The sequence below is a fragment of the Oncorhynchus mykiss genome, chromosome 27 (assembly GCF_057628025.1).
Source record: "Oncorhynchus mykiss isolate SJ-2025 chromosome 27, ASM5762802v1, whole genome shotgun sequence".
Classification (NCBI taxonomy): Eukaryota; Metazoa; Chordata; class Actinopteri; order Salmoniformes; family Salmonidae; genus Oncorhynchus; species Oncorhynchus mykiss.
In genome coordinates, this window is record NC_143048.1 from 9,227,340 (window position 1) to 9,299,428 (window position 72,089).

At 42.9% G+C, this 72,089-nt stretch overlaps 3 protein-coding genes, 1 long non-coding RNA gene and 1 pseudogene across 5 annotated transcripts; 2 read left to right on the forward strand and 3 right to left on the reverse strand.

The window, feature by feature from the left end:
• Nucleotides 1-14,412: 14,412 nt before the first annotated feature.
• Nucleotides 14,413-18,086, reverse strand: LOC110507453 (mRNA decay activator protein ZFP36L1). Of its 2 annotated transcripts, none has more exons than XM_021587457.3 (2): nucleotides 17,914-18,086; nucleotides 14,413-16,665 (listed from the first exon to the last, which is right to left on the reverse strand). In XM_021587457.3, the coding sequence occupies exon 2, from the start codon at nucleotides 16,519-16,521 to the stop codon at nucleotides 15,538-15,540; it is 984 nt and encodes a 327-aa protein (XP_021443132.1). In that variant the 5' UTR covers nucleotides 16,522-16,665; nucleotides 17,914-18,086; the 3' UTR covers nucleotides 14,413-15,537. The 2 variants fall into 2 exon arrangements, with proteins under 2 accessions (XP_021443132.1, XP_021443131.1); XM_021587456.3 differs by having other exon boundaries at nucleotides 17,767-18,031.
• Nucleotides 18,068-21,562, forward strand: LOC149971222 (uncharacterized). The gene is made up of 2 exons (XR_016492634.1): nucleotides 18,068-18,305; nucleotides 18,618-21,562. It is a non-coding gene; the product is annotated as an uncharacterized LOC149971222 (long non-coding RNA).
• A 10,720-nt stretch (nucleotides 21,563-32,282) lies between these two features.
• On the reverse strand, nucleotides 32,283-37,354 carry trappc6bl (trafficking protein particle complex subunit 6B, like). Its single transcript, XM_021587458.3, has 7 exons — nucleotides 37,268-37,354; nucleotides 36,935-37,026; nucleotides 36,732-36,799; nucleotides 36,473-36,590; nucleotides 36,279-36,362; nucleotides 35,872-35,965; nucleotides 32,283-34,965 (listed from the first exon to the last, which is right to left on the reverse strand). Exons 2-7 carry the CDS (start codon nucleotides 37,022-37,024, stop codon nucleotides 34,934-34,936), a joined length of 486 nt encoding a protein of 161 aa, XP_021443133.1. The 5' UTR covers nucleotides 37,025-37,026; nucleotides 37,268-37,354; the 3' UTR covers nucleotides 32,283-34,933.
• Nucleotides 37,355-37,703: 349 nt separating this feature from the next.
• LOC110507456 (uncharacterized) lies at nucleotides 37,704-42,415 on the reverse strand. Its single transcript, XM_021587459.3, has 4 exons — nucleotides 42,104-42,415; nucleotides 40,754-41,222; nucleotides 40,379-40,645; nucleotides 37,704-40,183 (listed from the first exon to the last, which is right to left on the reverse strand). The coding sequence occupies exons 2-4, from the start codon at nucleotides 41,163-41,165 to the stop codon at nucleotides 39,735-39,737; spliced, it is 1,128 nt and encodes a 375-aa protein (XP_021443134.2). The 5' UTR covers nucleotides 41,166-41,222; nucleotides 42,104-42,415; the 3' UTR covers nucleotides 37,704-39,734.
• A 323-nt stretch (nucleotides 42,416-42,738) lies between these two features.
• On the forward strand, nucleotides 42,739-43,722 carry LOC110507457 (biogenesis of lysosome-related organelles complex 1 subunit 3-like; annotated as a pseudogene).
• Nucleotides 43,723-72,089: the final 28,367 nt, after the last annotated feature.

Genomic DNA, 72,089 nt, shown 5'->3' on the forward strand with positions numbered 1-72,089 from the left:
GCAATGTCTTCAAGGTTTCACGAACGTTCTCAGGCTTGACACACCCTACCTTTTGTTATCAATGGAGTGGGCCTTGTTTTGTTTTTTAAACACCCACATTTTAACCAAAAAAACAACTGGGCAAAACCTGGTTGAATCAATGTTGTTTCCACGTCATTTTAACCCAAAAAAATCATTGTGATGACGCTGAATCAACGTAGAAAACTGATTAGATTTGCAAAAAGTCATCAACATAAGGGAATGAAAAAAATGTTTTACCTTTAACCTTTAACCTAAATCCAATGACAGTGTGAAATGGTTGGTTGATTTTGCATTAGTTGACAACTCAACCAAATATAAATCAGAACTAGATGTTGAACTGACGTCTGTGCCCAAACTTCATTGTTTGTGCTATCAGCCACTTGCTTTTCAAAATACATTGGCCACCTCTATAGTAAACTCTAACAAATTACACTAGAGGGTAAGGTTCAGAAAACTGTTTATCCTCTGTTAATTTCTACAGTGTGGCATAAAATGTACCATCCTCCCAAATCTGAAATTCACCCCTTAAAACAAGGGCATGTTGACAAAAACTCGCATTTACCCAGGTTATCGTGTACAGACATATCTTGCACAACTGGGAAAAAGCAGTGTGGGAGCGTTCTAACTGACTCGGGGTAAATCTAACTGACAACAAGGTGCGTTGCAAAACCCACAATGTTTTTCTAAGCATTTAGGGAACAAAATTGTGCAATTTATTCTCTTGTCAGAGTGCCAGCAGCAATGGGACAAATCCGCACATGCAGTAAAAGGAGTCAGAGCCACAAAAACAGAAAGAAAAGCTGAGCTTTCCCCACTCCTCCCGCTCCAACCCCACTGTCACCAGAGAGATGTAAACTCTAAGAGGCCTGTGGGAAACGGAGCTGGCATGAGAGAACCACAAAGGTGGCCATTCAGAACAGATCTGCCCTGTGAGCCCGCGCTCTCGTAATCTCCTCACACACACACACACACGCACGCACACATGCACACACACACACCTTACCCTAGGCCTAGCTGCATCTCTTTATGCAAACTATGTGGGCAAGGTCACTCCTGTAAATTCAGGAAATGTTTTAAAGTACGATACAGGTCATGGATGGAAAGTTACCCATAATATGAGGATATTTCAAATCATGAATTTGCTAGCCAAGATGAATGGTTCACACACCATGTCCAGTTCTGTTGGATGGATCTGAGAGTTCTGGTTCACCTCATCTGCATCTTACAGTAAATACCCTCCTCTACCCCCTTAGGCGAAACACATAATTAAAAAAATAGAACACTACACTGAGTGTACAAAACATTAGGAACACCAACTCTTTCCTTGACATAGACTGACCAGGTGAATCAAGGTGAAAGCTATCATCCGTTATTGATGTTGCTTGTTAAATCCACTTCAATCAGTGTAGATGAAGTGGAGGAGACAAGTTATAGAAGGATTTTTAAACCTTGACACAATTGAGACGTATGCCATTCAGAGGGTGAATGTACAAGACCAAAGATGTAAGCACCTTTGAACGGGGTATGGTAGCAGGTGCCATGCGCACCGCTTTGTGTTTTCATGTTCAACAGTTTCCCGTGTGTATCAAGAACGGTCCACCACCCAAAGGACATCCAGCCAACTTGACACAACTGTGGGAAGCATTGGAGTCAACACGTATCCCCGTGGAACACTTGACACCTTGTACAGTCCATGCCCCGCCGAATTGAATCTGTTATGAGGACAAAAGTGGATGCAACTCAATATTAGGAAGGTTTTTCTAATGTTTTGTACACAGTGTATATCCTGTATGTAGGCTACTGTACGTGTACCTCTGACGTGAGGAAACCATGAATAGCTAAATATTTGTGGTTTCCAAAGTATAAAGTGGGTACACTGTACTATGAATGTGTGAATGAACTTCAGTTGGGTTGCAAAATAAGTCAATATTATTCACTCGCTGTGAGTTTGCTCCCATTTTCTACCATGCGCTTGCAAACACTGGCTAAAGTGGCTGTATAGAATAATTGGGGAGTGACATGAGTGACTAACACCACATGGACAAGTTAACTCAAACAAACATTCTATGGTTCATCTCAATTCACTATGACCCCCCCCCCCCCCCCCCCCCCCTTCTTCCAATGAAGTTCTCAAACTGCAAATGTTTGCAAAAAAAGGTTTGAGTCATCCAGGAAACGTCACTCACTTATCTATTCAAGCGGAATATCGTAGAGTTCTGTGGAAAAGAAGCTTTCCATTTTCTCTCAACAGGCCCGTTTCCCTAGCAATACCCACCAGATCATTTAGCTGATCTGAGGAATTTATAAGTTTGAGGAATTTATAAGTGAACAAACAGGTCAACCGGATAACTGTGAATACTGACAAGATTTTTCTTGGAAATTATATTCCCATGGAAATGAAGTAGTTGTTTTCTTTCTACTTGGTTAAAGTGAAAGCACTCGTTGTAATAATATTAGTCTTGGCAATCATTTAGCTGTATGGATTTGCTATGAAAGATTCAACATAACATTTTGTCAGGCCTCTGGACATTGCAAAACTTTTATGCACACCTTCATTGAGAAAATATTCACATTATTGTACTTTCACTGCATAGAACTGACACCTAAAGTGGTAGAGGGCTTTCACACGACTAGAAATGGTTGATGAACGAGTTACAAAACAATTGACCGAAAGCGTACTTACTTAATCCTCTTTGTTCCTACATAGAACATAAGGCTTTCACGAGAAAGCGCCACTGTTGCCCATCTTTTAACTTTTTAAAAAATGATTTTCCATAACAGGCCACTTCATCTCCTTGTCCACGGTTCTTCACCAGGTTTCCTTTGGGTTGCCAAAAACAGTGAGAAACAAAAGTTCTGATGAAAGAAGAGAGTTAGTCACTCCAATTTAAACATAAACCGTAAATAATATAGTAATAACAATATAAATACACAACATGATGATGTAGCCATTGACACTTTGCTTCTTGAAAGTCCAATATCGTGAAAACTTGAACGCAAAACATTTTAGGACTGCATCAAGAGTGGGACTAATGAAATTATATATATATATATATATATATATATGGAGTGAAGTTTGTCTTTCACTTCTTATGGCTGGGGGCAGTATTGAGTAGCTTGGATGAATAAGTTTCCCAGAGTAAACTGTCTACTACTCAGGCCCAGTTGCTAATATATGTACATAATTGAGCAATTTAGAAAGAAGATAGAAAACACTCTGAAGTTTCTAAAACTGTTTGAATGATGTATGTGAGTATAACATAACTCATATGGCAGGAAAAAACCTGAGAAAGAATTCAACCAGGAAGTGGGAAATCTGAGGTTTGTAGTTTTCCAACTCATCGCCGATCGAATATACAGTGGGATATTGGTCATATTGCACTTCCTAAGGCTTCCACTAGATGTCAACAGTCTTTAGAACCATGTTTGATGTTTCTACTGTGAAGGTGGGGGGGAATGGGAGCTAAATGAGTAAGGGGTCTGGCAGAGTGGCGCAAGCTGGTCACGCGCGCTCACGTGAGAGTTAGACAAAGAAATTCTCCAGTTGGAACATTATTGAAGATTTATGTTAAAAACATCCTAAAGATTGATTCTATACTTCGTTTGACATGTTTCTACGAACTGTAATATGACTTTTTGTCGGAACTTTCGCATGGACTTGCCCGCGCGTCGTGAATTTGGATTGTGTACTAAACGCGTGAACAAAAAGGAGGTATTTGGATATAAATTATGGACTTTATGGAACAAAACAAACATGTATTGTGGAACTGGGTTCCTGGGAGTGCATTCTGATGAAGATCATCGAAGGTAAGTGAATATTTATAATGCTATTCTGACTTCTGTTGACTGCACAACATGGCGGATATCTATATGTTTGTTTTGGTCTCTGAGCACTGTACTCAGATTATAGCATGGTGTGCTTTTTCCATAAAGTTTTTTAGAAATTTGACACAGCGGTTGCATTAAGGCGAGGTTTATCTAAAGTTCCATGTATAATAGTTGTATCTTTTATCAATGTTTATTATGAGTATTTCTGTAAATTAATGTGGCTCTCTGCAAAATCACCGGATGTTTTGGAGGTAAAACATATCAACGAGCCAATGTAAACTGAGATTTTTGGATATAAATATGAACTTTATCGAACAAAACATACATGTATTGTGTAACATGATGTCCTATGAGTGTCATCTGATGAAGATCATCAAAGGTTAGTGATTAAGTTGATCTCTATTTCTGCTTTTTGTGACTCCTCTCTGGCTGGAAAAATGGCTGTGTTTTTCTGTGACTAGGTGCAGACCTAACATAATCGTTTGGTGTGCTTTCGTCAAAAAGCATTTTTTAAGTCAGACACTGTGGTGGGATTAACAACAGGTTTATCTTTAAAATGGTGTAAAACACTTCTATGTTTGAGGAATTTTAACTATGAGATTTCTGTTGCTTGAATTTGGCGCCCTGCACTTTCACTGGCTTGTTGTCAAATCGATCCCATTAAAGGGATCTTAGCCCGTCTCAGCCAAAAGAGGTTTTTAAAGGCCCAGCATAGTCAAATCAAGGGATGGAGTTTTTGCATGCAGGGCTAAATCACCAGAGTAAATTAGTTAAATTAGTTATGTTTCACTATATTCGATCACTCCAATATTGGTATAACTCCGCGGCGAGGTGTAGATTTACAGATTTACTCCCGTGTACACCTGTGTCACGGCTGGGGTTCGCCCCTATATACAGACCCCATGGCCGCGACACACGTTCTCTTTAATTTCTCGCCGGACGTCCGTATGGTTTGAGGTACAAACTTCTAAAGTTAACTTGGTAAGTCACATGTAAGTGTAATATCTTGCGTAGAAATATACTCACTGGCTGTTTGCAGCCTGGAGCAGCTGGCCACATGGCCACTCAATGCGTGGTTGATCTGTATCTTCTGCCCGTGGTTTGTCGTACTTGTGTTTTGTTAACATTACCCTACGACTCTGTGTGCGTCCATTAGTATGGTGGCTCTTGCTGCCACAAACTGTAATTTACCTTACACAACTTGTCGTCTGGCTTGTTCTATCTGTGTGTTGTGTATTGTTTTAACATGCTGCTCCCCGTGCTATGGGTGTCGATTGATATGTGTCTTCTGCCCGTGGTTTGTAGTACCTGGTTTGTTAGCATTACACTACGACTCCATGGGCATCCATTAGTATGGTGGCTCTTGCTGCCACAAACTGTAATTTACACAAACCGTAAACTACCTTACACAACTTGCCAACTGGCTTGTTTTATAAGTGTGTTTTGAATTGCTGGTTCTCTGCAGGTTTTTTCTTACACTTTCCCCTGCAGAGTGGAAGAGTATCGTGGGGTTCTTCCACTACATTGAGACATAAAATTGGAGTTACTCCATCATATGGTGCTGTTCTTACTGCTAGGTAATATTGCAGTTGGTGAAAAAAAGAAATGCCTGTTGTTCCCACACGGTGCTTCCCTGTTTTTTTGCAGAGGTACTGGGTAATTTATCCCTTACCAGGTTCCTATTCTTCCAAGCAGGTCACGACATAAGCTCTCCCAGGGCATCGTCCAGGTCTTCGCAGAGGTACTGGGTGATTTATCCCTCACCGGGTTCCCACTCAAATCAAATCAAATTTTATTTGTCACATACACATGGTTAGCAGATGTTAATGCAAGCGTAGCGGAATGCTTCTAGTTCCGACAATGCAGTAATAACCAACGAGTAATCTAGCCTAACAATTTCACAACAGCTACCTTATACACACAAGTGTAAAGGGACGAAGAATATGCAGATGCAGTAGATGGTATCGAGTACAGTATATACAGTGGGGAGAACAAGTATTTGATACACTGCGGATTTTGCAGGTTTTCCTACTTACAAAGCATGTAGAGGTCTGTCATTTTTATCATAGGTACACTTCAACTGTGAGAGACGGAATCTAAAACAAAAATCCAGAAAATCACATTGTATGATTTTTAAGTAATTAATTTGCACTTTATTGCATGACATAAGTATTTGATACATCAGAAAAGCAGAACTTAATATTTGGTACAGAAACCTTTGCAATTACAGAGATCATACGTTTCCTGTAGTTCTTGACCAGGTTTGCACACACTGCAGCAGGGATTTTGGCCCACTCCTCCATACAGACCTTCTCCAGATCCTTCAGGTTTCGGGGCTGACGCTGGGCAATACGGACTTTCAGCTCCCTCCAAAGATTTTCTATTGGTTTCAGTTCTGGAGACAGGCTAGGCCACTCCAGGACCTTGAGATGCTTCTTACGGAGCCACTCCTTAGTTGCCCTGGCTGTGTGTTTCGGGTCGTTGTCATGCTGGAAGACCCAGCCACAACCCATCTTCAATGCTCTTACTGAGGGAAGGAGGTTGTTGGTCAAGATCTCACGATACATGACCCCATCCATCCTCCCCTCAATATGGTGCAGTCATCCTGTCCCCTTTGCAGAAAAGCATCCCCAAAGAATTATGTTTCCACCTCCATGTTTCACGGTTGGGATGGTGTTCTTGGGGTTGTACTCATCCTTCTTCTTAAAGAAAAACTAACAGGTCTGTGAGAGCCGGACTTCTTACTGGTTGGTAGGTGATCAAATACTTATGTCATGCAATTTAATGCAAATGAATTACTTAAAAATCATACAATGTGATTTTCTGTTTTTTTGTTTTAGATTCCGTCTCTCACAATTGAAGTGTACCTATGATAAAAAATACAGACCTCTGCATGCTTTGTAAGTAGGAAAACCTGCAAAATCGGCAGAGTACCAAATACTTGTTCTCCCCACTGTACATCTTGTGTCTGAGCCGTTGAATTGCGACTCTACTTTGTCTCTATACTGATGCTTAGCTTGTTTGATTGCCTTGTGGAGGGAATAGCTACACTGTTTGTATTCGTTCATGTTGCCGGTCACCTTGCCCTGGTTAAAGGCAGTGGTTCGCGCTTTCAGTTTCGCGCGAATTCTGCCATCAATCCATGGTGTCTGGTTGGGGAATGTGTGTGATTGAAGGCCATGCGTGAGTGGGTCGGCCAGGCTCGGGCTCAAGCTGAGGACGGCATGGAGTCCCCTTGGGTGTCGTCTACAATGCTTGAGGAGTACCAACCCCAATTCCGGTGCCAGCCCACGTCCTTCAGGGGCCTTCGTGTCACCACGGTGGCCGACCCCCTGAAGAAAACCCTGTGGCTGGATCAAGACATCAGAACAGCTAGGTGGGTTCTACTCCACTTATTTTGTGGTCCCAAAAAGAGACGGAGGGTTTCGACCGAATCCGGACCTCCGCAATGGGTTCTTGAAGGTACTGAGTGTCCACATGCTGCCCCCAGCCCGCGTGTTGCAGGCTGTGTCCAGGGACCAGGGGTTAGTGACGCTGGACCTGAACAATGCATACTTCCATGTTCCTGTTCACCCAGCTCATTGACATGACCTCCGATTCACTTTCGAAGGGACAGCTAACAAATTCATGGTTCATCCCGTCGGCCTCACCTTGGCACCCTGCACTTTCACAAAGTGCATGGACACTGTCCTGGCACCTCTCACGTCCAGAGAATTGTTGATCCTCAAATACCTGGACGATTGGCTGATTTGTGCCCCAACCAGGACCCAGGACCTGTCAGACAGAGATATGCTCCTGACCCATATTGGTGGGCTGGGCATTACTGTAATCGACAAGAAGAGTGTGGCCTTCATTGGCATGGAACTGGACTCAGTCCTCATGAGAGCACGCCTGCCCACCAGAAGGGTTCAGGCGATCTTATCTTGCCTCAACCATTTTCGGCAGGGTCAGGTGGTATCGGCCCTGACCTGCCAACGCCTGTTGCTGATTCACTTACCAAAAAGCTCCATGCTTTTTGGTAAATTCTGAGTGCTACCGGATGGACCCCGGTGGGAGGATATCTTTCTGCCCGAACCCTTTATTCCTCCCCAAGGTTCTGTCAGATAGGCATGTGAACATCCCTTTTATCCAGTCTGCTTACAACCCCCCGGCAGCAGTGGGGGAGTCTGGGCCTCCCTCCGGCATGCTGTGCCCTGTGCGGGCACTGGTTGCCTATGTGGAGCGGACACGGTCAGTGAGAACAACAGCTCTTTGTCTGCTATGGTGAGAGAGTCCTGGGGGCTGGGCTATCAAAGCAGAGGCTCTCTCACTAGATCGTGGACATGATTACTGCCTGGCAGGCCAGTGGTGGGGTCTGTGGTGGGACAGTCAACACAAGGTGTTGCTGCGTCTTGGGCTCTACTGAGAGGAGTGCCCCTCGCTGATATCTGTGCTGTGGCCAGATGAGCTTCCTCTTGCACTTTTGCTAGGTACTATCAGGTAAATGTGAAACCTCCCTCTGCGGTTGGTTCAGCGGTCCCGGGCGTCGCCTCCTCCTCCGGGGACTGTGCCGAGACACACCTTCCACATTTACAGCACCTGCGTCGGTACCGCACTGGAACTTCGCGGCTGGCTGGCGAGGTCCCGCTAGCACCGACCTATCTGGTACAGGTATACCAATATATTGGAGTGATCCAATATAGCGAAACATAACGAAGGTTACGTATTTAACCACGGTTATGTGAGCTATATGGATCACTCCAATCCTCTACGGTGATAGAGGTGCCTCAAAAATTATGTAGAGAACATGTGTCGCAGCCATGGGGTCTATACAGTGGGGCAAAAAAGTATTTAGTCAGCCACCAATTGTGTAAGTTCTCCCACTTAAAAAGATGAGAGAGGCCTGTAATTTTCATCATAGGTACACTTCAACTATGACAGACAAAATGAGGGAAAAAAATCCAGAAAATCGCATTGTAGGATTTTTAATGAATTTATTTGCAAATTATGGTGGAAAATAAGGATTTGATCACCTACAAACAAGCAATATTTCTGGCTCTCACAGACCTGTAACTTCTTCTTTAAGAGGCTCCTCTGTCCTCCACTCGTTACCTGTATTAATGGAACCTGTTTGAACTTGTTATCAGTATAAAAGACACCTGTCCACAACAGTCACACTCCAAACTCCACTATGGCCAAGACCAAAGAGCTGTCAAAGGACACCAGAAACAAAATTGTAGACCTGCACCAGGCTGGGAAGACTGAATCTGCAATAGGTAAGCAGCTTGGTTTGAATAAATCAACTGTGGGAGCAATTATTAGGAAATGGGAGACATACAAGACCACTGATAATCTCCCTCGATCTGGGGCTCCACGCAAGATCTCACCCCGTGGGGTCAAAATGATCACAAGAACAGTGAGCAAATATCCCAGAACCACACGGGGGGACCTAGTGAATGACCTGCAGAGAGCTGGGACCAAAGTAACAAAGCCTACCATCAGTAACACACTACGCCGCCAGGGACTCAAATCCTGCAGTGCCAGACGTGTCCCCCTGCTTAAGCCAGTACATGTCCAGGCCCGTCTGAAGTTTGCTAGAGAGCACTTGGATGATCCAGAAGAAGATTGGGAGAATGTCATATGGTCCAGATCCAGATGCTCCAGATCTCAACCCCCAAAAATAAGTATTTGGTCAATAATAAAAGTTTATCTCAATACTTTGTTTTATACCCTTTGTTGGCAATGACAGAGGTCAAATGTTTTCTGTAAGTCTTCACAACCTTTTCACACACTGTTGCTGGTATTTTGGCCCATTCCTCCATGCAGATCTCCTCTAGAGCAGTGATGTTTTGGGGCTGTTGCTGGGCAACACGGACTTTCAACTCCCTCCAAAGATGTTCTATGGGGTTGAGATCTGGAGAGTGGCTAGGCCACTCCAGGTCCTTGAAATGCTTCTTACGAAGCCACTCCTTCGTTGCCCGGGCGGTGTGTTTGGGGTCATTGTCATGCTGAAAGAACCAGCCACGTTTCATCTTCAATGCCCTTGCTGATGGAAGGAGGTTTTCACTCCAAATCTCACGATACATGGCCCCATTCATTCTTTCCTTTACACGGATCAGTCATCCTGGTCTCTGCAGAAAAACAGCCCCAAAGCATGATGTTTCCACCCCCATGCTTCACAGTAGGTATGGTGTTCTTTGGATGCAACTCAGCATTCTTTGTCCTCCAAACACGACGAGTTGAGTTTTTACCAAAAAGTTCTAGTTTGGTTTCATCTGACCATATGACATTCCCAATCTTCTTCTGGATCATCCAAGTGCTCTCTAGCAAACTTCAGACGGGCCTGGACATGTACTGGCTTAAGCAGGGGAACACGTCTGGCACTGCAGGATTTGAGTCCCTGGTGGCGTAGTGTGTTACTGATGGTAGGCTTTGTTACTTTGGTCCCAGCTCTCTGCAGGTCATTCACTAGGTCCCCCCGTGTGGTTCTGGGATATTTGCTCACTGTTCTTGTGATCATTTTGACCCCACGGGGTGAGATCTTGCGTGGAGCCCCAGATCGAGGGAGATTATCAGTGGTCTTGTATGTCTCCCATTTCCTAATAATTGCTCCCACAGTTGATTTCTTCAAACCAAGCTGCTTACCTATTGCAGATTCAGTCTTCCCAGCCTGGTGCAGGTCTACAATTTTGTTTCTGGTGTCCTTTGACAGCTCTTTGGTCTTGGCCATAGTGGAGTTTGGAGTGTGACTGTTGTGGACAAGTGTCTTTTATACTGATAACAAGTTCAAACAGGTTCCATTAATACAGGTAACGAGTGGAGGACAGAGGAGCCTCTTAAAGAAGAAGTTACAGGTCTTTGAGAGCCAGAAATCTTGCTTGTTTGTAGGTGATCAAATCCTTATTTTCCACCATAATTTGCAAATAAATTCATTAAAAATCCTACAATGCGATTTTCTGGATTTTTTTCCCTCATTTTGTCTGTCATAGTTGAAGTGTACCTATGATGAAAATTACAGGCCTCTCTCATCTTTTTAAGTGGGAGAACTTGCACAATTGGTGGCTGACTAAATACTTTTTTGCTCCACTGTATACAGGGGCGGACCCCAGCCGTGACATGTAAACGGGAGTAGATCTTTAAATCCTCACCTCGGATGTCGCAGAGTGATACCAATATATCAGAGTGATCCATATAGCTCACATAACCGTGATTACATACGTAACCTTAATTATTAGAGCAATAACAGAGAGAGTTCCAAGCCGCTATGTCAATAACAGCTAGTTTTCAGTTTTCCCTCTCCATGCAGACCTCTCCCAGACATTCCTATCAAAATTCTTGCTTGAGAAACTGCTCTTTGCTAAGAAGCTATTTTCTAACACTTTCATTGAAAACAATCACAGTAAGGTACTTAATTGATACCCAGAAATGATTTGATATTGAGTCTGAATTCAAAACCCTGCTGGGACCCCCATCTGACTCTCTCCAAAGACGTGTAATAAATTGCATTACTGCACTGGCATAGGTTTTTAAATGAACATCTGTGAATTTGTCAAACTTAAATAAACAAACACTGATTACCAAATTCAACGCATACTAAGAAGTAGTACAATTGACCAAAACCCAAACATTTCCTCTCTTAAATGGTCGCTCTCACACATATAGTGGACTTCAACAACACAACACATAATCTACACTGGTCATTCAGGTCAAAGCTCTCGCCTTCAGTGGTCTAAGGTGTAGTTTGTTTACCGGTTCAGCACTAATTAGGGTCCCAGGAGAAACACTGACCAAACTTTGGTACCTACCATGTTATATTATTTTCAAGGTGCAGAAAAAGGGCCAAACTTATTGACATTCAGCACACAAATGAACCTGGAAGCTGCCTCTGGTATTTTGTTGGGCAGCACCATCCTCTGTCAAGGCATTAAGGAAATAAAGAAATAACACAAAAGTCGACTCAGAAAAAGATGACTCTAACCTCGAGCCATGACTACAGTGTGTTGACTGATGGTCAAAAACAGCATTTCGCTGCAAAGCCTGTTTATCCCAATGGTCTATAAAACCAGGCCATTGCGATTGGCTGAGCCAGAGACGGAAGCGAGACATCCCTCTCCCACATTTTTTCTGTTTCATTGGAAGTCAATGAACTAAGTAGACCAGACCCAGCTGCTATCATGTCTATGGAAAAGCCAATCCCTTTGGTAGACAGGAATGGACCATTTTTTGCAATGGTAAACAGCCTGAGTAAACAATCTTCATTTATCCACCATCTTTGGCTGAGCTATGGCGATGACCTAGGCCACTTCCTGTTTTGTGAGCCTACAGTGGGAGCAGGAAGTGAAACCAAGGCGATGGGGTCCTGTGAACGCCAACTGGACAGGGCTCAGAGGACCGTCGACCACCGCCATACTGACCAATCATGTGATGAGAAGTGACAGGACAGGAAGTAGCAAAAAGACATATGGCTAAAGGTCAGAGGCCGGGTGTTGCTTTAATACCAGTCATGACAACGCTGTTTTACCCTTTCGTGAATTCCATTGGTGGAACGTATGTACAGTTATAAAGAGGAAGTGTGAGACTCGAGAGCACCTACAAAAGTGTTCTAAAAAAGTTTGTTGGGTTGTGAGTAATTTCAAAATGATATATTCTTTAAACATGCTTTACTAAAATAGTTCCATTTTAGATATTTAAATAATTTTGTAATGTGCCATAAACAGATCAAGAGCAAGCAGTAATACTATCCATTATGCAAAATATCCCCCAGAAATCAGAAACATACTATTGTGGACATGTAAAGTTCACTGAACCATGACCGGCAGTGTGCAAATTATCATATCTCAATTATATACACAACAGTAAGTGTATGCTTTGCATTGGTGACAGGTAAATGCTGACCCTTAGATGCAGTTGATTTTCTCCTGAAGGCCTAAGGCACAGCAGAATCTGTAGCAGTGCAGATTAGATTAAACATGCATTTACTGACCTCTGGTGGCGAACAACATTACTGCTATTTTATGTGCAAAAAAATAATTTAATTGAAAATAATTGGATCTGTCTCAAGTTTTAATGTCACTTGCACAAGTACAGTGAAATGCCTTTCTTTCAAGCTCCAGAACCAACAATGCAGTATTTCAATGTAGCTCAAAACATGAGTTTGAACAGAAACACGAGTTGGGTTACAACTGAGGGAACAGCCTTAGATAAACTTTTTGTGGAAATCGTTGTTCTGATCAAACATCAGTAAATAACAGCGTTTGTTTTTAGCGCCTCCGCGGCTTGTAAATATGCAGACCTTTCGGAGCATGTCAACATGCGCCGAGGACACTTTCTCAATGAAAACACAAAAAAAAGGTAGAAAGTAGGCATAAACTGAAAATAACTTTCCCCAACAAAATCACCAGCAGCATCCACAAGGAGTTCATGTTACACTAGGCCATTCAGGGTAAACCACTGGGAAACGTTCTGTAGTCGTTCATGTGTTTAGACCTCTTCCCCTCACCTCTATGGGATATAGTGCTGAGGCATGGACACACTCCCCTCCCTCCAAAATATATTCCTTTCTATCCAGGAGCATATGTTTGACCCGTGGTCCCCATGAATGCAGCCATCTGCTCCGTCCTCCAGATGATCCGTGGCTGTGTGAGAACGGCCCTGCCATTGTACGAACTCACTGGGCGCGATGTGGGAGAATCCCCCTCATCCCCACAACAGAGAACAGTCAGACATTTTTTTTAAAAACCCATTCCCGGCCACCCCTTCCCCAATGGCAGTCATCCCATTGTCGCACTGACAAGGAAATGAACTAGAAGTTTCTCATTACTGAACTGCTAACTGATGTGGGTTCCTTTTATTATGCGCCGATTATTTTTGGTTGCGTTGACTCTTTGGAAATGGAGGGCAACACAAAAGGGGGAGAAAACATATTGGACATAATTGAAAAGTCTCTTCTTTGTGAAAATGGGAGCAGAAGCAAAACTGTTCCTACAGCAACTCAACTATAGAGATGGTGTCACTATTGGCTACTATTAGCTTTTCGTCATCTTTAAAATAGCAGCCACGCAAACGATACAGCAGTTGTTTGAGCCAGGCGTCAGCTGTCATCTGAAGGAATTCAGCCTCATTGCTTTTCAGGGAGTAAGCAGAGGGGTGTAAAGATCAGGGACGAAACAAAAGTCATCTTATCTCCATATGAAATCTGAGCCGCTTGACTATCCCCCACCCTATGCGCACACAAACACTTCTGAATAACAGAAGGTATTCAACCTAAAAGAGTAGTCCCCTGTTACAGTAGCCTACAGATTTAGCTGTGGGTAGTGTTTTGTGGAGCAGCTTTATATTGAAACAACCGTTCCAAAGAAAGTTTTTGGGCTATAACCAGGTTAACGCGACAGGACACACGACCAAACCAAGAGTTACTCAAATGTGCCACTTCACAATTTGAAGAGGCATGTTCATTTTGTGAATACAGTCGATAATATTCTCAAACCCCCGATGGCATGGCAAATTCAGCACTGCATTTCGGACGCAAACATTACGTACAGAGTTCCCCCAAACACCTTGAAGACAGTGACAATACAATCATTGTAAGGGACTAAACATGTTTAATTTAAAAAAGGTACAAAAAAAAATTATACAAAACCCCAAAAGATCTATAAATACATAAAAATAAATTAAAACTTAATTTACTAAAAGACCCATTAACACTAAAACAAGCTTGAAACATTTGTCAAAAGGGCATTTAAATACAACGGAATGCAAAAAGAGCATCCACTCAGAACCAACTACCATTTGATCTCCAAAGCACTTTTAGAACACTACAATTGAATCTACTGAACCAGGTGCAGTTTAGGTCCAACTCAATAGAATCAGATTTCAACAGCAACCCAGTTTAATCATAGCACGTTTCCATTTATTTTTCTGCTAAAAGTCAGGGATTACATGCAGAGTCCACCACACAGGGGATACACACTGTACCCTTGGGTGAGTCTTCAGAACATCTACATACAACTTCAAAACATATTTACAGAGATCGCAGAAACAAGTGAGAAAACAATTATTCATTCTCACAAACCACCTTGCCAAGTAAAGTTAGGAAACCGATATAAGCTTTCATCTAAAAACAGAAAATAGGTCCCCCTGCAACAAGCAATGAAAATTGCAGTTTCCAAACTAAAGAAAAAGTTTATAGGCACTGAAGTCATTTAAAAAAACTAAACTGGATTTTTGGAAAAGGTACATTTAAGCCCAGTCAGAAGAACAGTGTATAATAAAGACCATTGCCAGTATACAAAATATCACAACATTAGTCACCCAACATTCATAGGGGGAAATCTTCTAGCCTGGCAGAAATGGATTTCTATCCTTGTCTTTGGCTTTAACCTTATAAGATGAATTCATTGCGCCTCAAACTGGCATTTACATGACTAGTAAGGTGGCAGGAAATTAGGACTTCCAGCACCAATCACACAATTTGATAAAATGGTCAGTGCAACGCAACTCCGGCACCTTGCCTTGTTGACTTCGAACTCAAATTGTACAGCTTAATTTTGCTTAAACTTAACTGAAGCACATTCGTTTGTCAAGCATCTGCCGTACAGTAACAGCATACTGCTGTAAGGTTCTATAAAAATAAAATAAAAATAAACAAGTCTTTCAATGGACAAGACAAGAGTCACACTGGTTGGGGAAGGTTTGAGGATATCATCATACCTAGAGGAAGAAGCTAGTGCCGCTGAAGCCCTCGTCAGGCACTGACAGCTGACTGAAGATAGGCAGCCGCCGACCAGACCCATCTGGACCAGAGGAGTCAGACCCACTGAGGCTGCTGGCTGAGCTGCCACACCCACCCTCGTGGTCTGACAGTGAGGTGTAGGAGAGGCTTCTGGCACCGAGAGCAGGGCCACAGGGGGGACTCTGGCTCTGCTGCAGGCCGCAGCCCTCTGATAAGGTACAGGGGGTCTGGGAGGGGGAAGGCACAGGGGACAGTCCACAGAGGGAACAGCCAGAGTCAGGAGAGGGGAGAAACTGAGACTGGAGATCACAGGCCGGCTCAAAGACACAGTCCACCTCGGAGAAGGCGTGGGAGAGTAGGTCGGTGATGTCAGCTGAGGTATGAGGGGAAACTGGAGGCACGAGGAGGAAGGGGTGGGAATGCTTCAGGGGCTGTGGAGGGGCAGAGGGGAAGCCTGAGAAGCTGAAGCTCTGCCTAAGCAGAGGGGGTCGTCTGGAGCGGGGGGCTTGGGGACCAGGGCCAGGTCTGGCAGGGCCCAGGTCGTCCTCGTTGTTATGAACAAAGTGGCAGCGGATGCCGTATGGACAGAAGCCGATGGTGTGGAAGGTGCGACAAGGCTCTGTCTTGTACTTGGGGTGTCTGTTGAGGTCACGCATCTCATCAAAGCCGTGGGCAAACTGGCACTTCCCCCCGTACTTACAGATGCCACTCTCAGCAAAGGTGCGGCACAGTTCAGTCTTATAGCGTGAAGAGGTGGGAGACCCAGAGACAGGGCCACCAGTAGGGGAGGCTGGGGGCTGTTTAGGTTCTGTAGAGGCCCAGCCTAGGGTGCACGTGCTGGAATCTAGGGTGCACGTGCTGGGATCCACCATGCTGACCGAGCGCTCAGCCCAGAATGACATCTTGTTCAATCTGGATGGAAGTGAGGCATCTGTGTTCTGCCCCCAGTGGCAGGAGGTCATGGTTGCACTTTCTGTGGAGTCTGTAGAGAGGGCAGAGCTAGATGCAGAGAGGGAACAGGGGGCCCGGGGCTTATTGTAACCAACAGGTCTCACTGGGAAAGTTGACTGCTTGGATGCATCCCGGAGGTCCAGGCTCAGAAGATGCTGGATAGAGACGGTAAAAAAAAAGAAGTTATACAGACATCTACATTTTCACAACATGTTCTGTTGCCTGAAGACTACAGTCATGTCAAGAACGCCATCTTATGTTACCTGGAGGACCCGCATCTACATAAAAAAAATAATTTAACAGCTAAACTTAACACATCAATAAACAGACGTTCTATAGGCCCATGTGCAAAGGCCTAACATGAGTAAGCTAAAGTTAGCAAGAGCGATACTTGGTATTTTGAAAGCAACGTTAACGGCATAGTTCAAATCAGTCGACCATCTACAATTAGGTGCTGTAAGATTTACTTTGTAAATGGACAATCGTTAAAGTGCAAGAAAGGCTAGACTGTCCAAGCAGTTCGGATTTGTTGTGGGTGATTTTAGCTAATGCAATTTTTGTTTTCATATTACCTCTAGTTAGTTGCTTGGATTCAGTTACTTTAGCAGAACAATGTCAATGTACTGTAAGCTAGCCAATACCTGTCGTTGACTTTTGAAGCGCGCCCTAAAACTCATTTAAAATGCACATGGATAACCAGCACTCCACAGTTGGTTTGTGCATTGAAAGCACCAATCTTATTTTGGAAACGATTGTGTAGTTGAAAAGAGTAATCGACGTAACTCACGTTAACCACCAATGTGGAGTCATTTCCAGTGATACTCCGAACAGTGCAACAAATTAAAAACGCACGTCAATGAATGAATGACAAGATGCTCCGCGTCACTGGCAGTTGCACGTATTTGTAAGTTAGTCGGGCGCACATTGTCAAATAAAAACATAGCTAGCTAACAAAACATGACACCACTAACAAAGATGTTCTCATCGATCTGTGCCACTAACCTATCTGGGGACTGAACCTGCATTGCAAATTCACTCACTGCCGGTATTCATTCGAAATAGACTTGTTGGCAAGTTTAAATAATTAGGTAGCTAGCAAAACTACACATTATTTGCATATACGGTAGTCTGCTACATTGTGCTAATCATCCGTTGATTGGTGCAACGCTAGCAACATCCAGACTTGCTGCCAGACACGAGTCATTGTTAGCTGGCTAGTTAGTTCGTTTTTAATGGTTAAAAAATAACCAAATTACCTTGCACATAACCTCTTCCAAATCAAGAAATTGATTAAGCGCGTATGATGGCATTTTCATGAGATGGGATTCCCTCTTGCACAAACGAGAAAGCCTGCTAACTCCAGTTAAGCAAACTTTTCAAAGTTTTCAGTGCGAAGTACAAACCTTCGCGCTGGTCCACGTGTGGTTTTAAGGCTTCACTGTATACCACAGCCACACCCCTGCACCAACTCTCATTCCCCTCTGTATGGCCCGCCTACCGCTCAACCTAGTAGTTCCGTGCATGTCAGTCAAGCAAAGCACGGAAGAGCGCTGATTTACCCGTCGCGGAGAGAAGCACGTCACATCACAACAACAAATCTTTTGACGCACACCGATTAATGGCCAATGTTGGACTGCATACCATTTCTCTCTTACAACCCAAAGCACAACTTGTTTTCATACATTTTAATTTTGAGTGATTATAATTTAGAAAGATGCTAATTATATGTTGTAGTTTAATGAAGACGGAAGCCACCAAGCACATATTGTTGGTCAAATTGGACAAGATGAGGAAGGTACTGCACGTTTCCATTCACACAAATATGAATGTGCAGATGATAGGATGCAATAACAATGTAGCAATTCAAACTAATGTCAGTGCACTGTAATGAGTAACAGTACCTCATGTAAAATATCAGCATTCTGCATACCATCCAAACACACATGGAACAAGAAGTTGTGTCCATAACATGCTCATTCAATGCATGGCCACATTGGCCAGTAAGCTAATGCTATGGTCACAAACCTTCTCACTTGTGGCGTCTAGCCCACATGATTAACTTATGGAAATCTCATAACACACATGAAGATATAGTTTCCTCCTCAAGGCTCACCAAATTGAAACGTCAAACCCATGTCCATAAGGAGGAGGATCTTGAAGTACCTTGATGTCACGATCGCGGGGGAGTTATGTCCTGGTCAGATGAAAGAGACCAGGGACCAGGGGATCTAGACCAGGCCGAGCCCACCAGCAGCAGCAGCCACTGGGTTGTGGCCCAACTCACAGTCACCCAGGAGCTCAAAAAGACAGAGACGACAGACCTCCTGGAGAAAGGCCTTTGATTTCAGAGGTGGAAGGTGTTGAATGTTTTCACCCCTAGGCTAGAGATCCAGACATTAAAGCCAATGCTGCCTGGAGCTGACGGAGGGCAGGCAGGGGTGACGTGGTCACACGTTGGGTGCAGCCAGCATTGGGAACTTTGGTTTAGAGATAGCACAGTCAGGGATGGCAGACTAAAATCCTACCAGAATTAGCGTGAGTGGAGATGGTGAAGGGGAAGTTTGTTAGACAGATCGTATGTGATCCTGTTCTCAGTAGGTCAAACATAATTTTAGAGAAACTGTTGCTGGATACTATCAATTGCAGTTTTATCCCATTCTCTCTATCTCACTTATTATTATCATTATTATATATTTTTTAACCTTTATTTAACTAGGCAAGTCAGTTAAGAACAAATTCTTATTTACAATGACGGCCTACCCCTGCCAAACCCGGGCAGTGCAAGGCCAATTATGCGCTGCCCTATGGGACTCCCAATCACGACCGGATGGGATACAGCCTGGATTCGAACCAGGGACTGTAATGACACCTCTTGCACTAAGATGCAGTGCCTTAGTCTGCTGCGTCAGTGACGACTTGTTGTTTCTCATTATAGTCCCCTTTTGCTATATTGAGCATTGCACTAACAAGGCTCTCTCCCTTGTTGGGGGAACTGAGTTAATACCGATAAGGAGGAAGGGGGGTGGACAGAGGGTTAAGTAAGGCCAAGGGGGCTTTTGGAGACACAAGGGCACTTGTGAACAAGCTGACTTAGGTCTTATGTCCATGCACTTAAGGTCTTTCAGTAACATAACTTGAACTCATGACAATGCAGAAAGAAAGGTTTTGTTTTGGTTATGGCCAGAGCTCAATGGTTTGTGCCCTCTAGAAACAGCAGCACATTTTAATCAATGATCCTCTATATGAGATGAGGGAAACTATAGCAGCTCCAAACAGGCTCTATCCATCCCCCAGTATCAATTCTAAAAGTAACTTGAAAGACACAACAAAAATAACATTTTCGCAACAATTAAGAAATTACAGGCCATTACTATAATTGAATGTAACGCATTCAAGTATAATGTCTTATTTCGTCCATTATCCATTATCAAAATCTATTGTGATGTGCCATGGCAAGACGAAGAAGAACGCCTGTTTTAAAATTCTGGAGCCACATGCAAAGAATAGGAAATTGAATACAATTGTGATTCTGCAATATTTTAACGGTTCAAATATCAAGTTGTTTGGTTTCCATTGAAAGAGGACAGAAAAAACAGTGTGCTAGCTGACCAGTGTGCTAGCTGTAGAATAGATTATGTGGACCACGACAAATGCAAACACCTCACAGCCCAGAACTCCAAACCTGTTGGTCTAAAGACCATTAGAGTATGTGTGTAGAGCATTAGGGGCTTCTACGTTTAACGCAATGTTGTCCAAAAGCAGGGGGAGTGGCTGAGTTTTGTGTGGCTAGGAAGAGAAGGGATGGAGAAGAGGTGGAGGTGCGTTCTTGTCCCCTTTAGCTCAGCTTGGTTAATAGGGCTTTAGTGCATAATGTGTTTCTGGGCTAACAATGCCTTCCTCCCCCGTTGACGAGGTGAAGGGGAGTGGTTTGAATGGAAGGAACTGGGGGAGGGATATTGGGGGTGAGGGGTGATTGTTTAGGGAGGAGAGGGCTAAACAACAGTGTCAGGAGGCACTGAGGAGCCCTACCGCAAACGTATTCCCCACCACCTTCATCACTCATGCCAGCATTGCACCACAGATCAACACGTGTGTGTGTGTGTGTGTGTGTGTGTGTGTGTGTTGTGTGTGTTGTGTGCTTGCTTGCGTGCGTGTGGGATGTGAGATGCTAAAACTTTAGCTGTGGTTACTATTACACAACGTGCAGTCAGACAGCAACCGAAGAACCATGGGAAGGTAAAACCTCAACTGAAGGGCATTGAAAAAAACGACTCGGGTAGCAAGGGAAATTACTTAAAGGGGCTAAATGCCACAGGTGGTTTGAATAAATTGCCTCACTGAGTATGGGCATTTTGGCATAATGCTATTCACACTGTTGAGGGAGGTCCAATAATGGGACACCATTAGGGACTATGACAGAAAATCCCTGCCCCCAGCATCAGGACTAAAAACAAAGACTGACTTGACAGGATCACAATCCTTCGGTGTTACATGAAAAGGCTGCTTCACACACTTCTCAGTTAGACATTGTCATGCTAATGTAATTTGTGCAATAGCAAAGCGTGGGGAATGTAACGCCAAACCCAGTGTTTTTATTTTATTAAAGTATAGACTCATATTTCAAGTGTAATACCCACCAATATACAGTACATTATTAATCTACTTTAAAAACACTTTCCACAGTTGCGATACAAAATGGCCAGGTTTATTTGTCTTTATTAACCAGGTAGTTTGGGTCTGTCATGCCCTGACCTTAGAGATCCTTTTTATGTCTCTATTTGGTTTGGTCAGGGTGTGATTTGGGGTGGGTATTCTATGTTCTATTATTTGTATTTCTATGTTTTGGCCGGGTAGGGTTCTCAATCAGGGACAGCTGTCTATCGTTGTCTCTGATTGAGAACCATACTTAGGTAGCCCTTTTCCCCCACCTGTCTTTGTGGGAAGTTGACTTTGTTTATGGCACATAGCCTTAGGCGGCACGGTTTGTGTTGTCGTGTTTATTGTTTTCGTCTGCCTCTTTTTCTAATAAAGAGAACATGTACACTCACCACGCTGCACCTTGGTCCTCTTCATTCAACGGCCGTGACAGGGTCATGGATGCTGATTGGCTGAATGCCCGTGGTATATCAGACATTATAAACTGGGTGGTTCGAGCCCTGGATGCTGATTGGCTGAAATCTGTGGTATTCCACAGGTATGATAATCTATTTTTACTGCTCTAATTACGTTGGTAACCAGTTTATAATAGTAATAAGGCACCTCGGGGGTTTGTGGTATATGGCCAATATACCATGGCTAAGGGCTGTATCCAGGCAGTCTGTGATGCGTCGTGCCTAAGAGCAGCCCTTAGCCGTGGTATATTGACTATATACCACACCCCTTCCGGCCTTATTGCTTAAGTATATTTCTGGAAATATTGAGTATTCTGTTCCAATTAGGTTGAACATGACAGTCCTTCAGTCAGTTCTATACTCTGGCAGCTCTATCTAGTGCGTCCCTAGGCCCTTCGGTGTGTTTCCTTCATATTGGTCTGTGAGGCCTAATTCAAGTCGTAGTCCTACTTCATTGCTAATGAGACAAACAACAGTCAGGGCCTGGAATCAGAGGCGTACCACCTATAGCCTACTCTTTCAGGCTAGCTCCCATGATCTTCCGCTCAGGGCTATTTGTATACAGCCTGCCCTGCCCTGTGAGCGGGTTGTCCCGTTTGTTTGTCCTCGCCACAGTAAATCTGTTTTGATTTCATTTACAGGTGATGAAGTGCACACCCGTGTTATTACGTGTCGCACACTGAGGTCCACTGTTCTACATCATGCATCTGAACTCAGATAGCCAAAGCAGTAGTTGAAATACTGTATCACAATGCTGTGAGTGAACAGTGGTATGTGTTCCTATGTCGGATTAGGTGAAAATGCTGTAAGTGGCTATGCCAGAGGTTTGATGATGACCAACAGTAGTGTACTATTTTATGGATTCTAATGTTAGTGCTGTGTCTAAAGACCTCTATTTTTCTGTAAGAGAGTAGGGTTAGATCTGAGGATAGAGTTAACTGCCAGAGAGATCCTGAGGGGATGCCAGGACCAGGTGATACACCTCCACTTAAGACAAGCCAAAACAATTTCTCTTCCTGAGGGGAGAGGTATTCACTCTGTCAGGGCAGAATGACAGGTAAGCCCTCCCCACCACAACCTCTCTTGCCAAGGTGTTGGTGTGTGCGTGTTTATGTAAGTGTCTGTGTTTGTGAGCATGAGAGTGTGTGACACAGAACAGGCTGAGGGGATATGGGGGGGTAGTTTACTCAGCCACAGTCCTGGAGCAGAGAGGAGTCTGGTTACCCCTACACAAACAAATGGCTTGACCAACAGATCAGGTCTCCAGAGAACCACAACCATATACAAGCTAATGAACAATTGGCAATACTCCAAGGTTTGTCTAGGGGTTATGGATGAGTTATCTAGAATGACTCAGGTTTGTTGTTAGAGGATGTGCCATCTAGTGCACGCAGTGAGATAAAGCACATGGGAGGATGGAGAAAGATTGATTTCTGGTGGTCCTTCTCACTGGAATTCTGTGGCCAGATGTAATTGCAAAACCACATGAGGCATTTGTGGAGTTTTTGAAAGAGCATTAGGGTATGGCAGGTCATGAGTTTGAGGGCTCCAAATGGCTTCTATTTGACAACCCAATCCAAGTGGTCAGCTTGGTTGTTAAAGGCCTAGTAGAGCGACAGGACCAGAAAGGGCATGAAACACTTTCCCACGATGCATTGGAACAAACACACAATCTGCAGTATTGTGGCAAAATGAATAAATGTCTAATAGAGTATAATTTCAGAGCATTTAGAGCAACATTTTAGTCAAGTGACGCTTTTTAGGTCACTGAAAATCATTTTGACACAATACTGACCTCTTCAGTTCTGTGGACATTTTCGGTTACTCGTGTGAGGAGGCAGTATCTCATTTTAGCCTTGGCTTTATGTTGATATACACCATCTGTAACAACCTGTCTCCAAACCCCTTACTCATGGGAGAATGGAGTTAGAGAGGGGGAAAACCTTTTCTTTTTATCTTTGGATATGAGAGGGGAGAGGGTGCTTTTTTTTTCATTTCTCAGAGGGCCTGTTTTCTATTTTTCGGAGCTGGCCCCACAGGAAGGCCCTTGTGTTCCACACGCGGTCCACTCTGTCCCGCTCCCCGCCGAGGGCCCTATCTTACATCACATCAGGCAGATACGCTTTCAAAGCCTGCCCCTGCTGGCCCCCTTTATGGCCATTCTTTAATGGCCATTCAAAAGCATGGAAATGTGGGTGCATAAAGGGAGATGAGAGGAAGGGGTGTAGGGAGGGAAAACAGGAAAAAACACGGCATGCTGTACAAAACCCCATAGAATGGAATGCAGCTCGAGAGTTCTGCACAGCTATGCCGGTGAGGGGTTTTCTGAAGGCCCGGGAGATATTTGGACGCTGCTGAACATCTGCTCGCAGTGAACAAGCCCCCTCCCCCTCCCCCTCTCTTTCAGTCTCCTGTTCCTTTCACCACGGCCATCCAATCATAATAAACTTTAGGGCTTGCTCTAATTAGGGCTGGCCTGCCGCCTGAGGAGCGACTGACTGTGCATGCCTGAGCACAGTGATTGTGATTATCCTTCATGTGAACAAAGAGCCCACCACCACTGCTCTGTAGAGGGGGCTCTTCTTTTAAAGGAAATAATCCAACTACAGCAGCATGCTGAGGGCCATGCTCAATGAGGGAAATAAATTATATAGAATTGTAAAGAAATGGTATTGACCAAAAGTTGTTAATGACTCAATGTACAGGTAACTGTCAAAATAAAGGAAACACTTAAGTAAACGAGGTCTACAAAGTACATTGAAAGCAGGTACTTCCACACAGGTGTGGTTCCTGAGTTAATTAGGGAAAGGGGGTACCTAGTACCTAGTCAGTTGCACAACTGAAATGCATTCAACTGAAATGTGTCTTCCGCATTTAACCCAACCCCTCTGAATTAGAGAGATTAAATTAACATCCCATCATGCTTAGAGTCATGCATAAAAATGCCACCAGGGCTAGAAGAAGAAATATCAGTGACTTTGAAAGAGGTCTCAAAGTAGCATAGTGAAATTAAAGGGTGCGGGTGTGTGTCTCAGTCACCAGATCTCAACCCAATTGAACAGCATTTTCCCCCATCATCAACAAAACCTCAAATTATGTAATTTCTCCAATAGAGTTCCAGACACTTGTAGAATGTACAGTGCATTGCCAAAGTGGATTTATTTGGATTGCATATAATGGACATAAACAAAAAAGTTCAAATTGGTGAAGTGAAATTAACAAAATAACTTATTTAATAAATAAATACAAATGGAAAAGTGGTGCGTGCATACTCTATGTATTCACCCCCTTTGCTATGAAGCCCTTAAATAAGATCTGGTGCAACCAATTACCTTCATAAGTCACATAATTAGTTAGATTGCACACAGGTGGACATTATTTAAGTATCACATGATCTGTCACATGATCTCAGTATATATATATATACACTTGTTCTGAAAGGCCCCAGAGACTGCAACACCACTAAGCAAGCGGCACCATGATGAACAAGGAGCGCTTCAAACAAGTCAGGGACAAAGTTGTGGAGAAGTACAGATCAGGGTTGGGTTATAAAAAATATCTGAAACTTTGTACATCCCACGGAGCACCATTACATCCATTATTAAAAAATGTGAAGAATATGGCACCACAACAACCCTGCCAAGAGAGGGACGCCCACCAAAACTCATGGACCAGCCAAGGAGGGCGTTAATCAGAGACGCAACAAAGAGACCAAAGATACCCCAATCTCTGATGTGGAGCTTTGCAGCTTTTTCTGGGTTATCTGTCCATAGGACCACTTTAAGACGTACACTCCACAGAGCTGGCCTTTAAGGAAGAGAAATAAGAAGCAAACATGTTTGGTGTTTGCCAAAAGGCATGTGGGAGACTCCTCAAACATTTGGAAGAAGGTACACTGGTCAGATGAGCCTAAAATTGAGCTTTTTGACCATCAAGGAAAATGCTATGTCTGGGACAAACCCAACACCTCTCATCACCCCGAGAACATTATCCCCACAGTGAGGCATGGTGGTGGCAGCATCATGCTGTGGGGATGTTTTTCATCTGCAGGGACTGGGAAACTGGTCAGATTTGGAGGAATGATGGATGGCGCTAAATACAGGGAAATTCTTGAGGGGAAACCTGTTTCAGTCTTCCAGAGATTTGAGACTGGGGCTAAGGTTTACCTTCCAGCAGGACAATGACCCTAAGCATACTGCTAAAGCAACACTCGAGTGGTGTAAGGGGAAACATTTAAATGTCTTGGAATGGCCTTGTCAAAGCCCAGACCTCAATCCAATTGAGAATCTGTGGTATGACTTTTAAAGATTGCTGTACACCAGCGGAACCCATCCAACTTGATGGAGCTGGAACAGTTTTGCCCTGAAGAATGGGCAAAAAATCCCAGTGGCTAGATGTGCCAAGCTTATAGAGACATACCCCAAGATACTTGCAGCTGTAATAACTGCAAAACGTGGCTCTACAATGTATTGACTTTGGGGGGGGGGGGGGGGGGTGAATAGTTATGCACGCTTAAGTTCTGATTTTTTGTCTTATTTCTTGTTTGTCTCACACCAAAAAAACATTTTGCATCCCAAAAGCGGTAGGCATGTTGTCTAAATCAAATTATACAACCCCCCCCCAAAAAAATCTATTTGAATTCCAAGTTGTAAGGCACTAAAATAGGAAAAATGCCAAGGGGGGTGAGTGATTTCGCAAGCCACTGTATGCTTGTAAAACCTGTTCTGGAGGCCTATTAAGCTGCCAAAGCCCTATTAATACGCTTTATGTTGGTGTTTCCTTTATTTTGGCAGTTACCTGTATTCACTGCTGAAGGAAATGGGGTCGTATTGAATGAAATGCCTTTTTGCTTCCTGTATATTTCTCCCGCTGTGAAGGTAAAAGTAGCTTGTCAGGCGTCTTGGATTTGACCTCTCTTTTTTTGGGGTAACCAAATTAATACTGATAAGACGGGATACTCGGATTTCTTACGATTAACATTTTTTACACTTTCCATTGTGATAAGTTATTAGTTGAGGCCTGAAATAGAGTACTATTACCGTCAGTCAACCAGAAAGAATGCATGAGGTTATACCGATGGGATGTTTTTTATTAATTTTTTTATTTAACCTTTATTTAACTAGGCATGTATGAGGTATAGATATGCAAATGTATCATAAATGGCTGTGACACAACTTTTGTGCGTTTCCTATCCCCCATCGCTCCCAATTGTAAAGCTTTTCAAAACTTCCTCTTGGTGCTTGGTATTTTTTGCAATACAATGTCTGTCCACAGGGGAGCAAAATGGCTGGTTCAGAGTGGAAATGGATGGCAGAGAATATATGACATATGAGATGATCTTATCAGAGATCCCTGTTATCAGCACAATCACATGGGGGCTGGGGGAGGAATCAGATGTCATACTGCCATGAGAGAACACAGACTATTCTTTCATGAAGACGTTTGACCATTTATTAGAGTAATTAGTGAGAGAGGAAGAGAGAGACAGACAGAGAGCGAGAGAGTTATATTTCTTTATCTGCATCTAAGACTGATGGAAATTCCTTGTAGTAGTCTGCATGACTTTCACGCAATAGCAATAAAAAATAAAAAAAAAGATAAACAAAATGTATAGCTGAGGGTATGCTTAGAAAAGGAGACAAACCCCATCCCCCACAATCCGGTGTTTTTCTGCCCCCAGCACTACCCAGGTCACCATTTGAACAACTCCAAAATCTTAAACAGGCCCACACCTCACCCTCTCTTTAGGCTCTGTTGTTTATTCCTCCTTAAGGCCACTTGACAAATCATCTGGTTACTGGGCTGATTTGTGGATCCTGAGGGTATAGAAAGAGAGGCGGATAGGGAGGGGGTGGTGGTAGAGGGGGGAGGTGTGCGCTCCACCCAAACCTCCAGCCGCCCCCCTGGCAGAGGTAAGGCAGATGGGCTCTGGGTCAGAAAATGTGGAGATGATTAGCCCTCAACAGGCCGCTAGCTGACTAACCATTCCCTAGCTTCCAGGTTTCTGCCAAGCCTTCATGTAAATCATGTGGTTATATGGTCTCTCAGCCATATGTCGGTTTGGTTGCTTTGTTGGCCTTCTGTTGTTCAGAGTGTTGTTTGGTTCTGTATTTCCTCACTGTTAAGGCCAAGCAAGGCCGACCCTATGGGAAAATTATTTTTCCATCAACCGCATGTTGGTGAGCATGGTGATATGTTTAATTTCCCAATGTGAAGTGTTGCTACTTAAGGGTCGGAATATTATTTTTGCAAAGGAAACTCAATAGTTATTCAAGCTTTTCAAACTTTCTATTAACACTAAAACAGGTGATGTTAAACCTCAATTACTCCTAATGACAAATACAGATCGTAATTGGGTCACATATTTTCTATGGAAAGCCACTGCCATTTTTTAATCAGTGTGGCCAGAAGACAAAAAGCCCACTCGGGTCATGGTAATAATCTTTCTCCTTGCTCACCCTACACTAGAAAAACAGCTAGCCTCTATCCATCTGTGTCCCATTAGAGCTATCAAAATACACACAGGCTTAATTTAGCCCAGTGCAGAGGCCTTGACACCCATCGGGCATGCCCAGCAGGTACCGCACAGGGGCCAGAGGTGACGACCTCACCTTTGCCCCCTGACATGGCCTCCCCCCCCCCCCCCAAACCCCCCCCCCCCCCTGCCATTCCGTTCCTCATAACAGCAATCCTGTTGATTCAATTAAACACGAAGAACGCTGTGGCGCTCCCGCACAAAGGGGGCAAAGGTACAAGGCCAGTCAGGGAGAGGGATGGAAGGCAACAGGCATCCATTAGAGCCAAAGACAGGCAAACAAATGCCTTGTAACCAGGGAGAGGCCACATGGGTAGAGGTGGGAGGGGTGGAGGAGGTACAGGGGATGGACAAAGAGGTCATTATTTTTGGGGTAGCCCATTGGATCTCAGCAGCGATGACATAGGGTCAGCTGTGAAGGACTCGGTGGGGTCGACTGGCCACGAATGCACGGATTACCACTGACACGACATTTCATTAGGTAAACATTGAAGGATAAGCAAGAGTAACTCTTCCATGGGTTTAGTGGATGTGGCTTTCTATTGAGGACTGTGTCAGTTCTGAGAAGAGAAAAGACAGGGACAGGGTGTCTGTTGTGCTGCTCTGCGAATAAAACACAAACTACAATATTGAAGCAAATGCAAATGCATACAGTATACATATGTGTGATCACTTTTTATTAGGCTGAGATATTAAAACAGGACATCTTTTGGTGTTTATACACAAATAGGTATTCTTTTGATTTAAATCAAACAGTTGCTTTTAAGGTAGAGCAAGCCCACACACCTGCATTTCTGTCATGATGACCTGGTTTGAAGGTGAGAAGGCAGAACCACCCAATCTCTCCTTTTTATTCTGTCTGTCTAAGGGTTTGATCCCGAGAGCAGCCTGTAACCCCATAGCCTTTCCTGACTATGGGGGGAGGACCTGTCGCAGTGAACCATGGTGGCTATGGCCTTTGGAAAATCTATATAGTGTAGGTCAAAGCTGGCAAGTTAGGCAACAAATAGTATGAGAACTTACCAAGACAGCATAGCATGTTTACAAACTGCACACATACTGAGGCCCGACAGTATATTGTACATTCCGTTACACTAACAGTACTTCAAATAAAAAATGTTTAAAAAAAAAAAATCACATGCGCAGAATAAAACAAGGTTAGACTTGACCATGAAATGCTTACTTACGAGCCCTTTCCCAACAATGCAGTTAAAAGGTAACAAAATGAACAAATTGATTCAAAGCAAATAGTAACACAGCAAAATAACACAGTGAAATAACAATAACGAGCCTATCTACAGGCTATATACAAGGAGTACCGGTACCGAGTCAGTGTACTGCGGTGCGAGGTAGTTGGGGTGATTTGATTGAGGTAATAAGCACATTGTAGGTTTGGTTTGGTGATTGACTGAAGTACTATGACCATGCAGGCTGGGGATGAGAAGCAGAAAGTCCGGTTAGATGTTTAATTACTTTCAACCACTAAGAGCTTGAACAAATGTTATATCAAGTAATGTAGGTATAGTAAATGGATTTGGTTCCAGGATTTAGAACATTGGATGGGTGATGTAGACAGTGTTTAATGAATAGTTAAGGACATAGCCTCCCAGAGCCAGTAATTTCAAACTGCAAGTCGCCCTTGTAATGATTTGAGACGTTCCTCTCCAACAGCACAGCATAAATGGGCATTTTAATGAAATACCAGTTGGACACAGCTTTCTTAGCCAGTGGCATTTGGGGCATTGTCTTCTTGATGGACAGAAATCATGGCGATAATGTCAGATTTGCCCAAACAATCCATCGAGTTAGCCCTGAGAAACCCAAAACCCACAATGTCTGCGTGCATTACCTTGGCACCGGAGTCATGTCAGGGAGGGTGTGTGTGTGACTGGGAGTTGAGAGAGTAGCACTTAAGGTTATTTGAAATAAAGGTGCTCTTTAATCCTGGGGGGATTCTAACATGACCCCACCCCAGTTCAGCCTAAACAAACCGTCCCATGTCTTTTGTCATGGCACATGCAAAGTGTGGCTCGGGACGACGATAACTTTATTTCTAGTGCGAGAGCTAAGATTCAGGAAAACAATGTGATTCTAAACAACTCTGTCTGTCAATTCTTAGCAGTAGCACTGTTAGCGTTTCAGCTTGTGGAAAGCCAAAACAATCCCGTCAGTTCCAATAGGCTCAGTAGGCTATATGTGACTGGTTGGCCCAAAACGCATCAGATGATCAAGATTTGTTGTGTGTGTGGGGGGGGGGGGGGGGGGGGAATTGGATGATGGAATTGGTTAACAATATCTTAACTGAAATTAGCAATGGAAATCCCAAATAATCCAGAGACCAATCTACCCATTTGAATAGCCTGAAGTGATGTCTGACAACACAGGCGTTTGGCCGGACAGGTTTTTGTAACGGCAACAGAACCATTTGATTAGTGAACTGCCACACTAACCCCAGTTCACACAATCTTTTCCAAAGCTCAGTGGTCAGGTAGCAACCCCCCCCCCCCCCCCCCCCCCTTCAAAGACCTGCCTTCATATCCCCTTGATAACCTCCTATGGTCTCTGCCTGTCTTTTAATCAAGAGGGGGGCTTTATCTGGGGGAAGTGATTAGCCACAAGCTCTTACAAAAAACTAATCCTTTCACTAACGGCAAAAGAGAAAAAATCTCCCCAGACGTCCTGGTATTGTAACCAGATTTCCTCTCTCACCCACAAAGAATCGATCATATCTTCCCTTCTGAGGAAAGAGTGGTAAATTAAAAGTTATTGTTACTTTCTTGGAGATAAAGGCCCCATACTCACCCACCACCCATTCCCGTATTACAACCTTCTGGGAGATTTATAGGAGAAACAATAGGGGGGAAGTTATCTGGAGAGCGCAAATGTCAAACAGTTTGAGGTAAACCTTGAGCAATGACGGAGGTTATAGCCCTTTACGTGGCAAACAGGATAACACTGTTAAGCTGTTTGAAGGACATAAATCTTTTTGCATACCATAAACTACTCTGCAAAATTAGTCTCTCTGAAGTAGCGTTCAACATTTTGAATTTACAAATAATATTAACTCATATAGATGAGTATTTGTTAAATATTTATTTGATTCATTGAATAAACCTGAAACTATTTTAAAAAATTGTCAGTACTGTGTGACTGGGAGAGAAGTACAAACAAATACAATTAGATAGACACAATGAATACGATGAGATGTGTGAAAACATAGGTATGAGCAAGAAAATAATCCTCTCTGCAGCTCTCTTTTGCCATGAGCAAAGAGTGGATTCATGAGAACTTGTGACAGCAACACAAATCAGTCAAGCCAGCAGCTATGGGGCAGTGGGTATAGGAAGGGGGGCTGCTTTTGTGTCAGAAGCACTGTGTTCACTCATTCACTCCCCAGCTGCAGACGGTTTTCAGGGCTCTGGTTCCCATACTTAGATTAAATCTTCCCAATTCAAGAGATAAATGAGTGTGTGTGAAGAGGTTACTGATGAAGGAGGGGGAGGAGAAGGGAAGGGGGCGGGGACAGATGCAGGAGGGGTGGTGGGACAAGGGGTTTTTCGTAATCAGTCCAAACAAAAATAGTAAATTTTTTTCCCCTCCTGTAACTTTATTGATCACATTGTGATGCAGGGAAGGCCTGGGAATGCCATGTAGCGCTATGCAGGGTAGCAGCTGGCTCCCTGCCCAATCTAATCCACACTCTTACTGCTCCAGCACAATCAAGCTCTGGAGACGGAGACCATTTTACTGGGGTTTGGGGAGGAGGATCCTGATGTTGTCAGCCAGATAGTCTCTGTCCCTTTGACTTTGTTGTGTAAATGTTATGACATGCACAATGTTTATGGGCAATTCATACACTCTTCCCTTCTTCATTTCAATTCTCCCAGGACTCCCTTTCGCGGTCAGAAAAGAAGAGCTTGGTGCTGCTGAACATGTCAGTGATGCAAACATGACAAAAGTAAATTCTGCAAACATTACCACGCAACGTGGACAACAAGAGGGTCACTGTGTGTTACATCTGACCCACTGCCAGCCTCCCAGTGGTTAAAAATCAGCTTTCTGTATGTTGAACTTCTATATCACAAGACACTGTGCCACTTCTTTCACAGAGGACACAATGAATATATTGAAGAGATCAAACAATTATCTTTATTTGGAAAAAAAAAAAACAAAACATTTAAAGACCATACAGCTATTAAATCACAGGTACTTTTATAGCACAACAACCATGGTAGTAAAAATTGCATAGGTCTTTGAACCGGTTTCCTGGAATTACAGAAATACATTCACTACAACCAACTCTATATGGTAGAAATTTAAAAGAAATGGTACACGACACAGGGGAAAAAAATAACATTTGAGGGAAGAAATCTCTCCAGCACAGATGGTTATGTTTGCGAAAACCCCCAAAATAAAACAGAGAACTGCATCAGACCTAAAATAAAGAAATGGGGGGGAGGGGAGGAGAATTAAGAGGTGGAACTGTGGAGGATGTTTACGTGAACATACATTCAGACCAGACGGGGCGTTTGAAGTTGGCCATAGTTAATTCTCTGTTTTAGAGTGACGGAGCAGACACCACCTCACTCCAGCCTCTTTTTTTTTTTATGGCTTTAGAAAGGAGAAGTGAGACAGCTGGAGTTCTGGCTCAGAGCATTTATTTACTTCTCCCTGTGGCAAAGTAAAAGTTCTCCACAAAGAGAGCCTGTGAATGGCTCACCCCAGGTAGTCATGCCCTACGTTCTCCTTTGTGTACCTTAGTTTAAAGCTAAAGCATTCTGTTATTTGTTTCTTTTCAATGGAAAAAAGGCCTTTAACCGAAGGGATGGCGCCGGTGACTTTGTGCTTGGATATTACGATTTAAGACGTGTAAATGTGAAGGAATGATCGACCTTTTGGCTATGTTGAGGGGGGCAATACAAGGCTTGGTTTTGGAGGTACTGACATAAATCCTTTTATCCTAAGAATGCCTTTCCTTAAAAGGGCAAGGCAGGACTTTTCTAGGTAACCTGAACCAAAGCCAAACTCAAAATATTACAGTTAATTAAATAACAGGACGTGGCAGTCTAATAAAAGCTTGTTTTAGGGGAGCACTAATAAACCTGACTTGACTGATATGTCAAAATCAGGAAGAGGACACGGTCTTTGAAAAGGGTATAAAACCTATCATCAGAGGTAGGGAGAGGTTTCCAAGTTGAATACAAATAGATTTGTAACGTTAAAAAAAAAGTCTGCTTGATGTCGAAATGAATGAAGCAAATATCACAAGGGAATGAATATCTGGGACACAATCCAGTCACATAGCCTACATACATCCTCCTTCCTCTTAAATGTCCCGGGACAAGTAAAAACTAGGAAGAGCATTTATCTAACCTAGCCTAATTCTGCTGCTCTGTATTTATACTCATAATCTTCAAAACAATATGCAGTTGACCATTACAAAATGTTGTGCCAAATAGATCAATCCTGTCCAGTTGGTATTGAAGCACAATTTCATACAAAACACAGAGGTTTTGGCTTTCCCTTTGAAATGCTGAAAGCTGAACACATAGCCTTTCTAGAGCCTGAGCCACTGATGATCGTAAACAGAACAGAATGATGCATTTCAATCCATAAAACAGTAAGAGATGAGGTAACTTCCTGTTTCAGTAAGTATTACCAAACTTGATCAAATATGTTTCAAATAGTGTTTTAAAGCGGCAATCTGCAGTTGTAATAATAAACAGTGTCCTTCCAGCCCTGTTTCTGGGAAAAAGCTGAGGGATGGGTTGGAGAAATGTAACCACTCTGAAAGTCCTAGACAGAGCAATGACCATCCCAACTTATAGTGTTAACCATGTTGAGGCTATATAGTGTTTCTTTAAATGTACTTTATTTACAAACATTGGAGTAAAACAAACGTATATTTGGGTTCTGAAGGGGTAAGACAGATGAACTAAGCTCATGACGCATTTATAAGTTATTTTATAAAAATAATCAAAAAAAGGTGCATATCATGAATTTATAAGTCCAAAAATGGATGTAGTAACTGCAGATCGCCCCTTTAAAGTATTATTTTGTACAAACAACATTTTCAATCCAGGTCTTAAATGTATTTCTCTTGATGCAGGGTAAAGCAGAAAGATCATATCTCAAGATAATAACATGATTCACAAAGTTTGAAAGAGACAACTGGAGAGCTGGATATCACTACTATAATGTTCAACTGGGCTCTCTTTTCAAATGATAATGCACTCCAATTCCATTCACAGGCATGCTGTCGAGAAGAGTACATTGCAGAGACTACCCTCTAGTGGCATAAAAAAAGTTATTTTAGCAAATGCAGTCAACAAAGAGCCAAGGAAATGACATGGGATAAGTATGAAAATCATTTGAGAATAAAAATGCAATTCGTATTTGATTTCCCTCAACAACATGATACCTACAACAGACTAACTGCAATACCTTCACAAGTGTCACACTGAAGACGAATTCTAGTTAATATACAAAGACATGAAACTGATGTTAGGATACAAAATAAATCTGTTAAAGACAATTAAATAGAGGAATCGATATCTGGTGACTACATTAAGCTTTTTTTAAGTATGTTTATAAAACTCAAATAAGTGTGTAATTCTTTACAATTTATTATTGCTTTCTAAAGAAAAAATAATGTAATACAAAAATAATATGTAGTAAACCACCTTCAATGTAATGACATTTAAGGACCTTAGGGTTGACATTCACATTATTTTATTGTCACAGATGAACATAACATTTTAAAGAGGTGGGTCCTATTCAAATCTTCTGAATCACGACCTGGAATTTACCTGTGTGGGAACACAAAAGGTGGTAATATTACTTAAAAAGACAAACGTCTGACAAAGTATGGACATATTATGTACCTTGTCATTAAAGAAGCTACATGTAATATTTTGGCATTGTAATTTCAGAAAATGTCTTTAAGATACAGTATCTACAGTAATAGTGTAATTATTGGGCCCACACAAAATTGCATTTGAATCATGCAGCCTTCTTATTGGTCAACGAAAGACTGACCAGCTCTTGTTGTTAAATTAACTGGGCCTGAGCGGCACGCTAACCGATAACAATCCGTTAGCGCGTGGTACTTACACAAATCACTCAGCCTCAGTCAATTTGACAAGAGATTTGATGGCCACAAAAATATTACATGTAGCTCCTTTAATAATGGAAAAGGAATCACGGAAGTGCTTCAGGTTCTGCACCAAGCTGATAAATAGTCTGCTCAGAACTCACCAGTGTCGGCCCATATAGAAAGAGGTGCCTCTAACGGCGCTTTCTAAACGCTAGCTTAGCATGTCATGTCCGCCAAGCTAACTATGTAGAGACACCTGATCGTCTGAAGTTGCCGAGCTGTGCATGCTCAGTACAGCACTCCTTTGAAATAAAGTTGTTTTTGACATATGGAATTGTGTAATTGTATTACTTTCACGGTTACGTAATAAAGACACATTGAGCTCTTTAAGAAGTCGTCTCAAAGCTAGATAATGTTTTTGAAGTGAGATAAAACCTACTAACAAGGGATGAGTTTGTCACTCAGCTAGCCAAAGTCCTGCCCTGGACTGCTTAATAACCTTTACAGGAAGTACCTGTCACTGAACACTCTCTGACTTAAAACATCTCTGTAGTATCGGTAATGTTTGGTGTAGTATGATGGTATATGATAAATGATGATGATGATAAAAGAGACTCACATGAGGGCATTAGGGAGACCTCAGCTGTCACCACGCAATCCATCCCCAAGTTAGACAAAGCTCCTCTCACCAATCCACAGGAGTATGCCAGATACTGTTGCAAAACATACCAGACAGTTACGGCTGAACATTTACATTCGAGTTAAATCACCCAAGGCCTATATTTCAATCTATTTGGCTGAATATTCTAGAATAATGTTAAAACTTGGGCCAAATAGGGTGTGGCAAGCTTTTTTTCCATCCAAGTACTAACATGCATACTTTAACTTATCAAGTTTAACCTGATGTTAGTGCCGGGCTGGAACAAGTGTGTTCCCAGCCTGGGTCCCCAGAACCAAGATTTAAGACCACTGTTGTAAAATGAGAAACGACTGGGTCTACTTTTTAAAAACGATTGGATGTCTTACTTTTGGAGCTTCCTCGAGGTACTGCTTCCCGTTAGAAAACTGTGTCAAGAGCGCAAACTTGTTGTCTTGCAAAACATAAGTACCCTGTGTAGAAACAAGACACACCATTAATATTTGGGAGGAAGGCCATAGGTAGTGTAGTATATCAGCAGCTGAATTCCTAATCTAAAGTGCTTTTATTTTTATGGGCACACCTGGTGGTTTGTCCTAAGGTTGTCAATTTGCTTTCTGAAGACATTTATCCAGAAGTCTTTACAGATGAATTTCATGACATCCAAGTCATCTTTGAAGCTGGGCGAATCTTTTGTGAACCTGGAGGGTCAGGAAACACACAAGGTTAGCCTACATTTATTGTCATTTCAATCAGGTAAAGTGATACTAAAGTACTCAAAGGTGGAACTTAGGTCAAACTGAAATACAGGGCATATGCAATAGTGAAAACTGTTGTCCTACCTTTCTATAAGCCCCTGTCCTACTCTGAAGCCCATGCCTTCCAGAGTGGACACACAAGTTGCCCTATCCTGTGTAGAAAAAAACCCAAATAGCTAGATGTGACAACAATATACAAACACACCTTTTGATGATGACTAAGCTTTCAAACAATGTTGAGTGGGTATGTCAGGTGGCTGTCTAATGACGTTACGAGCTTAACCTACCTTGTCCATCTCCCCTCTCGAGGCTTGGTCTTTGTAAATATGGGACACCATCTCCATGTGGAGGAACTCAAAGAGTACGTCGTCGGCCATGTCTGAAATAAAATAAAAATCTTAATACGAAAAGCTAGGCAACGGTTTCTACCTGACTGACAAACGTTTAAAACATGCAAGCTAAATGATCCTGGTACACTGGTAGAGAACATCTAGCTAGCTAACGTTAGCTAGTGCTTGAAACTGCGGGCAATGCTTTCTTCTGAATTAAAATATAATTTGCTATCTACGTTCAATAAATATGATCACATATTACTAACGCATGTAAATCCAACAGATTACCTATTTTACAGCTTTGGTTTGAGTTACTTTCCGCTAAATTGCTCACGATGTAAACAAAGCGTTACTTCCTGACTACGGAACCTGCGAAGGAGGCACAACTTTGCTTAGTCGTGCCGAAGGACAAATAGCTGGATAACTGATTACAGGAGAAAATGCTAAACATTTTTCTTTAATGTTTTGTTTAGAAGAAAAAACAATCAGACACTATGAATTGGTTAATAGGGTCACCAGCTAGGACAACAATGCAAATAGTTCTTCATGCAGCTCACACCCTTCCCAGTTCATGTGAAATTCCCTTATTCATATTTTAAGACCATCACATCATTTCAATACATGTCCTTTAAATTTGACAGGTTATATGAGGACAGAGATATGCTCGCAATAGGTGAGGTGATGCACATTTTCAGTCTGGGAACACAGAAAACGTAAAAAGAAACACAATTCATGTTTTATTGAATATTTTCTCATTTTAGGCTACTTTTTGTTACAGCTTCAATGTTATGATAAAGGTATATTGGTATTCCGGGATCTGGTATTGCTTCGGGTTATTAGAGTATACTATAAAACAGTTTGGAGATCTTGGAGTGTCTGATGCTGAAAAAGGGAGCTCAAATAATTGATCCGCAAAAAAAGCTTGCATTTGAAATAAATGTGCATCATATTTTCCTTTTGAAGTAGGCCTACAATGTACATTGCAACATTCATGTCTAATTCCACAATGGCTAAAGCTACTGATTAGATTTGCAATTCATAAATGAAACTAGTCCTTCCATTACAGTGAATATTTCATTATTCACTTTTACAAATACAATAGTATCAATGACATTTCCAGGCACGTTTCAGTCCATAAATAAGACTATCACCACAAGTATGCCTCTTTTTATTGTTCTCATTTGGATTAGGTTTAATGTCAAGGTGCATCAAATACATTACACTAAATAACTAAATATCAATGGACTTGATACAAGTTCTGATTGAAGCTGGAAGTCATGTATTAAAATGACTTTGAGAGAAAAGTCGCAGTGAGATCAAAAACGTGATTTTCCGGTGTCTTATATATATTTTCACACTATGAGGTTGGAATAATACTGTGAAATTGTGAAAATCATGATAATGCTTTTTAATGTAAGAGCTGTTTGAAAAGACTGCCTGAAATTGGCCATGTTGACAGCGTTCCCCAACCCCTCCCCGTTTTTGACTAGTCGTTCAGTACAGCATCATTTTCATTCAATTGAATGTTCCAGAAAGTAAAAATGTACTGAATGCAGCACAACTTCCAAACCTCTCTGCCAATAACAGCTAATTTTCAGTTTTCCCCTCCCCACTCCCAAACAGTCCTAGCAAAATTCTTGCTTAAGACAGGTAACAAATTACAAGCAAAACATGCCAAATTGCAGTACTGCCAAGATGTAGTAATACAATTCCAAGACACAAATTAAGTGATGGATGATGTGGGATGACTCTCTTGTGAGATTTCAAATGTAGACTTCATTACCATATTGCACTTACACACTACAGTACCTCTCAGCTTCAGCAAAGCTAAAGCGAAGTAAAACCCATTCACTGACCTAAATTAAAGCAGCCATGTGTATCCATGACTATGCAAACAGCTGTGCAAATGGAGTACAAAGTCCCTGTTTAAAACAAGTCTTCAATATAGAAATGACCAACAAGTCACCAAAATATCCAATATATGTTTAGGAAAAGGAACATTTAGAAAATAGGAGATATTTGGATAAAGCCTTTGCTTGACCAGCTTCCACATGAATGTGTATGAGTTAAGAAAACATACATTTAAACATCATTTGGGGAAGCAAGTTTCAGTGGATGATTGCTGGCGAATTGGAATCTCTCTTCTTGACTAGAGTAAATAAACATCTGCGCTAAGGTTTGTCAAAATTCTCTAGATTGTAGACTTTAAAATATATCTGATTAAAACATCAGATTATTCACTTCTGTACATTAAAACATTTGGAGATGACAAAATTAAACTGAAGAAGAGAAGTTGGAATAAAAAACAAACACCTTTTTTTTTTTTTTTTTTTACAATACATTCTCAAAATGACAAGTCCCTCATAAATGTAAGCACCCATATATTTTTATTCAACACTCTTAGAAAAAAAGTTTATATCCAGAACCTGAAACAATTCTTCGGCTGTCCCCATAGAATAACCCTTTGAATAACCTTTTTTTGGTTTCAGGTAGAACTATTTCAGGTAGAACCACCCTCTGAAAAGGGTTCTACATGGAAAAAACGTGTTTTACCTGAAACCAAAAACGATTCTACCTGGATCCTAAAAGGGTTCTCCTATGGGGACAACTGAAGAACCCTTTTGAAACCATTTTTTCCTAAGAGTGTATGCTCTCCTCTGTCAGGATGAAGCTTCAAGAGCACTCAGTTGTGCTGGAACTTGTTTGAGAGTCCGTTAAGCAAAACCCCCTTCTGTGGGGAAGTGGGAAGCTGCTCCTAGGGGGATGGTCCTTGAGGTTCAGGACGCCCATGGTCTGAGGGCTGAGGGTTGGATGTGTCACTAGTTGAGTTCTCATCCCTGGAGGGTGATTCATTCTGGACCTCCAACAGAGAGACTGTCCAGGAGGGAGATGTAGGCTGTGAGGGGTAGGCCTTGCATGAGCATTGCTGGTGTCCTTGGGTTTGGACCTGTTCCATTCCTCTCAAGATGCGCACCAGGGAGTTGTGGACCTGCTGGCTGATAGGAGTGTTACTGTCATCGGGTTCGGCCTTGACCTGGCGGCCTGTGGAGAAGTTGGAGAGCTGCTCCAGGACCTCTATCTGTCGGTCCATCATACCCAGCATGCTGCAATGGAAGGCCCTTTGCTCAGCGAGTTGTTCCCCTAGCTGATGGTTCAGGATGGTGAGCTGCTGGAGGATCAGGGTGCTGGTGTCCTCACAAGTGCCTGCGGAGAAATGAACAGCAGGACAACTTGTATTTGTTTTAGGTTATCGCTGTAATATTTATTATCCAAAGCTTTAAACAATTGATAAGTACAAAGTAAAATTCCAACAGATGAATTACATATTAGTTAAAAAGAACACATTAATTACATAGAATATAGATGGTCATGTAGCCACTCAGTTATAAAAGCACTCACCAGTTTGTTCTTGTGGACTGCAGCCAGTGGGGTCCCTAGCTCCCTCACCATCATGTAAAGAGGGTACTGAATGTGGCTCTCTCTTCACTGGGTAAAGATACTCTCCAGACAGACCCAAAGTGATTATCTCGTCTGACTTCAAGGCCCAGCCCGGAGTGCTGGCGTTGTCCACTATTGGGATGGCATTGGTCTCGTCTGCTTCTCCCTCTAGAGCTGGAGCCAGGCTGTCCTGCCAAGGGGCCGCAGATTCGGGCTGAGCAACATCACCTGAGAAGAAGGGTGAGCAGAGCAGGCCAACACAAAGCATACACTTCTTTACAATTATTTAATGTAAAATAATAAATGTATAATAATCCTAAAGCCAGAAAGTAGTACCATCAGTATGATCCTCCAGGTCTGAAGGGGTCAACACCACCATATTGTGTCCATCTGCAATGCCTTGCACTGGGGCCCCCACCCGGGCCCTCCTGGCCAGCATGCGGTCCAGCATACGAAAGTAACGGAACGACTCGATGGCGGACAGGCGTGCAGCGGCGCTACGGTATCCTGCCGTCTTGATCTTGCGGTACTTGTGCTTGAGGCTCTTCCAGCGGTTGCGTATCTGGTTGACAGTGAAGTGGATGTCCCGCTTGGCCAGGCTGTAGCGCAGGCGGCGGAAGTGCGAGTCGTTTCGCTGGCGCTTCTTATCCAGCTCATGCACCAGGTCCAGCTGCTCGATGAGGGCCAGCATGGCGAAGGTGTCCGACTCTGTCCACCACTTGTTGGGCCTCCTCTCACTCAGGTCCATGGTCTCTCCTGACCCTCACTGGGTGTACCTGCTCTGGTAGCAGCCCCTGGGCTCCTCCTGGATGGGAGTAAACAAGAACACATGGAAAAAGGTTGAAGTACCACATGATAATGTAGGCTAAGATAATTTCTCTACGTTAGAGGTAGACTGAGGGATAGCCCGAATGATTATAATAAAATGGCCTGAAATAAATGTTAGACTTTCTACTGAAATAAAATGCTGTAGCAATATGCATCAATGAGCAGCATTCAAGTTGCATTATAATAAGCTAGTATTCAACACAGGAACAATGGTGGGTTAAAAAAAAAATCTATGGTATATGAAACCTCATCATGGGAGAATATGAGTCACAACAGCATCCAAAATAGATACTGGATATAAATGACAGGAATAGATTGTGAAATAAACCAATCCAGAGATGTTCATTACGACATTCACACAAGAGTACAGTGACAGTTTCTTCTCCAGTCCCTTTGAAGTTCACCCAACAGCAAATCACGACTTTCCCACGTAAATTCCACTCAGATGAGATATGATGAGCTGAGTAACGTTAGTTTGTGTGCGATATGAATTTATGCACACATACAAGAACATAACGCTTTCTACAGCGACAAAAAAAAATACATATGCAATAGCCGTTCCCTTTTGGTACAGGGAAGTACTTAAAATAAAACTGATAATGGAAATTACAGACAACTAACGTTACATCACACACCATACAGTCAGACACTCATAACTAGTCATCAACAGTCTGACCACTGACAACCTAACTTAACTAGCTTGTACTGGCTGCTGGGTGACCGTAGCTGTGTTGCAGTGGCCGTGACGGCGAATGCTGACGATGAAGAATGTAATTTCTTACAGAACACTGCGGCGATGTATTTTTTTTTCATGCACAAACTATTATTATAATTTAATAACCATAAAATAGCGCTTACTGTAAATACTACAGATGGCACTTCATATCTTCATCACAAAATATTTTACGCTGCGTCTAGGAAGCTTGCTTGCGTCGCACGATCATATGGGGTTTGTTGACATCAATAGTCTTGTTCGACATTGCAGCCGACAGTGGAGGAGACTGCCGACTGATTGATCTACAAATCACCGTCCGTCATAAATAACGACTCATTGTAATTTGTAGATCAATCAGTCATTCACCATTTACCCATGATACATTACGATTTTGATGTTCTCGAACACGGCCAATGACTGCATATGGTTGACGTTCCAAATGTCACATGTCGTTCGGTGTCTACTCTGATTGGTCAAGAATCGTACTGCATACTCCCGAGGGTTAGACTTTGTGAGGATCTGCGCAGATACTCAGATCTACACATCATCTCAATGTTCAATTTAGTCGGATTTAACAGACATCTAGGTGTACTGATTAGCGAATATGTGCAGTACTTAGTTTGGATCAACCCTAGTGAGAGAGTGTTTTGACCGACTTCCGGGTGCTCATGTGATTATTTTTTTTGCAGGACCAGAGGTATGATCATTTGTTTTACATACATTTTTCGAATAATAGCAGGCTAGCTATCTATATTGGCATTGGTGAATTGATTTAACGTAGATTGATTAACATAACAAGCCAAATACTTACATTTCATAACATGATTAAACGGGGGGCGCCTTTCGATGGTTATCATCTCGCACAAAAAAAATATTTGGGCTAGTGACCAAATTTGGGAAGGAGGCACATTCCGATGGGCACCCAGGCATCATCTGATTCTGCAACAGTTCCATTAAACAATGCATACCACCAGAACATGCTTCACTGTTCCATTAAACTGTGCCTCTCCATAAAATATTATATTTTCTACTGTAGGCCTTCACAATTATCTTGTGTATTTAGGTGGTGTGGTGTAATGGCAAGTGACAAATACCAGATAGTGGTGCGAGGCGTCAGAGACCGACTCAGATGATGAGGTATACATCACCTCCCTCTCTCCACATTCAACAGCCAGAGGGCAAAAGGTACCAGGGGAAGCATCTGAGACTGACAGCGAGGGGGAGGTTGAGAGAGTACGTAAATGTGTCATTCCTGCAAGCTCTGAAAACCCACAAATATTACGCAAGGACTTAACTCCCCTGCTTGTGATCAGAGATAACCCTGACATTCCGTCTGCGGTAGAGGAGTTGGTTGTGTCTCTACTACAACACTTTACTCCAGCTGAAATTACAGGAGAGCAATGCACGTCTGTGCACGGATGTGCCCCAGACCATAAAACAGGTGTATGGTAATGCCACAAAGGAGATACGCATGGCCACAACCCACCTAAACAGCTCCCAGAACGGCATCATCAACGCCTCCCACAGCATCCGACTCATTCTGGACGACCTCAAGTCCGTCTCAGAGGAAATAGACATTATCACCAGCTGTTATCTACTCCCCGATATTACCATCCCCTCCTCTCCCACTACCCCTATTCTCGGACAGTGATGTGCCACATTCATTGTTTCATATGTATTATGTAGGCTAAACAATGGACTTGGGAGTATCGTTATTTGTAAAAGGCACTTGTATTAGGTGAATAAATTATACATGCCATTATACTATTACTGCTCCATGTTATTCAGATAGCTTATTCAGTGTAGTTGGCCATAAAGGATTGCTAATTGCTCTCGATCATACGTTCAAGTATTTAGCTGTTCACAAGCACATGAGATGTCTAGTCAATCTCTGTCTTTTCCAATGCACCAAACCTTGTGTAGGCCTAGTGCATAGCCCACTCTTGTGGTGTCAGCAAGGCACTGCAAGGGATGCGACCGCTGTGGTCATTTTTTGCGTAGGCCTAGAGTTGAAGAAACTACAGAATCCCCATTTGCTAACGAAACAATGACAACATTGAATTCTAGGTTGTTATCATTGTGCGTTGCTGTATTCACATTTCAGTCATTGAACCGCAACTAGGCCTCTACTTTAGAGAACATTTGAAGAAACGGTTAATACAATTTAAGATACAGTGCAATCCTTCCAAAGATAAAAAAGTGTTACAAAATTGAAGATAATTTTTTTTATCCAATGGGATTCCGGGGGGTTTGATTAGCCATTATTTTTGCAGTCACTGACATTTCGGGTGAGACTGAGCATTTGGCATGGCACCCAGGAAGTGCGAACTGAAAGTGATCCATTCTCCCAAGGTCATCTGAAGGGCATGTCTGATCTCACTAGGGCTGGGCGGTATACCGTATTTTACTATATACCGGTTTGGGTTTTTACTTTACCTTCTATAACGGTATTTTTAATGTTTGGTTTGTTAAATGTGATATGCTGTGTGTAACGTCCATTTTTATAGTTTACTCCGCTACTTGAGTCATCCCTCCGCTCTCTCTCTTTCCACGCCGCTTTCCACACAGACCTAGTCCCACCTCCTGTCACCTAAGGAGAGCATTTATTTTTGCTTGACCACGCGACACTTTCGTTCAGTCTGTATGGTCAATGCAGCACATGAACAATGTTGATGACAATGATGTTGTTTCCACTTTGATCTTAATATAAATCCACATGCATTCTATAATTACAATATTAGTTTGTGTTTCTTACATCTGCAAACAGCTAGTTAGTGTTTTCTTAGCAAGTTAAGCTAAATCGTGTTTTTTCACTAATGGTAATCGCTAGTTAGCTGGGTAGTCAGAGCAAACGTAGCTAGCTAGATCTCACTGCTGCTCCAATTAACTAGAGATGCTCCATCAAGTTGACTCCCTGTCAGCAGCTGTTGGTATTTCATTGGCAAGATTAACTTTTCCATCCAGAGAACAATGCAGACATGACATTGTGTGACATATACACTCACTGGCCAGTTTATTAGGTACACCAATCTAGTACCCGGGTCGGACCCCGCTTTGCCTCAAGAACAGACAGATGTTTTCGGGCAATGGAAATGTTGCTCAGTTGGTATCAAGGGACCAAATTTGTGCCATAAAAACATTTCCCACACCATTACGCCACCAGCCTGTAGCGTTGACACCAGGCAGGATGGGGTCAGGGACTCATGCTGCTAATGCCAAAACCTTGACTGCCATCAGCATGACGTAACAGAACCTGGGATTTGTTGGTCCAGGCAATGTTTTTCCATTCCTCAATTGTCCAGTGTTGGTGATCGCGTCCCCACTGGAGTTACTTCTTGTTTTTAGCTGAAATGTTCCACGCGGACGTGATGGCATCACGCAGTTGCTGCAGATTGGATGGCGGTACATTCATTCTGCAAACAGCCCATCCAGCTCTATTGGGTTGAAGTCTGCCCACTGCGCAGGCCACTCAAGTATTCTGAACTCGCTGTCATGTTCCAGTGTTTTTCCACTCCTCAATTGCCCAGTGTTGGTGATCACGTGCCCACTGGAGCCGCTTCTTGTTTTCAGCTGATAGGAGTGGAAACCGGTGTGGTCATCTGCTGCAATAGCCCCTCCGTGACAAGGAACGGCGAGTTGTGCGTTCCGAGATTTCGTTCTGCAACCCACTGTTATACTTTGCCGTTATTTGTCTGTTTGTGGCCCGCCAGTTAGCTTGCACGATTCTTGCCATTCTCCTTCGACCTCTCTCTTCAACGAGCTGTTTCGCCCACAGGACTGCCACAGTCGCTCCATTATCGGTAACCCCTAGACATTGTCGTGTGTAAAAAGCCCAGTAGGGTGTCCGTTTCTGAGATACTGGGTCCGGGGCGCATGGCATCGACGATCATACCACGCTTAAAGCTGTTTAGGCCTTTCTAACAGTATCTGAATGCCTGTCAGCCTGCTTTATATAGCAAGCCACGGCCACATGACTCACTGTCTGTAGGAACGATGTACCTAATAAACTGGCAGGTGAGTGTATTTTGAATGGTGCCATTGGACATGGTTGGTCGTCATTCTAATGGGCACCGGGGGTTAATGGAAAAGGTTATGGCGTGTGGGAAGTTACACCATTTGTGATTGCTCGCAAGGGACTGTACCGTATGCAGTCTGCTGCTATGAATGCCACGCTTGTGAGCTGAGCGCTATTAGCACACATCGCTCCTGAAACAGAACATTTCAAGGTCACTGACTTGCCATTTTTGCATGTTAACAAGTACACAATAGCAGCAGACTGAGGGAAACTGTCAAACAATTATTTTACGGGTGCATTGGGTTCTGTTGTGACTGATCTGTCTGATTTCAAAATTCATTTGATACACTGATGGACTTGGCTAAATGAGTTACGTAAATGCCATAATAATGATCTATGCATGAAACTGTATACTGACCTCCATGATACACTAGCTTAATAATTCTAACAGCATAAAGATTCTTATTTTTAACGTACCTCTTTGCAGATGTCCTCTGTGCATACTGATTACTGTTCCAATCCGCAGATGGCTTTGACTTGGCCCTGTCTCTCAGGCTGGTTCCTGCTCTAACCCAAGCCAGTTTTACTTTAATGGATTGGATCAGTTCAGACTGTGTACAGTCAACCTGGACAACACTGGAAGTCTACCTTAAGGAACCTTTCAGTCTCCAGATGATCTCTGAGCATAATTCATTGCATCCATGACGATGACTGTCACCCCTCCAGAGTTTATTATCCTTTTCATATGCACATGGTTCGCCATAAGATAAACATGAAGAGGGTTGCATTTGGTATACATGGCGTGTCATGCCTCATTTGTTAGCACCTTGACTTTCTTGGCACAGATCTCCCAACGGACGCCTTTTTCTAGTGTCTCTGTCTCGCTTTGACCCTTTCCAGTGAACGGCACAAGGTTGTCATCAAGCCTACCCTTTTCAAATGCAGAGAACTTCCCAGCCCTGTGTTTTCCTCTCTTAATAACTTTCCACCAGTCAGACTCTAGATGGCTGTCAGTGAAGGTTTTAAAAGCTCTGCATTTGGAGTCAGGGAACATCTCAGGCTCTGAGAAAGGCATGGTGACCATCCTGTTTAGAAAGTCGTATGCGGCCTCTCGAGTGGCACAGCGTTCTATGGCACTGCATCTCAGTACTACAGACCCGGGTTCGATCCCAGGCTGTGTCACAACCGGCCGTGACTGGGAGTCCCATAGGGTGACGCACTATTGGCCCAGCGTCGTCCGGGTTAGCGGAGGGTTTGGCCGGTGGGGCTTTACTTGGCTCATCGCGCTCTAGCAACTCCTGCAGGCTGACTTCAGTCGTCAGTTGAACGGTGTTTCCTCCGACACATTGACGCAGCTGGCTTCTGGGTTAAGTGGGCAGGTGTTAAGGAGTGCGGTTTGGCGTGTCATGCTTTGGAGGATGCATGACTCGATCTTCGCCTTTCCCAAGCCCGTTGGGGAGTTGCAGCGATGAGACAAGATTGTAATTGAAAAAGGGAGTAAAATACAATAACATTTTATAATAATTGTACCGACTGGATATCACCAGTCCACAGCTAGGATGGACACGAACAGGACATTCTCCCCTGCCAGCAGAACGTTCATGGCCTCCAGGGTGCGGATCACCCCGTCTGGGCCGCAGCAGTCCAGGTGGGTGATCTCCAGCACTACACGGATCCTCCTCCCCTCGAACACCTCCATGAAGTGGATGAAGTCCACCATGACGCCCATCTCCTTCCTCACCTTGTTCATGAAGCCCATCTGGTCGCTGACGGCCAAGCTGTTCATCTGGTGCTGGATACTGCTGTCCATGGTGTAGAGCAGGTGCTTGGATGTCCGCAGAATAGCGGAGACTGCGGGAAGCCCCCAGTGTTGCTATGGCCATCGATTCCAGCATGATGCATTCTCCAATGCAAAACAATACAGTGGCAAGGACTACAACCCAGACGGGGAGGCAGAGCAGCTTTATGGCTTTCCAATTGACCTTATCACCTTCTCTCGTGCCTTTCTTTGGGTAGGGATGCTGGGTGGCTCTATAGAGGCCCAGGGGACGTTTCCTTCCTTGAAGAGGCGGATCACCAACCCAGTCCAGAGTTTATCACCGCCTGCAAATGCCAGGCCCTGAAGCGCACGAAAATCCGCCTCACCCTCTCTCCACACGGGACGGAATAAGATGATGGCGAGGAGGGCCAAGTAGCTAATCCACGCTGGAGGAGGGAGCTTCAACTCGTGCTTCTGTTCCCTCCACTCTGCTTCTGTGTTCATGTAAACTGTGAATGTAGAAAGAGTAACATAATTAGATTGTCAGAACAAAACACGCAAAAAAAACAAGGTCACGTGAAGTCAACCTAAGTGTTGAAACCTACTCTTGCTCTTCTTCAGTAGAGTTTCAGTGCGGCTGGGGCGCTGGGAGAACAGACTTACAGTGGCCGGAGGTGGCACCTTGATACATGCTCTGGACAGGCCATATGCCTAGACATCATCCAACAAGGTAACCTTCTTGTTTATTAACCAGTGTAGAGGTAGACATGGCAATCCAATAAAATATGATATTATCTGTGTCACTAAACACGTCAGATACATGTACTAACTTTCCACTTATCTTCTCTGTCCATTTGTCTATCGTTCCAATACATTGTCCATACCGAGGGAAGAAAACCGGTTATAACGTTCATATGGTATAAGAAGGAACACTTTCGATTCGCGATCACTGCAACCGATATAATCTCCAATTACCAGGAAGTAAGGAGTATTTGTTATTCTACAATGTCAATCAAATGCTGGCAGAATTGTTTTCTCCAAGAATTGAGTCGTTTCAATAAAAATCTATTGTAGATGCTTATGTATCGATGTTGCTTGAAAGATGTTTCAAATCAAATGTATTTTTCAAATCAAATTGATTTATATAGCCCTTCTTACATCAGCTGATATCTCAAAGTGCTGTACAGAAACCCAGCCTAAAACCCCAAACAGCAAGCAATGCAGGTGTAGAAGCACGGTGGCTAGGAAAATCTCCCTAGAAAGGCCAAAACCTAGGAAGAAACCTAGAGAGGAACCAGGCTATGAGGGGTGGCCAGTCCTCTTCTGGCTGTGCCGGGTGGAGATGATAACAATTCATGGCCATCATTAGTTATTCAACGATAATGTGTAAGGGCTAAAATGCAGCACTTTCCGACACTGGCCAAAGTCATACAGAGTAAATTACCAAAATTATAATGAGCGGAATTAACATAATCATAAAAAAATTAAGGCAGCTTTTCAATAAATGTTTTATGTTGTACTGCAGTTCAATGAAGGGTAAGCCCAAAGTTCTATTCAATCATGTCAGGAAGCTGCAGAACTTGGCTGCTCCATAAATTGCGACCTGGTTGTATCGATAACTTCGAGCTTGTGTTTGCACAAAAGTAGTTGCCTCAAATATGTGTTGCCGGTTCACCATGGATTTCAGCTACCAGTTCTATCACGACAGATTTCTACTGCAAAGAAAATGAAAACACAACCTCACACACACATTCACCTGCTTGTTCTTTTTTTTCCCCTTAGAGACCCGAACAAAAGTACAAATGAAGTATCAACATTTGGTTAATGAATAATACCAGACAGCCCTTTCTAATGACTTTTTTCTTTGGAGTGTAACGTATCAGCTAGTTTTAACAGAACATTACCTCCATATCTAATTATTAACATTGGATTCGACATTTCCCCCTCAAAAGAAAGTAAAACCCAGTCTTACCCGTGTCTGTGTGGGTTTCACCACATTGAAGTCAACATACAGACTGGCCCTCTGTAGAAACCAATAACACTAGTGTTGTTTACCCTACCTCACGTATATACCTGACACATTATCAGATCATATGTGAATTAAAGTCAGAATTGTGTGTATTTTGCCAGATGACTTTGAGTCCTACTACATACCTAATGGCCATGGCCCAGAAAGCAATAGTTTCTGTGTTTAATTCTAACAATGGAAATTGTAATATGTGTAAGTTTATAACAGATAAATTAATGACTCCATCCCCATTCATTAATGTTCACAACATTAACCATATATCTATACGATTCTTGGCCTTGGGACATGGGACAGGAGTGCTTCACGAACGCTTGATTTTCGACTGGTCTTTGCTCGCCTCTCGCTGATTCTCATATCCTTCCTTATAATATCCACTCTCTGGCAAAGCTTCAAATAGCTTTGACATTTGCACACTGTCCTTGTCAACCATGTATGGAAATGTTGTGATTGATAGCCCCGCCAGAGACCAATTGTCACGCTCGGCCCACGGGGGTTCCCTCTTGGTCTAATGGACGTTGGCTTCCCGAGTGAGAGTTAACCCGTACCAATCCCACCCATTACAGAAAATATGATCTCCTTCTGTGTGTTTTCCCAATGACAGCTAGAACACGATCCATGTAGCCCAATCCAGGCTCGCAACTCCATCATGATACAGAATTCAGTATGTCTGTCGTCTGTAGACCACTATGGAGGCCCACTGGACACTGTGAGTCAAATATAGAATGTGCAGTGTGATCCATGTAACACCGTCACATTCTATGTGAGGAGAGACACACACAGGTCCGTATGTCCTATGTACTGTACACTCAGTGGCCAGTTTATTAGTTGCACCACCTCATTCACGAAAATGGTTAGCTCCTACAGACAGTGAGTCATGTGGTCATGGCTTGCTATATAAAGCAGGTGGACGGGCATCGAGGCATTCAGTGACAGTTTGACGGAACGTTAGAATGGGCAAAACGAGTGACCTAAGCGGCTTTGAGCGTTGAATGACCGTCGGTGCCATGGCACTGGATCCAATATCTCGGACACGGTTGGCCTCCTAGGCTTTTCATGCATGACCGTGTCAAGGGTTTACCGGGAATGGCGTGACAAACAAAAAACATCCAGTCAGCGGCAGACCTGTGGGAGCGAAAATGTTGACGAGAGCTCGAACGAGAATGGCAAGAATCGTGCAAGCTAACAGGCGGGCCACAAACATGAATTGTGGTTTCTGTTGTGTCATGCTGATGGCAGAGTCAGGATTTGGAGTAAGCAGCGTGAGTCCATGGCCCACTCCTGCCGGGTACCAACGGTACAGGTTGCTGGCTGAATGTTTTCTTGGCACATGTTAGGTCCCTTGATACCAATTGAGCTACGTTTCCATGCCCTAAAGAAATCAGGCTGTTCTGGAGCCAAAGAGGGGTCCGACCTTGTCCTGGATGGGTATACCTAATGAACTGGTCACTGAGTGTATATTTAGCATACACACATACATATGCTCACACTTATCATGCATTGCATAAAACGTTATCTAAAACTTTAACATATGACAGTAGGCATAGGTAATTTATGCAGCATGCCACTGCCTGTGACAAATTTGATAAGCTGGTTTCTGGTGACATCTGTGAGATTAAAAACTTGACATCGCTCCTTGAGCTGCCCAATATAATTGCCCTCCTCCGCATGCACTTGTTCACATGTTGTGTCATGTCTTCAGTAATTTTGATAATTAACAGAAAATCTATGACAATCTATTGTAACTTTGGTAATTTATACTTGAAAAACTTTTAGAACATGCATGCATGCATTCATATATATATATATATATATATATATATATATATATATATATGTATATAGTATTAATGTTGTGTATCTGTGTCCCTATTGTCCATGAGTTCCTAGTAGTTAGTTTCTAGTTACCTCTGCAACTCGTCCAACTATTTACTTTTTTCACAAGTGCAACCAGTTTGGGGGCAAACATGGACAACAAATACATATTGACATCAGTAAAATAAGTGTATAGATTTATAGGATTTTTCATACTGAAATCCTCATATTAAACACCAATGGTATTCAGTAGGTTGATGGTTTATATTTAGGATAATGTTTGTCGTTCTATTTTATGTACAGTGCCTTGCGAAAGTATTCGGCCTCCTTGAACTTTGCGACCTTTTGCCACATTTCAGGCTTCAAACATAAAGATATAAAACTGTATTTTTTTTGTGAAGAATCAACAACAAGTGGGACACAATCATGAAGTGGAACGACATTTATTGGATATTTCAAACTTTTTTAACAAATCAAAAACTGAAATTGGGCGTGCAAAATTATTCAGCCCCCTTAAGTTAATACTTTGTAGCGCCACCTTTTGCTGCGATTACAGCTGTAAGTCGCTTGGGGTATGTCTCTATCAGTTTTGCACATCGAGAGACTGACATTTTTTCCCATTCCTCCTTGCAAAACAGCTCGAGCTCTGAGGTTGGATGGAGAGCATTTGTGAACAGCAGTTTTCAGTTCTTTCCACAGATTCTCGATTGGATTCAGGTCTGGACTTTGACTTGGCCATTCTAACACCTGGATATGTTTATTTTTGAACCATTCCATTGTAGACTTTGCTTTATGTTTTGGATCATTGTCTTGTTGGAAGACAAATCTCCGTCCCAGTCTCAGGTCTTTTGCAGACTCCATCAGGTTTTCTTCCAGAATGGTCCTGTATTTGGCTCCATCCATCTTCCCATCAATTTTAACCATCTTCCCTGTCCCTGCTGAAGAAAAGCAGGCCCAAACCATGATGCTGCCACCACCATGTTTGACAGTGGGGATGGTGTGTTCAGCTGTGTTGCTTTTACGCCAAACATAACGTTTTGCATTGTTGCCAAAAAGTTCAATTTTGGATTCATCTGACCAGAGCACCTTCTTCCACATGTTTGGTGTGTCTCCCAGGTGGCTTGTGGCAAACTTTTAATGACACTTTTTATGGATATCTTTAAGAAATGGCTTTCTTCTTGCCACTCTTCCATAAAGGCCAGATTTGTGCAATATACGACTGATTGTTGTCCTATGGACAGAGTCTCCCACCTCAGCTGTAGATCTCTGCAGTTCATCCAGAGTGATCATGGGCCTCTTGGCTGCATCTCTGATCAGTCTTCTCCTTGTATGAGCTGAAAGTTTAGAGGGACGGCCAGGTCTTGGTAGATTTGCAGTGGTCTGATACTCCTTCCATTTCAATATTATCGCTTGCACAGTGCTCCTTGGGATGTTTAAAGCTTGGGAAATCTTTTTGTATCCAAATCCGGCTTTAAACTTCTTCACAACAGTATCTCGGACCTGCCTGGTGTGTTCCTTGTTCTTCATGATGCTCTCTGCGCTTTTAACGGACCTCTGAGACTATCACAGTGCAGGTGCATTTATACGGAGACTTGATTACACACAGGTGGATTGTATTTATCATCATTAGTCATTTAGGTCAACATTGGATCATTCAGAGATCCTCACTGAACTTCTGGAGAGAGTTTGCTGCACTGAAAGTAAAGGGGCTGAATAATTTTGCACGCCCAATTTTTCAGTTTTTGATTTGTTAAAAAAGTTTGAAATATCCAATAAATGTCGTTCCACTTCATGATTGTGTCCCACTTGTTGTTGATTCTTCACAAAAAAGTACAGTTTTATATCTTTATGTTTGAAGCCTGAAATGTGGCAAAAGGTCGCAAAGTTCAAGGGGGCCGAATACTTTCGCAAGGCACTGTACACATCATCTTATTTCATTATTTAATACGACATATGATAAGGTCAGTTAGAGGGCACAGACCAGACGCCTGTGATAATCTGAAGTACCTAAAAGTGCCACTAGATATAGTTTGATAGATTACATAAAATCCTTGAAAGATACCAACATTCTGGAAGTTCTGGTAAACTTCTAAACCAGTAAAATACACTCCCTTGGCAACCCTAGTTCCCAACCTCCGGCTGCAAAGGCTGCCTTCAGAAGTGTGCATTCATCGCTGGTAAATTAATTCAGCTGGGAAACTCATTTAAATTCCATTACTGGCACTTTGCAGGGCAAAGAAAAGTGCATGGGAATCAGATAGGAGGATTTCTAATGAGCAGTGTGGCCCCTAGCACAATTCCTCTGAGATATGCCGTCTCACCAATGCCATCACACTGGTAAATAGATTTTTTTTTAAACAATGAATGAGAAAATAAATATGCAAAGAAAATGAATTAGGTTTCTAATGCATGATGTGTATAAATTCATCCATCTTTAAAGGTGTGTTAGTGGCTCTTTTGACTTCTCGCCATGTTTAGCATTTTCATTTATTTATTGTGTGCGTTATGAATTCCATTGCAAACGAGTCACCCATAGCTTACAGTATAGGTGGACATTTTTCCACATACCAACCAGATCTCAGACTCAATGTGATTCAGCAAATGGTTGTGGAGTTGTTGTGTATTGTGACAATGTCAATACTGTTTATAATGTGTGATTCTACATCTGCACGGGTCTATTTAAACTTCAATTGGAAATGTCTCTGGAGGGACCATTGAAGCAACAAATACATTTATTCTAGCATATATTTGCCAATCGATTAACTTGCTCCATAAGCCCACACTGTTTTCTCTAAATATTTGGAAGAAAGTATTTTCATGGATTATAAATGGAGTATACATGTTATTACTTATATCACCTCCTAAACACACTTTTTGTTCATTTGAATTAAATATACATATTCTACGTGTATTGAAGAGACAATCTTTATAATGTCCAAATAGCTCAATTAACTTATGTACAATCATACGATCAAATACATACCTAGCCTCTCATAAGCAAAGATATGGCTTTCCCATATCAACCATTTCAGTTTGACAATGCATGTCTCTACAGTGTTAGCCTATCAAGAGTTGAGATTCCGGGTCTGTTCATAAAGGCTGGAGCTCTTTCAGATTCTGATTTGACTCAGAAATGTGTGCTTATTCTCCTTTTTGCCTGTAGAGGGCTCTCTTGACCTGTCACTGCCCTCTTTGGACTGTTGCTATGGGTGCCCACATTGTAGAGGGGAGGGAACCATGACTAGGTGAAATGGTGGATTTTGTAACCCTCTCAACATGACAATTAGCATGCAGGAACCCCTGGGAAGCTAGAAACACAATCAATCCAAATGTGGAGGTTACGTAAACAGGCACTAGTTTTTAATAGGAAAAGCGTGGTGATAGCTCCACTGCTTTCACACAGCCTTTGTGTCAGTGCATTGAAACAGTAACTGCTATTTTACAGTCTCTATTTTAACAGGATAAAATGACAAATGCAAGTGGGTAATTTAGGACAAAGATATGGTGAAATAAGTCATGATTACAGCAAGCAATCCATTTTTGAACATTTATAGTCACTCCTCTTATCCACTGTATATAATTTTAAACGACACGTTATGCAGCAAAATGGTTAGCTCAAGGGTGGTATGGATGAGCTCGATTTTGAGATTAAAGGGCCGATCCGCATTCCAAACAATAACCAAGCTGTCACTGCTACTTATTTTGGTAAACCGATGAGGGACGGGGCTTGAGAAATATAAGGACGGAACATCCATGAGCTCAAAATGACGGCTTTAACCATTTTTCGAAGACATACAGAGTTTGCATACATTTACTTTACTTTGACCATGTTTAAAAAAACATCGGAGTATTCTGATGGGCTCTTCTTCGAGAATCAACAGCTATAAATGATTACTTTTAACAGTCCAGAAATGCATGCAGCAACTCCAGATTGGCCCTTTTTAGGTGCGCTGCTGGAGAAAGTCATCATATGATGCATATCTTCCATCGAAGTCGGTGTTATGTCATGCATTATCCAGAGAGACAACCACGGCCAGCACCGCCGTTGTCTTGGTTGGCCATTTCAACGGCGTGTTTGGTGAGGCATGATCTACCATGAAGTATTGATGTAAAAAGTGTATGATGCAATCCTTTGACACAGAGTCCTGGCCACATGCACAGAGTCCTCCAGCATACCCATCTGCTTGCTGCAGTGGCAAACATCTAATAAGATGACAATGTGCAGTATGTGGCATTGGTCGACAAGTCAAAATGGCTGCTTTTGAAATTCATCATGTTGCGAGAGCGTGGAATTGAATAAACATTCATCAGAATATCATGGAACTCCTGCCTTATATGTAATAGCGCATGAATAGGGTTGCAATTTTGCAAAGGGAGGGTATGTTACTGGAAACATTCAAAGATTATCAGTAAACTACCAGAATTTTGGTATCTTTCAAGTATTTTATGTAATCCATCACAAGACATCTAGTGGCCCTTTTTGGGTACTTCAGATTATCACAGGTGTCTAATTATCTCTCACCTCTCTTTGGCCTTATCACATGTAAAATACACTGAACAAAAATATAAGTGCAACATGCAACAATTTCAAAGATTTTACTGATTTACAGTTCATATAAGGAATTCCCTAATCTCTGGATTTCACATGACTTGGTCACACATTTTCTTCATGCTGCGCGACACATCTACCACACAGAATTGATCAGGCTGTTGATTGTGGCCTTTGGAATGTTGTCCCACTCCTCTTCAATTGTTATGTGAAGTTAATAGATATTGGCGTGAACTGGAACACGCTGACTTACATATTGATCAAGAGCATCCCAAACATATTCAATGGGTGACATGTCTGAGTACATTTAAAGCTTCCAGGAATTGTGTACAGATCCTTGTGACATGGTGCCCGTGCATTATCATGCTGAAACATGAGGTGATGGCGGTGGATGAATGGTACGACAATGGGCCTCAGCTTCTCATCACGGTATCTCTGTACATACAAATTACCATTGATACAATGCAATTGTATTTGTTGTCTGTAGCTTATTCCTGCCCATGCCATAACCCCACCATGGGGTACTCTGTTCACAATGTTGACATCAGCAAACCGCCCGCCCACACAACGCCATACACGCTGTCTGCCATTTGCCCTTGGACAGTTGAAACGGGGATTCATCTGTGAAGAGCACACTTCTCCAGCTTGCCAGTGGACATCGAAGGTGAGCATTTGCCGACTGAAGCTGGTTACGACGCCAACCTGCAGTCAGGTCAAGACCCTAGTGGGAATGACGAGCATGCAGATGAGCTTATTCGCAGAAATTCTTCAGTTGTGCAAACACGTAGTTTCATCAGCTGTCCGATTGGCTGGTCTCAGACGATCCTGCAGGTGAAGAAGCCGAATGTGGAGATCCAGGGCTGGTGTGGTTACACGTGGTCTGCGGTTGTGAGGCAGGTTGGACATACTGCCAAATTCTCTAAAATGACCTAGGAGGCGGCTTATGGAAGAGAAATGAGCATTCAATTTTCTGGCAACAGCTCTGGTGGACATTCCTGAAGTCAGAATGCCAATTGCTCCCTCAACTTGAGACATCTGTGGCATTGTGTTATGTGCAGTTTTGTCACACTTTAGAGTGGCCTTTTATATTCCCCAGCACAAGGTGCACCTGTGTAATGATCATGCAGTTTAAGCAGCTTGTTGATATGCCACACCTGTCAGGTGGATGGATTATCTTGGCAATGGAGAAATGCTCACGAACAGGGATCTAAACAAATTTGCACACACAATTTGAAAGAAATAAGCTTTTTCTGCGCATGGAACATTTCTGGGATCTTTTATTTCAGCTCATGGAACTAACACTTTACATGTTGTGTTTATATTTTTTTTCAGTGTCTATGCAATTTAGATAAGATGATTTTAAAATTACAAATACAATGACTAAACTGTAAAACATTACACTAAATATCAACTTAGTGAATACCACAAGTTGTAGAGGTAATTGATAATAATGTCATTGTTGATTGGATGCATTTTTTTTCTCATTAATTAGGTTATTTCGTCTTGAACCATATAGTCTATCTAGAAACCCATGGGAACAATTTATTATTACTACACTGCTCAAAAAAATAAAGGGAACACTAAAATAACACATTCTAGATCTGAATGAATGAAATATTCTTATTAAATACTTTTTTCTTTACATAGTTGAATGTGCTGACAACAAAATCACACAAATTATCATGGGAAATCAAATGTATCAACCCATGGAGGTCTGGATTTGGAGTCACACTCAAAATTAAAGTGGAAAACCACACTACAGGCTGATCCAACTTTGATGTAATGTCCTTAAAACAAGTCAAAATGAGGCTCAGTAGTGTGTGTGGCCTCCACGTGCCTGTATGACCTCCCTACAACGCCTAGGCATGCTCCTGATGATGTGGCGGATGGTCTCCTGAGGGATCTCCTCCCAGACCTGGACTAAAGCATCCGCCAACTCCTGGACAGTCTGTGGTGCAACGTGGCGTTGGTGGATGGAGCGAGACATGATGTCCCAGATGTGCTCATTTGGATTCAGGTCTGGGGAACGGGCGGGCCAGTCCATAGCATCAATGCCTTTCTCTTGCAGGAACTGCTGACACACTCCAGCCACATGGTCTAGCATTAGGAGGAACCCAGGGCCAATCGCACCAGCATATGGTCTCACAAGGGGTCTGAGGATCTCACCTCGGTACCTAATGGCAGTCAGGCTACCTCTGGCGAGCACATGGAGGGCTGTGCGGCACCCCATAGAAATGCCACCCCACACCATGACTGACGAATGGCGAGTGGCGAATTGACTTGGAATTACATTGTGTTGTTTAAGTGTTCCCTTTATTCTTTTGAGCAGTGTATATATGATTACACATTTTAAAAGTTATAAAAGTTAAAATGATCAAAGGTATGATAGATTGCCATAGATTTCTGTTCATTACCAAAATTAGCTTTGCAACCCTACTCATGTGCTTAGTGAGTGTTTGAACATAAATGAGATTGGCGAAACATTTTCCTGACTGACTTTTATCTTTCGACACTGGGTAATGAGGTGTAAACTGTTAGTTTATGATGCTTCAAACGCATTTTTTTGTTTTCCAGTTAAGTATTTTTCAAGGGTTTGAATTTAGAGAACCTATTAATTTGAGACATCAGAGAATTTGACATGACCCTGCATCATAGTAACTGTCAAAATTATTCACACCACACACAAAAAAAAACTAAGTTGAACTATCCAGCTATTGACTCGATTAAACAGAGGTCAGTTTACACGGCCAGTGTGATGGTGTTTGGAAAGCTCATGACAGAGAGCTGCCAATCTATCACCTAGATAAGTGTAGACTTGTAAGACTGCCAGGATCGATCACATCCACATTATCTCTATACCTGGGGACACATTGCTATCTGAGACATTGAGCTAATCCCTTATTCCAATTTAGACACTTCATCTGGTTTGGGCTCAAGCCAGAATATCCCCGTAAGAGAGAAAGCCATACAAATTAAGTGTGTCTCTTGCTGGGAACATCTGTCTGGAGATGCTGCGTTTCACTCCTTCTCAGGCTGGGTGACTTGTTCAAGCCTAGTAATCACAGTGGGTCAGTTGTTATGGCAACAGTAGTTTAAAAGAGGAGTCTGAGAGGTCAAATGAAAGGAAACTCTGTGCCAGGGGAAATGAGTGCAGTGAAAACATACCTGACCAAGCTGGACTCACCACAGCTAGGGAGAAAAATATGGTTTCCCTGCAGCATACTGACACACAAGAAATAGAGATGAGTATCATATATCACCCATTTTATTATAGCTTTTTTAGGTTAGAGAGAAAAGGACAACCTCACAGAGGCTTACTGTGTCCTTTTGGGTAGCCCACGAAAGACACCCAAGGTCAACGTACTGTCATGCCATTGCACACAACAGTGTTTGCATTGAAAATATGACCTCTACATTTTTCCACTGATACGTTACATAAAGGAGTTCAATTCACTTTATTGGCCTTTGCAGGACTTTGTCAAGCATTAGAGAGCTATATGCAAAGCGAACACTCTTCAAGTCATTGTCCAATTGGGGACCTACTCATCTTCCAAGCAGCACAGGTGTGTCAGACTGATGCAGGATGCTTGTTGAAACACCACAGGCACCATTGACCTGTCTTCTTCACCCAGCCGTGAGTTCATGGGGCAGCTCTATCACCATGGAAACGACTCGGTGCTTTGAGAACGAGGAGCACCTCTTGAGATTTCTATCTATGGTAAGAGGAAAATGATGTGTTTGAGACTTCTACTGTATATAGCATTAGATAATCAGACATCTTTGTATACATATTGATAAGAATCAGATTAGAATAGTACAATCTGCCTCTTTGTAAAATATGAAGAAATGGATCCACCATATCAAATCAAATGTTATTTGTCACATGCGCTGAATACAACAGGTGTTGTAGTGAAATGCTTACTTACAAGCCTTTAACCAGCAATGCAGTTTTAAGGAAAAAAAGTGTTAAAGTATTTACTAAAATCAACTGAAGTAAAAAATCTATTAAAATACCGCCTGATATAGAGGTCCTGGATGGCAGGAAGCTTGGCCCCAGTGATGTATTGGGCCGTACGCACTACCCTCTGTAGTACCTTGCGGTCGGAGCCCAAGCAGTTGCCATACCAGGCAGTGAAGCAACCAGTCAGGATGCTCTCGATGGTGCAGCTGTAGAACTTTTTGAGGATACCAAATCTTTTCAGTCTCCTGAGGGAGAATAGGCATTGTCACACTGTCTAGGTGTGTTTGGTCCATGATAGTTTGTTGGTGATATGGACACCAAGGAACTTGAAGCTCTCAACCTGCTCCACTACTGCCCCAATGATAAGAATGGGGGCGTGCTTGGTCCTCCTTTTTCTGTAGTCCACAATCATCTCCTTTGTCTTCATCAGGTTGAGGGAGAGGTTGTTATCCTGGCATCACACTGCCAGGTCTCTGACCTCCTCCCTATAGGCTGTCTCATCATTGTCGGTGATCACTGTTGTGTCGTTGGAAAACTTAATGATGGAGATGGAGTTGTGCTTGGCCTTGCAGTCATGGGTGAACAGGGAGTACCGAAGTGGACTAAGCACACACCCCTGAGGGGCCCCTGTGTTGAGAATCAGCGTGGCAGATGTGTTGTTACCTACCCTTTCCACCTGGGGGTGGCCCGTCAGGAAGTCCAGGATCCAGTTGCAGAGGGAGGTGTTTAATCCCAGTGTCCTTAGCTTAGTGATGAGCTTTGAGCGCACTATTGGTATTACAGACTCAGACAGGGAGAGGTTGAAAATGTCAGTGAAGACACTTTCCAGTTGGTCAGCGAATGCTCGGGGTACACGTCCTGGTAATCCATCTGGCCCTGCGGCCTTGTGAATGTTGACCTGTTTAAAGGTCTTACTCACAATGGCTACGGAGAGTGTGATCACACAGTCGTCTCGAACAGCTGATGCTCTCATGCTATGTTTCAGTGTTATTTGCCTTGAAGCGAGCATATAAGTTATTTAGCTCATCTGGTGAGCTTGTGTCACTGGGCAGCTCGCGGATGTGCTTCCCATTGTAGTCCATAATAGTTTGCAAGCCCTGCCACATCCAACGAGCGTACGATTCCATCTTAGTTCTCTATTGACGCTTTGCCTGTTTGATGGTTCGTCGGAGGGCATAGTGGGATTTCTTATAAGCGTCTGGGTTAGAACCCTGCTCCTTGAAAACGGCAGCTCTACCCATTAGCCCAGTGCGATGTTGCCTGTAAATCCATGGCTTCTGATTGGGGTATGTACGTACGGTCTCTGTGGGGATGATGACATTGATGCACTTATTGATGAAGTCAGTGACAATTTGTTGTACTCCTCAATGCCATCGAAAGAATCCCGCAACATATTCCAGTCTGTGCTAGCAAAACAGTCCTGTAGCTTAGCATCTGCGTCATCTGACCACTTCTTTATTGAGCGAGTCACGGGTACTTCCTGCTTTAGTTTTTGCATGTAAGTAGGGATGCACGATATATCGTTGAACATATCGGAATCAGCCGATATTAGCTAAAATGTCTAGTTTAATGCCGATATGCAAAACGGATGTCAAAGCTGACGTGCATACCTAATATAATATAGGTACATGAAGTAATGACACCACGTAAAATTGTGTGCTACACATGCAACACAGCATTCCTAACCTAGCCCACAATATCTGCTGTGTGGATTGAGCAGTCATCAAGTTGAGCAGTCATTTGAAAGAGTAAGAACATTTCAGCAAGACAACTCAAAGGCAAAATACATTAACACCAAGATAATGGTATTCATTGCCTTTGAGTTGTGTGTGCCGTCGAGGATTTTGTACTGAGGAAAGTTGTATTTTATGCTCATGAATGTGCTGGTTGTCATACCGCTGTGGCATTTGAGAACATGTTTGAAACTTGGAAACATGAACACAATAGCTTGCTCTGTCCGAACACCTGACTTGAGAAAAAAGCTCATCAATTGCACCTGCAACAGACAGTGAACAGTGATACGCTCTGTCACATGGCATTGAAACGCCTACTCAACAAAACTACCGACGCAGGCTGTGAACAAGCGATTTGGTGTCATTCTCTTTTTACTGTGTTGCTACCATGCTCGATGCTATGTACAAGGACCACTACTTCAATGCAGACAAGATACCGGGTTTACGTGAAATGTTACAGCTGGACAAGATGGAAATGAACAAAGTGACAGTGCGCACTGAGGAAGAGAGGCCAAGGACAGACAGAGCTGAAACTGGATTCGAACCCTGGACTCTAGTGACGCCTCTTGCACTGAGATGCAGTGCCTTAGACCGCTGCGTCCATGTGTGTGTATTAACTATTTAACTGTACTAGAATGCTTAAAAGGCCACAACATTTTTTAATATTGGTTATCGGTATCGTTTTTTTGGCAAGGAAAATATTGGATATAGGTATTGGTCAAAAATGTAATATTGATGTATCACTTCTTTTAAGCAGGAATCAAGATAGAGTTATGGTTTGATTTGCCAAATGCAGGGTGAGGGAGAGTTTTGTACAGTTATCTATGTGTGGAGTAAAGGTGGTCTAGAAATTATTTTTTTTCCCTCTGGTTGCACATTTAATATAAGTGAGTGGCCCGTAGCACTCACTTCTGTCATCATGAAGTGCTTTGAGAGACTAGTCAAGGATCATATCACCTCCACCTTACCTGTCACCCTAGACTCACCTCAATTTGCTTACCGCCCCAATAGGTCCACAGACGATGCAATTGCCATCACACTGCACACCGCACTATCCCATCTGGACAATAGGAATACAGTACCTATGTAAGAATGTTGTTCATTGACCATAGCTCAGCATTCAACACCATCGTACCCTCCATGCTCTTCATTAAGCTTGAGGCCCTGAGTCTCAACCCCACCCTGTGCAACTGGGTCCTGGACTTCCTGACAGGCCTTCCCCAGGTGGTGAATGTAAGAAACATCACCTCCACTTCGCTGATCCTCAACACGGGCCCCACAAGGGTGCGCGCCTAGCCCCCTCCTGTACTCCCTGTTCAGCCATGACTGCGTGACCATGCACACCTCCAACTCAACCATCAAGTTTGCAGACTACACAACAGTAGTAGGCCTGATTACCAACAACGATAAGACAGCCTACAGGGAGGAGGTGAGGGCCCTCGGAGTGTGGTGTCAGGAAAATAACCTCACACTCAACGTCAACAAAACTAAGGAGATGATTGTGGACTTCAGGAAACAGCAGAGGAAGCAGCCCCTATCCCCATCAACGGGACAGCAGTGGAGAAGGTGGAAAGTTTTAAGTTCCTCGGCATACATGTCACTGACAAACTGAAATGCTCCACCCACACAGACAGTGTGGTGAAGAAGGCGCAGCAGCACCTCTTCAACCCCAGGAGGCTGAAGAAATTTGGCTTGTCACCTAAAACCCTCAAACTTTTACAGATGCACAATTGAGTGCATCCTGTCGGGCTGTATCACCTCCTGGTATGGCAACTGCACCGCTCACAACCGCAGAGCTCTCCAGAGGGTGGTGCGGTCTGCACAACACATCACCGAGGGCAAACTACCTGCCATCCAGGACACCTACAGCACCCGATGTCACAGGAAGGCCAAAAAGATAATCAAGGACAACAACCACCTGAGCCACTGCCTGTTCACCCCGCTATCATCCAGAAGGTGAGGTCTGTACAGGTGCATCAAAGCTGGGACCGAGAGACTGAAAAACAGCTTCTATCTCAAGGCCATTAGACTGTTAAATAGCCATCACTAGCACAGTGAGGCTGCTGCCTACATACAGATTTGTAATCACTGGCCACTTTAATAAATGGGAACACTAGTCACTTTAATAATACCTCTTTAATAATGTTTACATACCTTGCATTACTCATCTCATATGTATATACTATATTCTACACTATTTATTGCATCTTAGCCTCTGCCGCTCTGACATTGCTCATTTATATATTCTTATTCCATTCCTTACTTCGATTTGTGTGTATTAGGTATTTATTGTGGAATTGTTAGATATTACTTGTTAGATATTACTGCACTGTCGGAACTAGAAGCACAAGCATTTTGCTACACTCGCAATAACATCTGCTAACTATGTGTATGTGACCAATACAATTTGATTTGATAGAATTGAGTTAAAACAGATTTTAGTTTCCTTGCATTAAAGTCCCCGGCCACTAGTAGTGCCACCTCTGGATGATCATTCTGTTGTTTGCTTATGGCCTTATACAGCTCGTTGAGTGCCGTCTTAGTACTAGTATTGGTTTGAATTGGTAAATAGGCCGCTACAAAAAAAATATAAAACTATCTTGGTAAATAGTGTGGTCTACAGCTTATCATGAGATATTCTACCTCAGGCAAGCAAATCCTTGAAACTTCCTTAATATTAGATTTTGTGCACCAGCTGTTATTTACAAATAGACACAGACAGCTGTATGTTATCCATAACGTTGTTCAGACAGTTTTAATGTCCCGTTGGTAGGATAGTCTTGATCGGAGCTTACCCATTTTGTTATCCAATGATTGCACGTTGGCTAGTAGGACTGATGGTAGAGGGGGATTACTCATATTCCGTCGGGTCCTTACAAGGCACCCCGACCTACGTCCCCGATATCTCTGTCTCTTCAACATGCATATGACGGGGATTTGGGCCTTGTCCGGTGTCGGAAGTAAATCCTTCTCATCCGACTCAATAAAGAAAAAAACTTAGTCCAATAGGAGGGGAGTAATCGCTGTCCTGATATCCAGAAGCTCTTTTCGGTCATAAGAGACGGTGGCAGAAACATTTATGTACAAAAAATGCACACAATAGTACAATTGGTTAGGAGCCCTTAAAATGGCAGCCATCTCCTCCTGCACCATCACATGTCCTCATAGTGATCCTTGCAATCTAAGACGAGGCAGATATAAAAGTTAGATAACAACATGTAGTTGTAGTTAGCTCTATTACCCTTGAGGGAAGGATTTCAGAAACCAAACCTTATAGGAATTCACTGTTGCTGTAAAAGAGGGTGTTTGAGCTCAACATGATAGCAGTCAGAAAGAAGAGTCCTGAATGTTGTCAGAAACCATTACACAATAACTGATATTAAACCATAACCAACCTGGATAGAAACCTGCTATTTGTGTCAAAGCTAATCAATCCTTAGTTTTTATGACACAAAAGGCAGGTTATTCTTACCTTTCTGATTTGGTTTTTGAAAGAAATGTAGATGTTTGTCGGCTCCATATGAACTCGCCCGCTGTCATGAACAATTGGTGCCAAGGTTTCACTTGGTCTTGGCATTGAAAGCTTTGTCTTTCCTTACACCCACACAGGTACTCAATACTTCTCACACTGGTGTGTGGCACTGCATAGAGAAACCATCTATCAGGCCTGAGGCGGGGAACCTGCTATTTATTTCTAGACTATTTACTGTAAAATGGCCATAATAGTTTTGACATTTACAGCACATTATAACTCATGGAAATTGCTCATTTTTCTCTTAACTGTAAACAAAATGTGGTGTTTGGTTCATTTTTATTATGCTCTGTAGAGAATGTCAGGTAATTTCAAAATGAAAATGTTTTTACTTGGTCTTGGTTGCTTGGGTGGCAGGTAGCCTAGAGTTTAAGAGCGTTGGGCAAGTAACCAAAAGGTTGCTGGTTTGAATCCCCAAGCCGACTAGGTGAAAAATCTGCCTGTGCCCTTGAGCAAGGCCCTTAACCCTAATTGCTCCTGTATGTCGCTCTGGATGAGAGTGTCTGCTAAATGACAAATGTAAATGTTTAAAATAAATGTAACAAGCTCCCAAGTGGCGCAGTGGTTTAAGGCACTGCACCTCAGTGCTAGAGGTGTCAATCCCGGGTTCAATCCCGGGCTGTATGACAACCAGCTGTGATCGGAAGTCCAATAGGGAGGCGCACAATTGGCCCAACGTTGTAAGGGCTAGGGGAGGGTTTGGCCGGGGTAGGCTGTCATTGTAAAATAAGAATTTGTTCTTAACCGATTTGCCTAGTTAACCTTTATTTAAGTAAAATACAATTTAAAACACCTTTTCGGGTGTCTGTCTAATTATTTACATTTTAGAGACACTTATTGTTAACCATTCATTGGACTATGTTTCAGCACTTTCCTCAAAGGTTCAAAAGCATATTCACATGTTCAATTGTACATCATCTATGCCAGGAAATGTGTCAAGAGTTTAAATCACGGGCACAGTGTACCCACTGAAAAGAAGAAAAAACATATAATTTAAAATGCAAACCCATACATTCTGTTCATGTTCGATGGTCCATATCTCCATTCAAATCAGTCTAGTCATTCATCACCCTGAGATTGCTAGACTTTAAAGCAGTGACACAGTAAGCCTCAGCATAATCACTCTTTTGAAAAAAGACTAAGATAAAAAACAAATGTAGACCTGTTTGGTGACAACCCTCTCTTAACATCTCCCCACAATGGGCCCGAGAAGTCCCCTTTAGATTCAATTAGGGTCCGGGTGACATAGACACGGAGAATAACAGCAACGCTTTAATGACGCTAATTTGTGCCATTCATCTCAGTCTGGCAAACAGCCCAAATTAATGATGCAGGACATGGGCTAATGAGGAGTCCATTTGCCCTGTCCATTTCCCTCGTTATAGGACACAGTGATGGCTTATGGCACTGTGCTCCACTGTACAGACGGCATCGACTCTGGCGCCAGACTTCCACACGGTATGCTGCTACTGAGGCAAAATGTCAGTACTCTGCAGGCTTCAGGCACAACCTCGAAGGCACACTTACTTGGATAGCAGATGGCTGATGCTCTTACATTCCCTTGCTACATTGAAAAGTGTTGCCATTTGGAAAGCAAGCGAGATGCCATTCTATCACACAGTTTTATTTGAATTCAGTGGATGCACTCAGAAATTAGCAATTTTCCCTCTTCATAACATCACAAAACAGTGTATTACAAAGAAAATATCTGACGTTTTTAACCTCTTTGGCCTAATATTCCTTTCCCAGATTAAAGTGTTAGAATTCAACATCTTGGACAAAAACAGCAATTGCACTGGCCATTTTCACTGACCAATCCCACTTAACCCGGTGTCAGACTCACTTATAACCCATCTAAAGGGGTCACCTTCAATCGAAGCCTTCCCATATTTGGTACTGTAAAGGATTCCCCTGAAAGGAAGGCAAGGGATTTTCAGTACCTTTTCGCCTGTGCTGCCTTACCTCCGGCACAAACAGGTCACATCATGGAGATATACTGTCAGGATCCATCTGGTGTAGATCTGGATCCACTCCCTTGCCGTTCCTCGCCTCACCTTGTCGGACTGATCCTCATGTGTCACCTCCTCTCCCCCTATAAGAGGGCCACACTAAAAGATTAGAATAAACAGCACATCAGGAAATGGCAGGCTGAGGCCAGACAAGGTGTTCATTGAGCTGGCAATATGCATGAGAGGAGGTGACATACAGTCGAGAGGCCCCATGTGTTAGTCAGTCATATATTCATGTCAAAGTAGGATTACACATTTATACCTTGTATTCTTCAACGTGAGCCTATAGAGATGGTATTCTGACATTTGAGTAATTTAGCAGACACTCTTATCCAGAGCAACATATAGGAGCAATTAGGTTTGTGTCTTGCTCAGGGGCATGGACATATTTTTCACCTAGTATGCTCAGGGATTAAAACCAGCGACCTTTCAGTTACTGGCCCAACGCCATTAACCGCTAGGCTACCTGCCGCCATGAGGGGAGTATGGTACGTTTACATAAATCCGTCACTTATTGGATGCCTCGTCATATCTGACGCTGTCACATTGAATGCAGTCTGCTTTTGTTGTGCTGCAAAACATTTAGTCCCCTCAAGGTGCAGAGACGGTAATGAGTTTACCCATAACTAAAGCATGTTGATCTCTATACAATCCTGTGCTGTGTTGTTTTCCTTTCTACTTCAACCTGCTGAGACTGCTTCTGAACTAAAGCATTCTAATGAACTTGCCTGCAATGGAGGTAATATGCCTGCACGTGTGTTCACTTGTACAATGTGGGAAAGCAGCAGGCATGTTTACAGGCATGTGTATCAAGCTCCTGCTGAATAACACCACAATGAGGTTTATTGAAGACCAAAACATTCCATGGACCAGAAGATAGTAATAGTTAGTCGTGCAAACGGTCTTCAAAGAAAATGTGTTTGTGAGCAGAGAAAGGTCAATCGCGAAAGCATTATTCATAAATCAACATAAACAAAGAACTGAGCGGTTACCATGGGACAGATGTCAAATCAAACATATTTATAAAGCCCGTTTTACATCAGTCACAAAGTGCTTATACAGAAACCCATCCTAAAACCCCAAACACATTGGACTTACACGACTTACTGATGTCAAGTCTGTGCCCCGCGGCAAGATACAGAGGTTTTGAAATGTAACTCCTAACTACATGATTCAATATAGAATCGGCCACGGTACCGATTCCTGCAAACAGATGGAAAAAGGGACGAAAGACAGAAAAGCGAGCGAGAGAAGACATATATAGACTCTTGTCACAATGCGGAGCCAAATCTATTGGGAGCTTCCAGTCTACTACCTACAGCTGTGGATCAATTTCCATGTTGAGAAGTTGCCAGTGCCTCATGAACATTCTCTAGTCCCCCAGACCCTGAGAAACACACTGTTCCTGAAATTGTGCATAACAATATTATCCCAGGGGCAGACTCGGAACCGCAGCACCTGTACATAAATACTTCAGCGTAGTCTACTGAGGCTCAGGCTTTGTCACTCACAGACTCCCTATGCGGACTCATACATAGTCTGTTAATGTCTAGAAAAGTATTGAGGAACTTTCTACAGGTCTATTAAAGTGAAGGGAAAATGAAAGAAAGCCCCCATATATCCAACACTCTGTGAGTCCCATGTCATTGCTGCATGTTAGTGTTGAGTCACCTGCTAATTATCACCACAGCTATGGGGCAGGCCAGATGCACGGCGGGGTGGTGTCACATATGTCACCGCCACCACTTCCTAAACTTATTTTCTTTTTATTACAATTGAAAACATTTATTTTATACAAAAGTGAAGCCGCTCCGAGTACCCCAAACCCCTTTGATTGTCCCCTGAGCCCTCCCCATCCTTCCCACATGCCCGTTGGCGCAATTATTAGAAAATGGAAGAAGTTCAAGATGACGGTCAATCACCCTCGGTCTGGGGCTCCATGCAAGATCTCACCTCGTGGGGCACCAATGATCATGAGGAAGGTGAGGGATCAGCCCAGAACAACACGGCAGGACCTGGTCAATGACCTGAAGAGAGCTGGGACCACAATCTCAAAGAAAACCATTAGTAACACACTACGGCGTCATGGATTAAAATCCTCCAGTCCCCCTGCTCAAACCAGCGCATGTCCAGGACCGTCTGAAGTTTGCCAATGACCATCTGGATAATGCAGAGGAGGAATGGGAGAAGGTCATGTGGTCTGATGAGACAAAAATAGAGCTTTTTGGTCTAAACTCCACTCGCTGTGTTTGGAGGAAGAAGAAGGATGAGTACAACCCCAAGAACACCATCCCAACCGTGAAGCAAGGAGGTGGAAACATCATTCTTTGGGGATAATTTTCTGCAAAGGGGACAGGACGACTGGACCGTATTGAGGGGAGGATGGATGGGGCCATGTATCGCGAGATCTTGGCAAACAACCTTCCCTCAGTAAGAGCATTGAAGATGGGTCGTGGCTGGGTCTTCCAGCATGACAACGACCCGAAACACACAGCCAGGCAACTAAGGAGTTGCTCCGTAAGAAGCATCTCAAGGTCCTGGAGTGGCCTAGCCAGTCTCCAGACCTGAACCCAATAGAAAATGTTTGGAGGGAGCTGAAAGTCCGTATTGCCCAGCGACAGCCCCGAAACCTGAAGGATCTGGAGAAGGTCTGTATGTAGGAGTGGGCCAAAATCCCTGCTGCAGTGTGTGTAAACCTGGTCAAGAACTACAGGAAACATATGATGTCTGTAATTGCAAACAAAGGTTTCTGTACCAAATATTAGTTTCTGCTTTTCTGATGTATCAAATACTTATGTCATGCAATAAAATGCAAATTAATTACTTAAAAATCATACAATGTGATTTTCTGGATTTTTGTTTTAGATTCCGTCTCTCACAGTTGAAGTGTACCTATGATAACAATTACAGACCTCTACATGCTTTGTAAGTAGGAAACCCTGCTAAATCGGCAGTGTATCAAATACTTGTTCTCCCCGCTGTACGTATGAAATTACAGGCCAATAGAAAGCCTGGCGGTGATTAGAGTTTTTTCATAGCATCTTTTTTAGGACAGCTTCCTGTCAGCTACAGGGGGTTAGGGGAGAGAAGAAGAGAGTGGGGGATGAGACACTGAGCGGTTGGGATGAGACAAGCACAGGGGCTACCCTTATCAAAAGCCTATGTGCCGCTGAACCCTTTGAAGCACTCTCCTGCTAATGGCAATGCCAGGCAACAGAGCAGAGGCAGCCTCCAACAATAATATCATTTTAAAATCCTTATAATGATCACTAATCAGCACTCCACCAGGGGTACCACACTCCCCAGTCTTGCCTCCTCGCCCTCCGCCTGCAGAACCCCCCCCCACACACTCCCAGTGACAGGTTCAGTTTTCTGGTTTTAATCACATTCTGCTCCCTGTGGGTGGGGAGACTGTTCTCAGAGCAGCTGAGTGACATACGGAGCCCTCCAGATAATGCAAACACTTACAGCCCCGATGCTCTGGAGTCTAATCCCAGATCTGAGCCCCCCTGGCTGTGTTGAAGAGAGATGGCCAAAGGGGAGTCGGTGTTAGTCTCTGATGAAGACATTCTGTTGACATCCATCACATTATGAAGAACCCCCGAAATCGAGTGCGTGTCTGTTACTCAGGTTGCAGAGTGCTCCGTTGGCAGACATTATGTCTTGGAATTGATGACTTAAGGTTTCAGATTTCTACTCATGTTGACACATACGTTAAATTATCCATGCATTTTGATGTATACTACACCACTGCAGGCAGCACTGGGTTCTGCGCGTGAGCACAAACACAACAATATTTCTAGGTGGCATAGCAGCATCGTGTCTCAAATCTGCTACTATGCAGTAATTTTAGCTTTATTGGTTGTCAAACTTTAAAGAGTGAACACTGATTGTGTCTGAGAGAACAATGCGGTGTTGAACTAAAAAACAAAAATGAGTACATTGCACTTGCTCGCCTGTTTCATGTTCATTTGTTGTTTTGTTTTTAAGTAGGACTGAGGCAACCACATGCAGGCCTAAATCATCTGTTCACGACATACCTATTAAAAGCCTGAAAATGATGGCAACAATAAAAACAATATACATTGTATCCCCACAAAACAGATCGTCCAAATGGTTTCGCTTTTTAATACTAGATAGAGTCATGAATAACCATAAAAAACGCACACTTGAATTCCGATCTTTTTTTGAACAACTAATTACAATTCTATATACATTATAACTCATTGTTTTGCATTGGTTTGCAGACTTTGAGATTTTGATTCTCAACTGTATTATGGATAAGACAAAGAAAGAAACTACAGTAGCATTCTGTCTTAGCCTGGCCTTATACTTAAAATAAGACTAAATGGGGCACCCAACCAGACTGCCAGTGTCTGCTTTTGACACCTCTGAAACCCCAAGGTAATAGGAAGTCTTATAGAGAAGGAGCGAAAAGGCATGTGTCAGGTTCTCTAAGCCCACAGGGGAATAGCTGCTCTCACAGAGAACAAAGGCACAATCAGACATTATAATTCACAGCTAAAGATGTCACAGGCTTCACAGAACAACTACCACCATGCCTTATCAAAACACCACCCAATATGCATGTACTCGTTCTTGTGTGTATTTCCAATGCTTTTCCTGGATGCTTCTCTTAGGCCCTTGTGCTAACGGAGGGACTTGTTATCTTATATTTACAGTATAAGCCTCCCAACACAGATGGTCTTTACATATGTGCATTGATTTCT

Excerpts from the sequence above, each read along its gene's own strand:
- LOC110507453 (XM_021587456.3), bottom strand. The coding sequence starts at position 17,826 with ATGAAAATGCCATCATACGCGCTTAATCAATTTCTTGATTTGGAAGAG. Across the intron at positions 16,666-17,766 it reads TGGAAGAGGTTATGTGCAAG|CATCTTCTGAGCCTGGACCT; the intron begins GTAATTTGGTTA and ends GTCTCTATCCAG.
- LOC110507456 (XM_021587459.3), bottom strand. The coding sequence starts at position 41,165 with ATGGACCTGAGTGAGAGGAGGCCCAACAAGTGGTGGACAGAGTCGGAC. Across the intron at positions 40,646-40,753 it reads CCTGGAGGATCATACTGATG|GTGATGTTGCTCAGCCCGAA; the intron begins GTACTACTTTCT and ends CCTTCTTCTCAG. Across the intron at positions 40,184-40,378 it reads CAGTCCACAAGAACAAACTG|GCACTTGTGAGGACACCAGC; the intron begins GTGAGTGCTTTT and ends ATTTCTCCGCAG.
- trappc6bl (XM_021587458.3), bottom strand. The coding sequence starts at position 37,024 with ATGGCCGACGACGTACTCTTTGAGTTCCTCCACATGGAGATGGTGTCC. Across the intron at positions 35,966-36,278 it reads ACCTCGAGGAAGCTCCAAAA|TATCTGGCATACTCCTGTGG; the intron begins GTAAGACATCCA and ends GTTTTGCAACAG. Across the intron at positions 34,966-35,871 it reads GGTCTCCCTAATGCCCTCAT|GTAAATTCCAGGTCGTGATT; the intron begins GTGAGTCTCTTT and ends GTTCCCACACAG.